The 59,903-nt window shown below is 38.6% G+C and overlaps 1 protein-coding gene and 1 pseudogene across 1 annotated transcript; one reads left to right on the forward strand and one right to left on the reverse strand.

The window, feature by feature from the left end:
• The first annotated feature begins 5,913 nt into the window (after window positions 1-5,913).
• LOC140856068 (pathogenesis-related thaumatin-like protein 3.5) lies at window positions 5,914-8,282 on the forward strand. The gene is made up of 3 exons (XM_073253243.1): window positions 5,914-6,028; window positions 7,027-7,322; window positions 7,757-8,282. Exons 1-3 carry the CDS (start codon window positions 5,959-5,961, stop codon window positions 8,174-8,176), a joined length of 786 nt encoding a protein of 261 aa, XP_073109344.1. The 5' UTR covers window positions 5,914-5,958; the 3' UTR covers window positions 8,177-8,282.
• Window positions 8,283-37,343: 29,061 nt separating this feature from the next.
• On the reverse strand, window positions 37,344-55,915 carry LOC140856220 (ABSCISIC ACID-INSENSITIVE 5-like protein 1; annotated as a pseudogene).
• Window positions 55,916-59,903: the final 3,988 nt, after the last annotated feature.

Raw genomic sequence — 59,903 nt, forward strand, 5'->3', positions numbered from 1 at the left:
TGGTGCTCCTATAATATAAGAATACTGCTGTCTCGAGGATCGGGATGTCGCGGATCATAAGTCATAATATGCTAATAAATCTAAAATAATGATATTATCACAAGTGTATTAAAAAATAAAAAATATAATAGTCATTTATGAGAAATATATTTTAAACACAATATTGTCACACAATACAACTTAAACACACAATTCAGTTCATCTCTGAATATTAAACACGTATATTTAAATACAATCTCATAGAAATACATAAAACAATGATGAAAATACATCTTCAGAGCCTTTAATTTCTTTCACTGTTTGAAGTTGAAGTGTGTTGAAGTATCCTAGAACAATGGCGGTGGTCATGACCCTGTTCCTTACAAATGCCACAGTAGTTCTTACTTCTTATTTACCTATCATCCATCTTATTTCGTAGTCTTGTTGACTTTGGTCCACCTTTCTGCTTGAATCTCAAACAATGATGATCAGAAATATATTTGAACATACGTGTATGCATCCAATAATCTTCATGTGGTAATGGATTAAAGTCGTCACTCCAAGCATTCATATATGCTGTAATTGTATATGCATCATTCACAAATGAACATGAATATTTGTACATGCTCCACTTTCCACAAGAATATTTTTTTTTAGCTAAAGTAACAGTATGGAAATTTTCTCCACCTCATAATCCTGCGCTTGCTCTCCTCGTAAGCACTTCATATATGCTTCTTTGAAGGTTGAATGCTGTTACTCGGTGCTGGTTAGCTTTAACTTGATCTTCAGCAATCTTAATTGCAATATGAGTAAAAAGATTATTTGGATTCTCCTCGTATTAAAGTATTTTACAAGATGATAAAATATCATTTGAACACAAGCTGTAATTGACACATTTCTAGCTCCTCGCAAAACACTGTTAAAAACCTCCGACAAATTTGTAGTTAAGATACTATAGCGTAGGCTATCATCATGTGCCAACGTCCACTTCTCCTTTTCTAACTCAGACAACCAGCTCCAAGCCTCTTCATTCACTGTTCTAATTTTACCCATGATAAAGTTGAACTTGCGAACTTGATGAGTACTTCCTGCATGCCATACTGCTCTTTTCAACTGCATATTTTTAAAATGAGTATTGAAATTACTGCAGATATATCTTAAGCAGTATCAGTGATAAGTATATGGTGGACTCCATCCAATAGACTCATCTGCGATGACATTTAATATACCTGGATGCCTGTCAGAAATTAAGCATATTCCATTTCTATCTTTGACGATATGTGTTCTGAGCTGGAAAAGAAACCAACTCCTACTTGCAGTCGTCTCCTCATCCACAATTGTATATGCTAATGCAGTCTTCATCTCCGCTTTCATCTAACTCAAAGCCTAGATTATCAAAATTTATTCCACCGACTACCCAGTCATCATTTCCTATATGAGTGTCGTCTCCCGCACTTACCACTACTTCTAGCAAAGGAGAAGTCACCATAGCAGAAGACACAGGAGAAGTCACCATAGGACTTTGAATAATTGGACAACTAGGACCGGCAGTAGTAGAATATTGTTCTGCAAATATGGCATCAATACTATCGATTTGCACCATAGGAGTTACGAAAGGTGAGGAAGGCCCAACAATATTGTCCGCTTGAGTTAAAAGCCGACTATAGTATCCAAAGCTCGGTACATCTTCCTTTTCAATATATAATTCTAAAAATCAACATTCTGAATATTTCAAAGAAAATGTCAGTATTTTTTCGACATCTTCATCATCATCAATTAGAAGTAAGATATACTTTCTCTGCATTAACTGTCCCGACAGATTAGGAGATTTTTATTTCAATTTTATTTCATATTTTTTTTTGTCTACAGAAATACTGCTGTATAAATAGTTCAATAATTCTTGATGTGATAATGATGAAGATACTCTAATCATCCGATTTGCAGGATGACTGTACTGCACATCAGTTTTGTCATTCTGTATCATGCCATCATAATACAATAGTACACGAACTCGAGTACTGGCCATTTTCTCAGAGAATCTATGATAAAATCAAAATTAAAAAATTTAGTATTACTAATTATTTTATCATTTCAAAAGATTTACATGATAAATACATCATATCATCAACAAATAGGTACAGATAGATCCTATCCCATTCAGGAATTACATTAATTCTATAGATTAATTACATGAATCAAACGATACGCAATAAAGATCGAAAGAAATTGTGGCAGTATTTTTTCTTAGTTCTTTTCATATGACCGAAAATGTGTGAGGAGAATTAAAAGAAAATACTGTCCGAAATTTTTCTCAAACCCTCTGCATATCGTTCGAATAATGTAATTACCTATAGAATTAAATACAATTCTCAAATTATCCAAACTGGATAATTAATTGACCAATGTATATATTTTACGGTATCCATACAAAAATATATAATCAAATATATATTTTATATGGATATCGTAGAATATCCTATATTGATCAACTGACAGGTCTACGTTTTAATGAAATACAATATATTTTAAAATTTTTAAATTAGGATCGAATCGAATTTTAAAACAAATTCGAATCTAATGAGATAAAAATAAAAAATAAAAATAATAAGATAAAAATAAAAAATAAAAAGATCGAAATAGAATGACGCCGCAGGGCCGCACGGGCCCGCTGTTGGGGGGCCGCAACGGGGCCGCCGTCGGGGGCCCGACGCGAGGCCCGCCCCGGGGGGCTGTTGCGGGGCTACCATCGAGGCCCGCCGCCGGGGCGCCGCTGCCGGGGCAGTCGTCGGGGGCCCGCCGCTGGGGGCCGCCGTAGGGCTGCCGTCGGGGCCCGCCGCCGTGGAGCCGCCGTCGAGGCCGCCGCTGGGGAGGGGCCGTCGCGGGTGGGGATGGGGCGGGGCGGCCGGCCAAGGGAAGGGAAGGGGCGGGCAGCCAGCCAAGGGAAGGGGAGGGGCGGGGTGAGGCGGCCGCCGTCGGCCCACCGACGGACCAACAAAATGGGGGGGCACGTGGGACCGCCGTCGGCCGGCTATCGCCGACGGGCCAAGGAAAAAGAGGGAGAGAGAGAGAGAGGAAGAGGGAAGGAAGAGGGAGAGAGAGAGAGGAAGAGGAAAGAGAGAGGGCGGCCGGCCAAGGGAAAGGGAGGGGCGGGGTGGCTGCCGCCGGCCCACCGACGGACCAACCACATGGGGGGCACATGGGACCATCGTCGGTCGGCTGTTGCCGGCGGGCCAAAGAAAAAAAGGGAGAGAGAGGAAGAGGGAAGGAAGAGGGAGAGAGAGAGAGAAAGAGGAAAGAGATAGGGTGGCCAGCCAAGGGAAGGGGATGGGCGGGGCAGCCGCCGTCGGCCCACCGGCGGACCAACCACATGGGGGGTGCGCGGGCCCACCACCGGCCGTCTGTCGTCAGTGGGCTAAGGAAAAAGAGGGAGAGAGAAAGGAAGAGGGAGAGAAGAGGGAGAGAGAGAGGAAGAGAAAAGAGAGAAGAGGGAGCTCACCGTCGCTGGGAGCTCGCCGCCGTGCCGTCGGAGAGAAAAAGGAAGACGCGGAGAAGAGGGAGACGCTGGAGAAGAGGGAGAAGAGGGAGGGTTTTTTTTTTGGGGGGGGTCTTAAGCTACAAAAACACCAAAAATAATGACATTTTTAAAAATACCATTCCTTTTGACATTTTTATTTCAATTTTTTATTTTTTTCCCTTTTTTTATTATATTTTTAATTTTTTTTAATTTTTTAGTTAATTTATGTGATTTTTTAATAAAAAAATTAATTTAAAATGGGGATAGTAATTTGAAATGATAATTTTTATTTGAATTAAAGTTAATTTTTTTTTAAAAAAATTATAATTATAATTTTTATTTTTTTCCATTTTTTCCCTTTTATTCACTTTTTTATGGTATTTTTTATTTTTCTTAATTTTCTTTGGAATTCAAATTAAATTTTTTATAATTTAAAATTTTAATTTTAATTTTCTCCCATTTTTATCCTTTTTGGCATTTTTTTAGGTATTTTTTTCTTTGTTTGGAATATTTTTAAAAAATTAAATTTAAATTAATTTAGTAATTTAAATTGATGTGTTTTATTTGAATTAAAATTAAAATTTTTATTTTTTTAAATTAAAATTTTTTATTTTTATTTTTTTCTCATTTTTTTTTATGGTATTTTTTTAATTTTTTAAGATTTTTTGGATATTTTTTTTAAAAAATTAATTTTAAATATGGAAAATAATTTGAAATGATGTTTTTATTTGAATTAAAATTAATTTTTTTAATTTAAAATTATAATTTTTATAATTTTTATTTTTTTTCATTTTTTTCTTCTTTTATGGTATTTTTTTTTAAAAAATTAATTTGGAAAGGGGATTGTAATTTGAAATGATGATTTTTATTTGAATTAAAATTTTTATTTTTTTTAAATTTAAAATTATAATTTTTATTTTTTTTCAATTTTTTAATGATATTTTTATTTTTTTATACTAATTTTTTTTAGATATTTGTTAAAAAGATAATTTGAAATGGTGATTTTTATTTGAATCAAAATTATAATTTTTATTTTTTTTAAAACTTAAAATTATAATTTTTTTTTGTGAAATTAATAATTGAACTCGCCTTTTAAAATGGCGTTTTTCATAATGCCATTTCAAATGGCATTTTTGAAAGCGCCATTTCAAATGACGTTTTTAAAAATCTCATTTTAAATGACGTGAAATGGTATTTTTAAAAATACCATTTTAAATGACGTTTTAAAAAACGTCATTTGAAATGATGATTTTAGTTTTTTTTTTTGTCGTCCATGTGGAAAATGGTGATGATGTGGCCATAATAAAATACCATTCAAAATATTATTTTATATGGTTTGCATCATTTTGGTAAATCAGTTAAAATTTAAATTATTTTTATAAATAATTTTTTTAAATTATTTAGATAAAGTACTCTGAAGTACTTTATGCATTGTAGGCGGTGCGCAAGCTGCACCACTCGTGATGATTGGCTCACGTGCTGGGCTGGATGCAGTGTGAAAATTTTTTTTTTTTTTTTTTGTCGATGTCATGCCGGAGCCAATCATCACGGACAGTGTACGCAGAGCTGCTCTACCTGCTGTGCACAAAGTATTTCCCTTTAAATAAATCCAGCTTGAAGCCCAGCTATAAAATATTGTTTACGCCGGAGGCGCGGACTATGATTATCTCTAGCATGGAGTGGCCAGGTGGATTTGGGTTGCTGGGTACCTAGGAGACCTAAGAGAGGACAGACATGGTTTGGCCTAGGTTAGAATTGAGGGAAGACGAGGATGTGAGTTCTCAAGCCATCTTCCACGAGGAAGTCCTCAAGGATAGGTTTAGACTCCTAATCCACTCCATTTTCTTTTTCCAAAAATAGCTGAAAAATGACTATACAAATTCGGAAAAACAGAAAGGAGTGAGAATGAGAGTTGAGGAGAGGAAGACCGGGAAAATATATGCTTCAAGCATGTTAGATGATTTTAAATTTTCAAACAATTTTTAGAATTTTCAATTTTATTTTTTTATATTTTAGTTGGAAAAGTTCAATTATTCTTCAACCAAGGTGACTAATCTAGCTCAGCTGTCTCCCCAGGGACAACATAATAAGTTAGTTCAGCATTCCAAGTGCTATCATGAAGAATGAGAACTGAAACCTTATGCTTGTGACTCAGGACAGACATGTCCATTGTTTCCCGTCTCCTCCTATTCAAAGCGGTGTCATCCACCCAAATGAGACAAAGAACCAATAGCTGAAGTGCCAAGGTCCTCACTGTTGAACTCAACAAACTTATAAATCAGCCTGGTCCCTTTAATTCTACCTACCATGGACCAAACGTGCCTGCAAAGATTTCTGATCCCAAAAAACGCTTGAATTGTAGTGCAAGAATGATAAAAAGTAACTATCAAACTGCAACAAGCACAGGATATAGACAAAGATATAAATCCTACACATTCGTGCAGTTTCCTCATGCCTCAAACCCAATGGAGCAGCTCATTTTGAAGCTCTCGACCTCTGTCCTCTTTCCCTTGATATGGCAGTTCATCTTGTTTGGTAATATAATGGTTCTCTTTTACTTTGCCTCATGTTCTTCTAATTATTTATTAGTTATAATGAAATATTACAGGCAGTTCTTTTGGCAGCTGGTGCATGACCTAATTCCTTTTGTATTTTTTGCAATAACTTTAGACCCTCTTGTACTGTTTTAATACACATTATGATGATATAGTTTGTGATGTAAATCAAAAAAGGGACTTGAAAGGAAGAACAGAAGCGCCTCTAACCACCAAATTGACAATGGGCTCGAAGAAAATTATTCTACATGGGTTCATCTCATGCTCACTGTATCACAAATTCCTCCAACAGGCCACGCGTTTAATGAATCCAGATTTAATTACAGAGCACCTCAGTGAGATTAAACACATGACCAACTCAATGCGTCGTGCTAGTCACTCTTGACAAACCAGCTGGTATCTGGCAACTAATATTTGATGAGTTCAAGCTATCATCTGACTAAACGCAAATGAACTTAGTGGGGTCATCTCTGGTTGGAAGGAAATGCCTTTGGTTCTCTTTTGATAAAAAAGAGGACAAAAAAAACAAAATTAAAAGGATAAAAAAGAAAAATGATGTGATTGAGATTTAACAATATATTTTGTTAATATGATCCCCCATATTCTGTGCACACCAACCTACACGCTTATATCCACGCGCATGTGTTCAAGTAGAAAATCTCACTTCTTGCACCAATCTCCAGTTGGTATCTTTCAGTTAAAACTGATCACCTTTAAGCATGAATCGTAGTAATATCTTCCCACTGATTTATCCACCATGATAAAACATTCACAGGTACTTACCCTCTCATATACTACTAGATGCATAAATCAATGATATGAAGAAGGCCAATGTGAAAGCAGATTAATCAATGGGAATAAAAACCTTTAATTTTGATGAATTCAACATTGGCTGGTCAGTTCTTGCTTCTCATGGCAGTTAGATTTAGAGCTCATTCATTGTTATTTAAAACTTATATCATTTTTTTTTTTTTTCAGGTAGCCTTGTGAATGGGCAGCTGGTGACATTCCACATCACGAATAAGTGCCCCTTCCCAATATGGCCAGCAGCTGCCCCTAATGCCGGCCATCCTGTGATCGGTGATGGTGGCTTCTTCCTCCCACCTGGACAAACCAAGCGAGTCCATGCCCCACCCACATGGAATGGGCGCTTTTGGGCCAGAACCGATTGCAACTTCAACTCCACCTCTAAACCTCTTTGCCAAACTGGCGACTGCGATAGCCTTCTCTCATGCAATGGATCTATAGGCATGCCTCCTGCCACTCTTGTTGAGGTAGTGTTCTTTTTTTTCCTTAGACTCTAACTCTTTTCCTTGTTATATCCGTTCTACATCTCTGAAAAGCCTCGTTTCGTTGATTGTCAGATGCTAACAATACCATAATATTATGATTTGGAAATAAATGTATAACAAAAGCAACTCTTTTGGAATCCAAAAAAACAATCTCTCATTATCAGAAATATTCATGTCAAAATATGTATTCATGCATTGTACACTAGGAATATGGACTGCTGTCAAAATAAACTTACTGTTGATTAATACTTTTACAATATGTAGAATATCAAAATTTTATTGAGAAGAGAATGCATCTGACTATGCCCTACTGATAGGTGTGATCATACCAGCACTAGCACACCTGATCCTATCAGGACTATGCCCTTTTAAGAACATAGATGCTACTTACCTACTGGTGCACTGGGCTTGCGCAGGTTGCATTGCAGGAAGATAAAAGCAAACCTAGCTTCTATGATGTTAGTGTGGTTGATGGGTACAATCTACCCATTTCTGTCTCAACCATGCCAGCTGATCGAAAGTGTTGGATTGGTGGGTGCACAAAGAGCATCAACAGCGTATGCCCACCAGAACTCCAGGTTTTAGATCAAAGTGGAGGTGTTATCGCATGCAAGAGTGCATGTCTGGCATTCGATTTGGATGTGTTCTGCTGTAGAAATTCCTATGGGAAGCCTCAGAAATGCAAGGCCAGCATGTACTCTAAGATGTTCAAGGATGCATGCCCTTCCTATTTCAGCTATGCTTATGATAGTCCACCTCCACTTGTGAATTGCTACTCCAAAGATTATGTAATCACATTCTGCCCCTCCAAATGGAGCACTCACCTATCTATGTAATTGAAAATTATACTATTGGGACAGTATACATTGTTAAGTTACTTTTGTAAGGATAAAAGAAATTATATGAAAAATGCTTCTTTATAACTTACAAAATGGAGAGCTCTAGTAAACTTAAGACTGCATTTTAACCCATGTAGCTACTGGCTTTAACAAAAACCACTGTGACATTCCTCCTCTTCCTTTCAAGAAATTAATCAAAAGGAGAAATGCTACATTTACACATGCAAGGAAATAAACATCAATATGCTTTGTGTCAAACAATATTGCATGAACCTTGTATGCCAGAAGCGAGATACAGCACCATATTTTCATGAAAAAAGAATTGGCTCAGGTTGCTTGATTGTTGACAATACTAACACTGCATCTCATATACACTTGCATGCATATGTACACACATGAATATACAAATTGGACATAGAGGCACGCATATACATGTATACACATGCAGCTATGCACATAAAAGTGTGCTCGCAAGAATCAATGTATCTCTAGAAATATTTTAGTAAATGGGCACACGCCCAATGACTGGACAAAAGAGTAGCATATAATTTAATGCATGGAGAAATTTTGTTAGCTTGATTTTGAGCCAAGTCCAAAATATTTATGCAGCATAGTTGTATGCTTCTTTTAAATCCTACTTTTCTTTTTGTGGTTTTTTTTCTAATTCTTCAACCAAATCTATCAAAATATTATTCAGAAAGCCAATTAACTATTATAAATTTTGATTTATAAAAAGGCATTGTCATTTAATTTTCCTCATTAAGTAACTCAACGCAAAATTTTGTCTTTCAAGGCCACATATAATGGGTTACTTTAAGTGAGGCCAAGGCCAGCCAAACCTATGCTGTGACTTCAGAACCTGCAATATCTCGAGATGTGGTTTAGATAATTTAATAGATAGTCTTCTAATTTGCTAGATATGCTTAGCTAGATATTGTGTTGCTTAGAAGTTCAAGAAATCTTCAAGACTCCTATCAGAGCAAATCTTGGTCACACAATCATTGCAACCCCTTCTAACAAATTGAGAAAAAAATATCACTATTTAAGAGGGGGTGCCTTGGTACGGAAAAATCTCAAGAATATCTCCCATATATATACTTTCAATCAGTTGGTCCTCCTCATCTTTTTCTTTTCCCTCTCTCTCTCTCTCCTTGATCCTTTGCTCTTTATTTGAGAAGCTTGGAGTATAAAAAAGATCGCTAGAGACAACAATACTGCCACTCGACTTCTTATTCAAACCAAGTGATGAGGATCTTCTCATCTCCTACCTTAAGAACAAAATACTCCAATGACTACTTCCCTACGACATTATCATGAAGGCCGATATCTATAGGAATCACCCAAAGGACTTGCTTGTAACTATCTTTTGCTTCTCCATTGTCTCTTTCGTTGTTGTATTCTATCAAGACTATCTTGATTTAGGATTTCTAATGGGGTTTTCATGGGTTGTTTTGGTGCTATATAGCATGGCAAATAAGGATTATGGATGGTTTCTTCTTCAGTTCTACTACTTAAAGCACTCAAGTGCGATGCTTAGCAGACAACTCAACATGCAGGCCTAAGATGATAAAGGGATACTAATGGTGTCAAGATGGTATTGGATTAGAATATTGGATTAGAATATTGGATTAGAATATTGATAAAGGGATAATAGATCAAATTTAATTAAGTAATTGATCAAAAATCGAGTCAAATATTGATTAGAATTAGATCAATTAAGTTTTAGATCATATAATTATTGTTGATCAAATTGATTAAATCCCATATGTAGAATCGATTAACCTAATGACCTAAATTGGCTCGATGGCTTGAGCCTGATTCACTTGAGCTAACCTATTTGGATCAATTAATTTATTGGTATCTAAGATAAATAATTAAGAGATGGTTATTTAATTAATTTTATTCACTGATCTGATCAATTTATTGATGTCTAAGAAAAGCAACAAGGGGATCTCCATCGATCTCTACTTATCTGATCAATTTGGAAGATTGAGTCTTAAAAAAAATTGCTTGGCAGTTTGGTTTAGCCCATGCCAATTAGATCAGTTATATGATGACTGATTAGATAAGATCTAAACCTTAAACCTCCTCATAAATATTAAATTTAGAGATCTTCCACCGTTGTAGATGTGCGGGCATGCTATTGGTGTTGATTATTCTCGGTTGGTCATAGTGGTTCAGTTTTATCGTAAACACACAACCACACTATTAGCAAAGAGTTGCTCCAGGGCAAGGATGGGGTTAGCCCCAATATCTGTCAGGTGAGGGACTCAATGACGGCTTTGCACCTGCTTACGAACTGTGGGTCGAGCTTAACTAAGGAGTGTGGTTAATATTTGTCAAATTAGCCCATATAACTTAGAGATCAAGTAGCTGCAATATGCTTAGAGAAGCATCTGGATAAGGAGTTGTCCATGCATCAGTGTGCATGTTACAAATATCTGTCAGGTGAGGTGCATAGCATCAATGGAACCACAACACCCACTAGAGACTCAGTTGTTGTATTAGGATTTTTACTTGCCACCCAGAGAGTGTTGGGATCCAAAAAAATAGTGAGAGTTTTGTTTGCTTCTTAAAGTATTTAGGGCAAATATAAAATTTAAATTATAAAAATTAAACTTGAATCTCTACTCTCACAGTTAAACCATATCGGCTTCAAACTCTCTAACCTGTATCTTTAAATCCAATCGTTTGATTGAAACTAAGTTTAAAGACTGGCTAAGAAACCTTAAGATTATCTTGATTTTTGAAAAATTAAGATATATACTTGACTAGGACCCTCCAATGTTACCAAACCATCCTAGCGCTGAGCAGAGAATAGCATTTGATAAATGGATGGATGAAGATAGTTGGGTTAAGTGCTATGTACTGGCTTCCATGTCAAATGAATTGCAAAGCCAGCATGAGCATATGCCCACTGCCAGAGCCATGATCACTCACCTACAAGAGTAGTATGGTGATCAGAGCTGAACTGCGTACTTCGAAGTATCCAAGAGACTCTTCAACATGAAGATGTGCAAAGGGCAGTCGGTTCATGAGCACTGTATGATAGTAATCAAGGATCTTGAGGAACTTGAGAAGCTCGAGCTTAATATGCAAAGGAAATTACAAGTGGATTCGATCCTCCAATCCCTTATGAGTTCATATAGTCAATTTATTATAAATTTTTATATGAACAAATTGGATTGCACTATATCCAAATGGGTCAATATGTTGGTCATTGCTGAGGGAACCTTGAAAAGTTCAAGGAGTATTGTTCTTGCTATAGAGGGATCTTCTTCATCAAAAAAAAAAATCTGATTGGAAGAAGAAGAATAAACCCGTGAAGAAGCAGAAGAAAGATAATAAGCCAAAGAAGAACGTTCTAAAGAAGGCTGCAGTGAAAGAAAAATATTTTTGCTATGATGCTAATTGCCATTGGAGAAGGAACTGTCCACTCTAGTTGGAGAGCTTGAAGATCAAGAAAGGCGACACACCTTTGGAAGGTATGTCAAATATGCTCGTAATTGAATCTAATCTAATGATTTTTTTCTACTTCTAGTTGGATATTAGACTCTAATTTTAGTGCTCATATATGTACTTTAATACAGAATCTAATAGAAAGTAGAAGGTTGAAGAAAGATGGTATGATCCTTCGAATTGGTAATGGAGTAAAAGTTATTGCAAAAATCATTGGTACTTATCTTCTTTGATTATCGTTAGAATTTAGATTAGATTTAAAAAACTATTATTTTGTATCTGTAGCTAGTCGAAATTTAATTTTCACATCTGTGTTAGCACAAGATGGTTTTGATTTTAATTTCAATAAAAATTTTTATTTCATTTATTTACAAAATAAATTAGTTACACATGGTCTTTTGATTGACAGTCTTTATCATTTGCATGTTGATACGAATGTGAATATAAATGAGCATGTAGTGAGTACCATAGGTCAAAAGAGATCCAGAAATAAAATTAACCAAAAGTACTTGTGGCATCAAAGATTAGGCCGTATTAGAGAGAACAGGATAAACAAACTGAAAAAGGATGGGATCGTTGACTTTTTTAGTTCTAAGTCATACCCAGCTTATGAATCTTGTCTTTGAGAAAAAATGGTTAACTTATCCTTTGTAGGATATAGAGAAAAGACTACTGAGCTACTTGTCCTAGTACACACTGATGTGTGTGGGCCATTTGATATATAAGCCAGAGATGGTTATAACTACTTCATCACCTTTACTGATGATCTATCACAGTACGGATATGTATTTATGGTAAGACATAAATCTAAAGCCTTTGAAAAGTTTAAAGATGTTAAAAATGAAGTAGAAAAATAAACAGATAAATTTATTAAGATTCTTTGATCTGATAGAGGAGGTGAATACTTTAGTCAAAAATTTTTGAGATATCTTAAGGACAATGGCATAGTTCTGAATGGACTCCTTCAGAAATATCTCAGCTCAACGGGATATCTGAAAAGAGGAATAGGACCCTATTAGATATGATCAGGTCTATGATGAGCTTCACTGATTTATCCTTATATCTTTGGAGACATGCCTTATTAACTATAATAAATTTATTAAACAAGGTTCCATCAAAATTCATTCCTACCACACCATATGAGATATAGCATGGTAAGAAGTCGAGTATAGGTTATCTAAAGACTTGGGGATGTCCAGTCTATGTCAGAAAATAGATGGCTGATAAATTAGAGAATAGATCTGTTAGAGCTCATTTTATAGGATATCCAAAAAAATTATTGGATACTACTTTTATCTTCCACAAGATCATAATGTGATTGTGAATCATCATGCTAAATTTTTAGAAAATCGATTTATCGAGAAAGAAAGTAGTGGGAGGTTAATTGAACTTGAGCAGAAGGTCTCTGAAGAGCAATGAGCTATAGATCCTCAAGAACCCATTATTCATGAGCCAGTAGTTGATATTCTTCCACCACCTTATAGATTTAGTTGAAAGATACATGCCAAATTTCTAAAAAATCAGTTTATCGAGAAAGAAGGCAGTGGGAGGTTAACTGAACTTGAGCAGAAGGTCTCTGAAGAGCAATGAGCTATAGATCCTCAAGAATTCGTTATTCATGAGCCAGTAGTTGATATTCTTCCACCACCTTATAGATCTAGTAGAGTCTCCCATCCTCTTAAAAGATACATGGATATGATTACAGAGGAAGTAGAGAAAATGTTCCTTATGAGAGGTAAGAGTCATAGAGATGATCCTAATACCTTTGATAAGACAATGTCTGACATCGATTTTAAGAAATAGTAGATGCAATGAAGTCAGAAATTGACTCAATGCACTCGAACCAAGTATGGACCTTAGCGGATCCACCTGAAGGTATAGTACCCATTGCGTGTAAATAGATCTACAAAAGAAAAATAGATGTCGATGGTGTTGGTGCAAAAATCTGCTTGCGCCGGAGAAGCTGGAGTCGGGAAAGCCGCGGTCACCGTCGGGACCTGCAAAGGAAGTCTAAACCGGAGATGGGGTTGCTCCGGCAAGACCCTCCGACGCTCAAGTCAGTTCTCTGCCTCAACAAGAATGGAGTGCTCGAACGGAGAATTTAGCAGAGTTTTGAGATAAGAAATGAGCTTATAGAATAACGTATTTGGGTCCTCCTTTTTATAGGCGGAGGAGGTAATGTGTTGATGGCGACGTTTGTAACCGCCTTGCAGTGGGCTGCCCAGGGGTTAGGCAGAATATGCGGCGAAGAGTAGTGGAGTGGACTCGTGGCCCTTGCTGGAACGTGCCACGTGGAACCTGCCGCGGGTAATGAGGCGGCGTTTGCTGTCGCATTTTGCCAGCGGATGGGCGAATCATGCGATATCCATCGCAGGAGGTGGAGCAGGATTGGGGCCGTTTGTCGTGGCCTGTCAGGCAGTAATGGAGCCGCGCAGGGTCTGCCGCAGTGAGTGGAGCAGAATTATGGCCGTTGATACAGCCTGCCAGAGGATAATGGGGTCGCGTAGGGTCTGCCGCAATGAGTGGAGCAGAATCATGGCCGTGGATACAGCCTGTCAGAGAATAATGGGGCTGCGTAGGATATGCCGCGGTGAGTGGAGCAGAATCATAGCCGTGGATACAGCCTGTCAGAGAATAATGGGGCTGCGTAGGATCTGCCGCGGTGAGTGGGGCAGAATCATGATTGTGGATACAGCCTGTCGGAGAATAATGGAGCTGCGCGGAACCCACCGCAGGAGGTGTAGCAGGATCGTGATTGTGGCCTGGGAGTGCTGATCCGATGGCTGAAGTTCGGCAGTGGCCGGAGTCTGGTCCCCGTAGGGGTCCGGGCAGAGTCCCCTGTAACCAAGATCAGGTGCAAGACCCGGCCCCCGTAGGAGTTCGGACAAGGCTTACCGACAGCTGAGGTTAAGGATGGAGCCCGGCTCCCAGGGGAGTCCGGGCGGAGTCTTCCTGCTGTTGGCGTTGTCGGCGAAGTCCGGCTCCCGTAGGAGTCCGGACAGTGCTTACCAGCGGTTGAAGTTGAGGACGGAGCCCGGCTCCCGTAGGAGTCCGGGCGGAGGCTGCTCACTGTTGAAGTCGTCGGCTGAGTCCGGCTCCCGTAGGAGTCCGGATGAAGTCTGTCCTCATCTGTTGGAGTCGAGGACGAAGCCCGGCTCCCGTAGGAGTCCGGGCGGAGTCTTCCTACAATCAAGGTTAAAGGTGAAGTCCGGCTCCCGTAGGAGTCCGGACAGTGCTTACCAGTGGTTGAAGTTGAGGACGGAGCCCGGCTCCCGTAGGAGTCCGGGCGGAGGCTGCTCACTGTTGAAGTCGTCGGCTGAGTCTGGCTCCCGTAGGAGTCCGGATGAAGTCTGTCCTCATCTGTTGGAGTCGAGGACGAAGCCCGGCTCTCGTAGGAGTCCGGGCGAAGTCTTCCTGCAATCAAGGTTAAAGGTGAAGTCCGGCTCCCGTAGGAGTCCGGACAGTGCTTACCAGTGGTTGAAGTTGAGGATGGAGCCCGGCTCCCGTAGGAGTCCGGGCAGAGTCTTCCTGCTATTGGCGTTGTCGGCGGAGTCCGGCTCCCGTAGGAGTCCGGACGGGGGTCGCTTGCAGCTGTCGGAGTCGAGGACGAAGCCCGGCTCCCGTAGGAGTCCGGGCGGAGTCTGCTGTGGTCGATTCTGGTGAGGACTTCGGCTGCGGGTATTTTTATATCCAACACCAGTCCCCCTACTTTCGAGTTTGAATTTCAAGCGAAGGAAGTACAGAGAGAGAGATGGGCACAGCCGAAGCCGTCCCCTCGAATCTTGCGCACCGCCGCCTCCAGATATTTTGGCATTCAATGTGTGCACGCCAGAGCCCATTTTTTTGGTGAAGGTGACTTGAAGAGCCTTTTCGGAACCCCCGTCGGAGTGCGATCCCAAGCGTCGCGCCATGGGAATTTGCGAACGGTCAACCCTTGATAGCGATGAGGGGGACATGCGGGACACGCGGCACGCACCAGTCGGCCCAGGAGCACCCGCCGCCATAACTGCGCCAGGATTCGTCGGCTATTTAAATCCCCTACTCTTCCTTTCGTGGTTTCATCTTGTAGATAGGACCTTTCTTTTGCCTGAGAGCTTAGCCACCCAGCCATTTTCTCAGTACTGGTCCTTGGCCTATTCAGTCCCCCAACTCTTCTCCGAGGGTTTCCACGCCGTGCCCTCCATCCCGGAGGTCATTCTCGAGGGGACGTTTAGGGCTTGGAGGAAGGAGAGGAGGAGAATGGCGGCCGGTGAGAATCTCTGTCGTTTTAAAAAGGACTCAAGGAAGAATTCCTTCAACAGCAGGGGTTTAATAATGGGGGCAGCCGGTGAAGTTATTCTGCCCGAGAATTTCAGAGCAGCAAGGCGGGGTGATACCGGTCAAGAGAGCAGAGCTGCCGTCATAAGCTGTGGCGAGATCCTTGATGCCGTCGGGGCCGAGGGACCAGAGGCGGTCGGCGTCGATGGTGGGGCAGTAGAATTTGTTGCGGGGACGGTGGAAGTAGCGCATGCCGACCTTGCCGGAGCATTTTGGGTGGCGGCTGTCGTGGAGCATTCGGAGATGGAGTGTATCTCCGGCATCATCGTTGCCTCCAAGGTGACTCCGGTTCTTCTTGAAACAGGTCTTCGTCACTGCCATCGTTGTCCTTACCGCCTCCGGGGATCTATCCCCCCCTTTTCCCCCTAGGGTCGGGATTTCGGAGATGGAGCGGAGCGAGGTGGGGCGAGAGCTGATAGGTCCGTTACACGCACTGGAGAACGCGGCTGAGAAGGACAGAGACGGGAAGAGGAGTTTGCAGCTCGGAGCGGCCTTCGGTATACCCCTTCCAAGCCTTGCTCGCGAGGCTTACGATGATGTATGTCTTTTTCATGACCCACCGGGCCTTGTAACGTACATCTTGTTAAATGAAAAGAAGACTTGGTTACCTTGTCTGCCTCTTGCATTGAATAGTTATCTGTCGAACTTCTTCATTTTCCTTTCCTCTTTCTTCCTTCTTTTCTTCTTTTCTTTTTCACGTCGTCCCATCGGTAACCTCGTAGGGTTGTTATTTGCCGAGCTCCTTTTTGACTTTTGCGCTGTTCGAAGATACCCAGTTGTCATTCCGTTAATGGCTGTAGGTTCGCTCAGGGCCATTCGGGCCCGGGGTCCCTCCTGGGGCTTGAATTCAGGGATCCGAGCTTCCGTTGCCCTCGTGCGCTGTTTGCCTTCCAATCATCGCTGTTGCAATCCATTGCCTTCCTTTTTGCTTGGATTTTTTCCTCCGCTGAAGTCGAGACTAAGTTCGGCTCCCGTGGGAGCCCGAATGGAGAATCCCTCTTGAAGTTGGAGTTGTGGGCGAAGCCCGGCTCCCGTAGGAGTCCGGACGGAGTCTTCCTGTACTCAAAGTCATAGGCAAAGTCTGGCTCCCGTAGGAGTCCGGACAAGGCTTATCGGCAGTTGCTGTTGTCAGCGGAGCCCGGCTCCCGTAGGAGTCCGGGTGAAGTTTTCCTGGGCGTCGTGGACGGAACCCAGCTCCCGTAGGAGTCCGGGTAAAGTTTTTTTTTTTTTTTTTTTTGCATCGTGGACGGAACCCGGCTCCCGTAGGAGTCCGGGCGAAGTCTTCCTTGCAGGCGGAACCCGGCTCCCGTAGGAGTCCGGGTGAAGTCTTCCTTGCGGGTGAAACCCGGCTCCCGTAGGAGGCCGGGTGAAGTCTTCCTTGCGGGCGGAACCCGGCTCCCGTAGGAGTCCGGGTGAAGTCTTCCCTGTAGGCAGAACCTGGCTCCCGTAGGAGTCCGGGTGAAGTCTTCCTTGCGGGCGGACCCCGGCTCCCGTAGGAGTCCGGGTGAAGTCTTCCTTGTAGGCGGAACCCGGCTCCCGTAGGAGGCCGGGTGAAGTCTTCCTTGCGGGCGGAACCCGGCTCCTGTAGGAGGCCGGGTGAAGTCTTCCTTGCGGGCGGAACCCGGCTCCCGTAGGAGTCCTGTTGCTCCTAGATTGATTTTGATGATTACAAAGCAGATTGAAGGGATACAAATAATTTTAAAATGAAAAAGTCCTTATGCTCTTCAAGGGCAAAATCATAATTTCACTAAAATCCTGATTTGATAGTACCATTTGGTAGAACAAATGATTTGAAATCTATTGATGAAAATTTCATTGTGTTTGGACTTATATTTTTGAAGTTATGAAGGTTTGAAGTGCATGAGTCGACTCATGAGTCAACTCATGGCACTGTGAGCTGATTGGCACGCAAAATTTCTCCTTGGCATGCTAGTTTTCTGGCTTGGCACGACCTGTGAGTCGACTCATGAGTCGACCCACAAGGTATGAGTCGACTCATGAGTCGACCCCTGCTAATTTGAGCCAAGAATTTCCAAAAACGTATTCTCTGGTTTTTGCAACAGAGGTCGACTCATGAGTCGACCCCTAAAGCATGAGTCGACTCATGAGTCGACCCCTGCGACTGGAATTGTCAGCAACGGCTATTTTTTTGCCCGTTTTAATTGCCATTTATGCTTCCTAAAAATCCTCTAACGGCTCTTTATCTACCTAGATTATTTTCTCTTGCTTCTAATGCTACAAAATGCTTAAAATAGTGAAAGAAATTGCAGATTAAATAGCGGATCAAACGTGAAATCAAAAGAGAGAAGAATAGAAGAAAGGATCCGAAATTTGCAAGAAAAAGCCTGAGATCAACGAAAAATCCAAAGAGAAAAAGAGAGAGGATCCACAATATACCAGAGAGATTGTGAAAGAGAAAAGCAAGATCTTTCAAGGAGAGAATTCTTCACGCCTATTGTTTCAACCTTGATCTAGAGATTGTTCAAAGCTTTCAAGAGATCTTCAATCAACAATCAACCTCTTCTCAAGCATTCAAGCGTTCATCCACTTTGAGAAAATCTGAAAAAGGGGTTCTTCATTTGAGTAAAGCTTTTATTGTTATATTTGCTCATTTAAGAAGCTGTTATTGTATTAATCTGTGCTCTAAATTTTCTAACTCTTTGTGAGTTTTTGTTCTTATTTTTGGAGGATTTCCAAAACAAGGAAAGGTTGATCCGAACCTGAAATCGGAGTGTTTTGGGTTTACTTGTACCCGGGAAACAAGTGAACTAGCTTGGGATAGCTAGTGTCGGAGTTTCCGACGTCTTGTATTCTAGCTTGGGATAGCTAGTGTCGGAGTTTCCGACGTTTTGTATTCGGGTTGAATACAAAGGATAGTGGATTAAAATTCTCAAGTGGGATCTTGGGGAGTGGATGTAGGTGCAAGGTTAGCACCGAACCACTATAAATCCTTGTGTTTGTGGTGTGCTTTATCGCTTTATCTTATTTCTTTATTATATCCTTGCAATACTGCTTTAGTTAATTAATATTGATTTAAAGCCATTGTTTTGTTCTTCATAAGTTATCTGTTGGGATTAAAATTTTTAGAAACCTAATTCACCCCCCCCTCTTGGGTTGCATAGCTGGGCAACAAGTGGTATCAGAGCCGGTGCTCTAGCCCTTCTTTGATCTAACAATCAAAGAGCCAAAGATCTATGGCAACCCATGTTGGAACTTCTCTAGCCGAGGGGCAATCAACAAACCGACCTCCACTTTTCAATGGGTCTAATTACACCTATTGAAAAGCTCGGATGAAGATTTTCATACAAGCACTCGACTATGATATGTGGAGTATCATAGTGAATGGTCCTCACACACCCACCAAGATTATAGATGGTGAGGAGTCAACCAAACCCGAGAAAGAATGGGATGAGGTTGACAAGAAATTGGCACAATTAAATGCCAAAGCCATGAATGTTCTTTATTGTGCACTAGATGCTAGTGAATTTAATCGCATTTCTACCTGTGCATCTGCTAAAGAAATATGGAATAGGTTAGAAGTCACCCATGAGGGAACAAATCAAGTAAAAGAGTCTAAAATAAACATGCTTATACATAAATATGAATTGTTCAAAATAGAGCATGATGAGTCCATAACTGCTATGTTTACTCGTTTTACTGATATAATCAATGGTTTAAAGAGTCTTGGCAAATCTTATACTAACAGTGAACTTGTAAGGAAGATTCTCAGGTCACTGCCAAGAACTTGGGAAGCCAAGGTGACTGCCATCCAAGAAGCAAAGGACTTGAACACTCTACCTCTAGAAGAGCTTCTTGGATCCTTGATGACTCATGAACTTAGCATGATGCAACATCAAGAGGATGAAGTCAAAAAGAAAAGAACCATTGCCCTCAAATCCACAACTTCACCTGATTATGAAACGGATGACTCTGAAGATGAAGATCAGGATGAGGAAATGGCTCTCATCACCCGGAAATTTAAGAAGTTTCTAAGAAAAAGGAAACAGGGGATGAGAAAAAAATTCACAAAAGGGGATCAAAGCAAAGAAAAGGAGAAAGATCAAACCCCTATATGCTACGAATGCAAGAAGCCAGGATATTTCAGATCCGAATGTCCACAATTGAAGAAAGGTCCAAAGAAGTTCAAAAAGAAAGCTATGATGGCAACCTGGAGTGCGAGTAATGACTCAAGCTCCGACGAGGAAACCTCAACAGAACAAGCCAATCTGTGCCTAATGGCACATGAAAATGAGGTAACTTCTGAATCCACTAGTGAATTTACTTTGAAGAATTGCATGAAGCATTCTATGATTCAATTGATGAATTAAAGAAACTAGGGAAGAAAAGCAAAGAGCTGAAATTGGAAAATCAGTCCTTAGTGAAACAAGCTGAAAATCTTTCAATTGAAAAATTCACCTTGATTCAAGAAAATCAAAACTTAAAGGATGAAATGAACAAGCTGAAATCTATAGTAGATAAGTTCACCTTAAGTTCAAACAAGCTAAATATGATCCTTGATAATCAGAAAGCTATATATGATAAGGCTGGACTTGGTTATAAACCCCTAAAGAAACAAAAATTTCTGAAGGATATTTATGCAAATTATTCAAGCAAAAAGTCTACAAATATTACTTGTTTTAAATGTGGAAGAATAGGACATAAATCATACACATGTCTTATTAACAAATATGCAAACACAAAGAAAATATGGGTTCCAAAAGGAACCATTCTGACTAACCTGAAAGGACCCAAGAAAGCTTGGGTACCTAAGACAGAAACTTGATCTGTGCTTGCAGGTGTGTCTAGCATCCCAAGAAGGAAACAGGAAATGGTATCTTGATAGCGGATGCTCGAGACACATGACTGGTGATGAATCACAATTCATCACGCTTGATGCTAAGGATGGAGGGATGGTCACCTTTGGAGATAATGGCAAAGGAAAGATCATCGGGATAGGTAACATTGGTATCACTCCCTCCAAATACATTGAGAATATTTTACTAGTTAAAGGTTTAAAGCATAACTTACTTAGCATTAGTCAATTCTGTGATAAAGGGTATAAAGTAAATTTTGTATCATCTGTTTGCATTGTGACAAGTCCTATTAACGATGGCATTAAATTTATAGGACATAGGCATGGCAATGTTTATATGGTAGACTTGAATGATTTAACTAAATTAGACATGCAATGCCTAGTTTCCTTAAGTGCTAAAATAAATGAGACTAGTTGGCTGTGGCATCGTAGACTTGCACATATTAGCATGCATTCTCTTTCAAAATTAATTAAAAAGGATTTAGTTCTCGATTTGCCAAAACTAAATTTTGAAAAGGATAGAATTTGTGATGCATGCCAATTAGGCAAACAAACTAGAGTTTCATTTAAATCCAAAAGCACTATTTCAACTTCTAGACCTTTAGAGCTCTTACATATGGATTTATTTGGACCAACTAGAACCACTAGTCTAGGAGGAAAATGATATGGATTTGTAATAATTGATGATTACTCTCGTTTTACTTGGGTTTTCTTTTTAGCTCACAAAAATGAAACTTTTCAAATTTTCACTAAATTTCATCGAAAAGTCACTAATAAAAAAGGATTTTCAATTCAAAATATTAGAAGTGATCATAGAACAGAATTTGAAAATCATGACTTTGAAAATTTTTATGAAGAAAATGGAATTGGCCATAACTTCTCTGCTCCTAGGACACCTCAACAAAATAGGGTAGTTGAAAGGAAAAATAGAACTTTAGAAGAAATGGCCCGTACCATGCTTTGTGAAAGCAACCTTCCAAAATATTTTTGGACGGAAGCTATTAACACAGCATGTTACATTTTAAATCGTGCTTTAATTAGACAATTTTTAAAGAAAACCCCCTATGAACTTTGGAAAGGAAGAAAACCAAATATAGCATATTTTCATGTTTTTGGTTGCTGATGTTTTGTATTAAATAATGGCAAAGAAAAACTTGGTAAATTTGATGCAAAATCAGATGAAGCAATCCTTCTAGGTTACTCCTCCACTAGCAAAGTATTTAGAGTGTTCAACAAAAGAACTTTAGTAGTTGAGGAGTCCATACATGTTGTCTTTGATGAATCTAACGATCTTCCTTCAAGGAAGAATGAGGGTATTGATGATACAGATCCACTAATAGAAGGTATGAAGGAGATCACTCTGAAAGACTCAGCAACTCCAGAAGACAAGGATCAAGAAGTCAAACAAAATGAGAAAGGTAAAGGAACACAAGAACAACCTCAAGGTACAAATGACCTACCCAAGGAATGGAGGTATGTTCACAACCACCCTAAGGAGTTAATTATTGGTGATCCTATGCATGGGGTAAAAACCCGTTCTTCACTTAGAGATGTACTTAATCATTGTGCGTTTGTATCTCAACTTGAACCTAAAACTTTTGAAGAGGCTGAAAATGATCATAACTGGATTAATGCTATGCAAGAGGAACTTAATCAATTTGAAAGAAATAATGTTTGGACCTTAGTAACAAAACCTAAAGATTATTCAATAATTGGCACAAAATGGGTCTTTAGAAACAAATTAGATGAGCATGGAAATATAATTAGAAATAAAGCAAGACTGGTTGCTAAGGGATATAATCAAGAAGAAGGAATTGATTTTGATGAAACCTTTGCACCTGTTGCTAGATTAGAAGCCATTAGACTTCTACTTGCTTATGCTTGCTTTATGAAATTCAAACTATTTCAAATGGATGTTAAAAGTGCATTTTTAAATGGATATATTTCTGAAGAAGTAAATGTAGAACAACCCCCTGGATTTAAAGATCATGCTTTTCCCAATCATGTCTTTAGATTAAATAAAGCTTTATATGGTCTAAAACAAGCACCTAGAGCATGGTATGAAAGGCTAAGCAAATTTCTACTAGATAATGGTTTCTCAAGAGGCAATGTGGATACAACTCTATTTATTAAAAGAAACCAAAATGATATGCTAATTATACAAATTTATGTTGATGACATAATTTTTGGGTCTACTAATGAATCCCTTTGTCAAGACTTTGCTAAGCTTATGCAGGGAGAGTTCGAGATGAGCATGATGGGAGAACTCACCTTCTTCCTCGGACTCCAAATCAAACAATCAAAAGAGGGAATCTCCATCACCCAAAGCAAGTACACCAAGGAACTACTCAAAAGATTTGGAATGGAGAACTGCAAACCAATTGGCACACCAATGAGTCCCTCATGTAAGCTTGACAAGGATGATGAAGGTAAAAGCGTAGACTTAAAATACTACAGAGGTATAATTGGCTCATTATTGTATTTAACTGCAAGTAGGCCTGATATCATGTTTAGTGTTTGCTTATGTGCAAGATATCAATCTAATCCTAAGGAATCTCATTTGAATGCTGTTAAAAAAATCCTTAGATACTTAAATGGTACACAAACTATAGGGTTATGGTACTCTAAGGACTCACAAATTAATTTGTTAGGATATTCAGATGCTGATTTTGCTGGATGTAAATTAGATAGAAAAAGCACAAGTGGAACTTGCCAATTTTTTGGAGTAAATCTAATCTCATGGTTTAGCAAGAAATAAAATTCGGTGGCACTGTCTACGGCTGAGGCCGAATACATTGCAGCCGGAAGTTGTTGTGCTCAAATCTTGTGGATTAAGCAACAACTCGAAGATTTTGGAATCAAACTTAATGAAACACCAATAAAATATGATAATACTAGTGCCATAAATCTATCTAAAAATCCAATTCAACACTCAAGATCTAAACATATTGAAATAAGACATCATTTCATAAGAGAACATGTTCACAACAAAAATATAATTCTTGAATATGTTAGCACTGAAAATCAATTAGCCGATATCTTTACAAAGGCCCTTAGTGAGGATAGATTCTGTGAAATTAGGAGAAATCTAGGAGTTCTAGATCCATTTGTCTGAAATTTATCAATTTCCAAAGAATAGATGTCAAAAACTCTTAGAGCTCAATTTTCAACATCTATTCTGGTCCCAAAAGCTCAGATTTATCACTCAAAAAAACTTATCTTTGAGCAAAATTCCTACTCCCAAAATTTCGAATTTTTCTGGAATTTATCTGCATTTTTCTTGAATTTCTGAACTTCATGAGTCGACCCCCATGAGTCGACTCAATGGCAAACTTGTAAATCCCACCAACTTCCATCGGGTTCATTGTTCTTAAACGAAAAACCCTGTTCGTGAGACGACTCATCTTCCCATCATCTTTCTTCCGAAAGCCGTCCTCTCCAACTCTTCTTGCTCCAAATCCAAGGATCAATTCTGAGGCAATTCTCCCTCCTCCTCTCCACCAAAAATCCCCTCCTTGAAAAGGATTTTTCTGTGCTTTCTCGCAGTGATTGGCGCGGGTGGAACGTGCCCTAGAACTTTACCGTTCATTCAAAATTCACTTCTTTTCTCCACCAAAATTCTTCTTTACTCTTTTGTGATCCCTCCTCCACTGAATTCAAGTCTTCTTGTCTATTTTTTTTTAGGATATGGCTCCAAAGATGAAACTTCCCCAAAGAAGGAAATCAATCCGAGAGCCTGAGAAAATTGTCCGAAAGAAAAGGCATGCTCAGTCTTTCAGTGTTCCCGATCCAGTTACTGTACCTGCTCAAGGTCCCTCTCAATCCTCCAGAAGCCCCAGTGTAAATCCTCTTTCCGATAGAAAAGTAGAAACCGGGAAAAATATTGATTTTCGGTTCTTTGAGAAAGAAGGCTTTACTTTTGCAAGTAAAATCAAAAATCAAGGTTGGGAACTTTACTGCTCCCTTAAGGAAGTCACCTATGTTGATCTAGTCAGAGAGTTCTACCAGAACCTAAATTATGGAAATGGGTCAGTGACTTCAACTGTAAAGGGAATTGACATATGCTTGGATTCTAGGATATTGGGAGAAATACTTCAGTTGCCTAGTGAAGGATACTCATATATGGAACTCCCAATTAAAGAAGAGGGGATCAGAATTATCTTAGGAGAAGCTTTTTCAGGAAGTTAAAACAGATTGGAAGCAAAGCTACTGTCCATTGAGATGAGGGTCCTGCATCAGATTGTGACAAAACTATTCTTTCCTAGGAGTGGTAGACATGACTTACTATCTGGCAGAGATATATGTGTCATGTTTCATATCATCACTCAGACCCCCCTAAACCTCCCAGCACTTATGATAGAGGCCATGAGAGAAACTTTGAACAGATCCAAGGCACACTTGCCTTATGGTATGGCCCTTACTAGAGTTTTTAGGAGGTTTGGAGTTAGCCTTGAGGGGGAGACACCTACCAAGCTCTCACATGTGGACACTTTCAACCAACACAGCCTGCACCGAATGGGAATTACAAAGACTGATGGTGGTTGGATCAAAGGATCTGAGGAGAGAGTTGAGGATAGAACTGAAGAGAGAGATGAAGTCAGAACTGAAGGCAGAATAGAAGATGAAGGTCCATCTTCTCCTATACATGATTTCAGGGCAGCATCATCAGATACACAGTTCATTCCTGATATAGAGGCTGGCCCTTCTGAGTTTACTAGGATGCCCACACCAGTGTATCAGCCAGAGAGCAGAGCACCTCATTCAGAGTTCAGACTGGCTGATGATCAGATCGAGCATATTTCACAGCGTGTGGCTTCTTTGCTGTCTAGCCAGTGGAGTAATACTTCTTTTTCACCTGGAACTACCTCTTCTGATCAGACCATTACTCCCCACATCTCCACTGTATTTCAGATGATTTCAGATCAGTCCGTCAGGATACAGCAGCTTGAGGACACAGTCTGGAGACTTACTGGCAGAGTTCTTGACTTGCAGGGGCAAGTCCTTGCATTGGCCCATCCCCAGCCACAGGAGTCTACCATCGAGGTCACAGACCTCACTGCAGAGGCTGGCAGGCTAAGAGGAGCACTAGAAGGTGGATATGAATTACTGAGGAAAGAGATCCGTGGATCGAGTGAGCATGCTACCACCCAGTTCACTGCTCTACTTCAATCTGTTTCCAGAGCACTGAACGTACTTGATTCTATTAGACTCACCCTTTCTGTTCAGTCCCTAGCATCTCAGCGTTCTCAGCCACCCAGTTCATCTCGTTCTCCTGCTCGTGCCAGCACCTCCACTCGTGGCAGAGGCAGACGGGGTAGAGGACGCACTTCTGATCTATCATCTCCTCACCCTATATCTGATGACTCCGATCATTGACTTATCTAGGTCCTAGGTGTTAGTATCTTGTTCTAGGATCTATACCGTGGGGCCATGTATTGACATTTAGCAGGTTGAATTTTATGTATTGAAACAATTATGATATTAATGGAATCATCTTTTACCTATATTTCTACCTCTTTGTAATGATCATATTTTGGTTATATATTTTTTCTTGTTGAAATATTGTATTCTCCTTGTTGTTGTTTGCTGTTGATAATTGCTATATTAAGGGGGAGCAAACATCTGTGAAAAACTCTAAAGAAGAAGAAATTAAAGAATATTTCAGAAAAAGGAAAGAAAGAGTTAACTATGTTTGATGATGTCAAAAAGGGGGAGAAATTAAACAAAAATAAAAATTAAAATTAGACAAAAAGCAAAATCCTAAATTATAAGAAAAAGGGGGAGAAATTAAACAAAAACAAAGATTGAAGAAATTAAAACAAATATTGAAGAAATTAAAACCAATATTGGAGAAATTAAAAAAAAAAAAAAAAAAACAAGGATTGAAAGATTAAACAAAACTTTGAAAAATTTTGGTATCAAAATTTTGTATCAAACAGAACTTAAACAAAAAAAAAAAGTCATCCATCAAAAGCAAAATCATGAGTATAATGCAAATAAGTTTTTTTTTATGCTCTGATATATTTCAAAATTCAAACTTGCTTTTGAAATTTTACTCACCTTGATACATCTTAAGAAATTTGTTTTACTCTGTTACATCCTAAAATTTCTTGCTCTGATACATGATACAATTTAATCCGATACAGTGTGAAGGTTTCTCTGATAAATTTGATCTGATACAGTGAGAAAGTTTCTCTGATATATTATAACATTTGCTCTGATACAGTGTGAAATTTTTTCTGACATTTGCTCTAATACAGTGTGAAATTTTCTCTAATATATTATAAAATTTTCTTGCTCCGATACGTTGTAAAATCTTTTCTAATATTATTGTAAAAATTATTTTTCTTGCTCTGATACATTGTAAAATTTATTTCTCTTCTCTTGCTCTGATATATCTTGAACTCAAAATGATCTAATACTCTTTTCAAATCTTTAAGAAAATGGACAAACTATTTTTGCATTTATATTACATGCCAAAAGAATCATACTCTTTTCAAGCATATACACTTATAATGGATTCTTTTAAAATTAATGTATTAACATAAATATTTTTATTCAAATATTTTGTCATCATCAAAAAGGGGGAGATTGTTGCTCCTAGATTGATTTTGATGATTACAAAGCAGATTGAAGGGATACAAATAATTTTAAAATGAAAAAATCCTTATGCTCTTCAAGGGCAAAATCATAATTTTATTAAAATCTTGATTTGATAGTACCATTTGGTAGAACAAATGATTTGAAATCTATTGGTGAAAATTTCATTGTGTTTGGATTTATATTTTTGAAGTTATGAAGGTTTGAAGTGCATGAGTCGACTCATGAGTCAACTCATGGCACTGTGAGCTGATTGGCACGCAAAATTTCTCCTTGGCACGCTAGTTTTCTGGCTTGGCACGACCTGTGAGTCGACTCATGAGTCGACCCACAAGGCATGAGTCGACTCATGAGTCGACCCCTGCTAATTTGAGCCAAGAATTTCCAGAAACGTATTCTCTGGTTTTTGCAACAGAGGTCGACTCATGAGTCGACCCCTGAAGCATGAGTCGACTCATGAGTCGACCCCTGCGACGGGAATTGTCAGCAACGGCTATTTTTTTGCCCGTTTTAATTGCCATTTATGCTTCCTAAAAATCCTTTAACGGCTCTTTATCTACCTAGATTGTTTTCTCTTGCTTCTAATACTACAAAATGCTTAAAATGGTGAAAGAAATTGCAGATTAAATAGCGGATCAAACGTGAAATCAAAAGAGAGAAGAATAGAAGAAAGGATCCGAAATTTGCAAGAAAAAGCCTGAGATCAACGAAAAATCCAAAGAGAAAAAGAGAGAGGATCCACAATATACCAGAGAGATTGTGAAAGAGAAAAGCAAGATCTTTCAAGGAGAGAATTCTTCACGCCTATTGTTTCAACCTTGATCTAGAGATTGTTCAAAGCTTTCAAGAGATCTTCAATCAACAATCAACCTCTTCTCAAGCATTCAAGCGTTCATCCACTTTGAGAAAATCTGAAAAAGGGGTTCTTCATTTGAGTAAAACTTTTATTGTTATATTTGCTCATTTAAGGAGCTGTTATTGTATTAATCTGTGCTCTAAATTTTCTAACTCTTTGTGAGTTTTTGTTCTTATTTTTGGAGGATTTCCAAAACAAGGAAAGGTTGATCCGAACCTGAAATCGGAGTGTTTTGGGTTTACTTGTACCCGAGAAACAAGTGAACTAGCTTGGGATAGCTAGTGTCGGAGTTTCCGACGTCTTGTATTCTAGCTTGGGATAGCTAGTGTCGGAGTTTCCGACGTTTTGTATTCGGGTTGAATACAAAGGATAGTGGATTAAAATTCTCAAGTGAGATCTTGGGGAGTGGATGTAGGTGCAAGGTTAGCACCGAACCACTATAAATCTTTGTGTTTGTGGTGTGCTTTATCGCTTTATCTTATTTCTTTATTATATCCTTGCAATACTGCTTTAGTTAATTAATATTGATTTAAAGCCATTGTTTTGTTCTTCATAAGTTATCTGTTGGGATTAAAATTTTTAGAAACCCAATTCACCCCCCCCTCTTGGGTTGCATAGCTGGGCAACAAGTCCGGGTGAAGTCTTCCTTGTAGGCGAAACCCGGCTCCCGTAGGAGTCCGGGTGAAGTCTTCCTTGCGGGCGGAACCCGGCTCCCGTAGGAGTCCGGATGAAGTCTTCCTTGTAGGCGGAACCCAGCTCCCGTAGGAGTCCGGGTGAAGTCTTCCTTGCGGACGGAACCCGGCTCCCGTAGAAGTTTGGGTGAAGTCTTCCTTGTAGGCGGAATCCGGCTCCCGTAGGAGTCCGGGTGAAGTCTTCCTTGCGGGCGGAACCCGGCTCCCGTAGGAGTCCGGGTGAAGTCTTCCTTGCGGGTGGAACCCGGCTCCCGTAGGAGTCCGGGTGAAGTCTTCCTTGTAGGCGGAACCCGGCTCCCGTAGGAGTCCGGGTGAAGTCTTCCTTGCGGGCGGAACCCGGCTCCCGTAGGAGTCCGGGTGAAGTCTTCCTTGTAGGCAGAACTCGGCTCCCGTAGGAGTCCGGGTGAAGTCTTCCTTGCGGGCGGAACCCGGCTCCCGTAGGAGGCCGGGTGAAGTCTTCCTTACGGGCGGAACCCAGCTCTCGTAGGAGTCCGGGTGAAGTCTTCCTTGTAGGCGGAACCTGGCTCCCGTAGGAGTCCGGGTGAAGTCTTCCTTGCGGGCGGAACCCGGCTCCCGTAGGAGTCCGGGTGAAGTCTTCCTTGTAGGCGGAACCCGGCTCCCATAGGAGTCCTGGTGAAGTCTTCCTTGCGGGCGGAACCCGGCTCCCGTAGGAGTCCGGGTGAAGTCTTCCTTGTAGGCAGAACCCGGCTCCCGTAGGAGTCCGGGTGAAGTCTTCCTTGCGGGCGGAACCCGGCTCCCGTAGGAGTCCGGGTGAAGTCTTCCTTGGCATCGTGGATGGAACCCGGCCCCCGTAGGAGTCCGAGCCTTCCATTTTGCTCGAGCCGGTGTGAGGTTCTCCTCTCATTACCAGCCAGGCTCGTGGGGGCGCATTAGGGCGCTGTAAGGCCTCTCCCCCCATCCAGTCTAAAAGAACCGGACCTTCGACTTTGCTCAAGTTAGGGCGAGGTTCTCCTCCTGTCCCTAACAGGGCTGTGGGGGCACATTAGGGCGTTGTAAGGCCTCTTTCCCCATCCGGTCTAAAAGAACCGGGCCTTCGACTTTGCTCAAGTTAGGGCGAGGTTCTCCTCCTGTCCTTCACAGGGCTGTGGGGGCACATTAGGGCGTTGTAAGGCCTCTCCCCCCATCCGGTCTAAAAGAACCGGGCCTTCGACTTTGCTCAAGTTAGGGCGAGGTTCTCCTCCTGTCCCTAACAGGGCTGTGGGGGCACATTAGGGCGTTGTAAGGCCTCTCCCCCCATCCGGTCTAAAAGAACCCGGCCTTCGACTTTGCTCAAGTCAGGACGAGGTTCTCCTCCTGTTCCTGACATGGCTTGGTTTTTTGGAGGGGTCATATCCGGTTGTAACAAATCCACGCCAGGTGGGAAGAGCAAGTTAAGTAGAAAAAAAATTAGGTTCGAGGCGAAATCGTAAGCGATGCAGTTACAGGTTTTTCGAGCTCCATGGTCGCGGGTGGCCCGCTCTTCCTTGAGGCCCTCTGGTGATGGAGTCGATGGTCCTGATGGGAGGCCGGTCCCCGGGTTGCTCCTCCCTCCTCAGCGGTTCAGGCTGTGGAAGGGCTCTTGGCCGGTCTCCTCTACCCTCAGGCCTGCGACGGATGAATCTGTCGAGTCGACCTCGCCAAATAAGCTCCTCGATCTCGTCCTGGAGCTGGATGCATTCCTCTGTGTCATGGCCGTGGTCGCGGTGGTAGAGGCAGAACTTGTTGGGGTTGCGCTTCCCGGGGTGTGTGCGCATCCTCTCCGGCCTAGGGAGCTGTTCCCTAACCTCCATCAGTACCTGGGCCTTTGAGGCGTTGAGAGGGGCGTAGTTGCGGAATCTCCCTGGTGGGGAACCCCACCGAACTCCGCATTCCGGGCTTCTCCGCCTGCGTGCCCGGGGTGGAGTATGGGCGCGCTTATGTCCAGGAGGGGATCGAGAACGCGGCCGGGCTTCCTGAGGCCCTTTCTCAACTGCGGGCTTACTCGAATCTCCCGCTTGCCGCTCCTTTGCTGTTTCTTCGTCCTTCATTTTGAAGGCTTCTTCCGCTCGGGCGTATCCCTCAGCCCGAGCCAGCAAATCTGCGAAATCCCTGGGGTACTTCTTCTCCAGGGAGAACAAAAGATCATTCTTCTGAAGGCCGCCCTTCAGGGCGGCCATGGCAACTGATTGGTCCAAGTTCCAGACCTCCAACGTCGCGATGTTGAAGCGGTTGATGTAGGCCCGTATGGACTCCCCTTCCCTCTGCTTGATGTTGATGAGGGACTCCGAACCCTTCCGGGGGCGCCGGCTGCTGACAAAATGGGCCACAAATTGGTGGCTCATTTGATCGAAGGAAAAGATGGTACCCGACTTCAAAGCCGAGTACCAGTTCCTCGCTGCTCCCTTCAAAGTAGATGGGAAAGCCCGGCACAAGATGACGTCAGGAGCACCGTGGAGCAGCATCATCGTCCGGAAGGCCTCCAGATGGTCAACCGGGTCCGACGTTCCGTCGTAGCTTTCGAACTAGGGAAGCTTGAAGTTCGGCAGGATCGGTTCCTGCATTATCATTTGGGAGAAGGGAGGGTCAGTGTAAATATCCTCACCATAAGCGGGGGGCGCGTGGCGGAGTTCTTCAATCCGTCGGTTCATCTCCTGGAGTCTCCGGTCCAGAAAATCCTCTCGACTTCGAGTCTCGAGAGTCCTCTGGCAGAGCAGGGGCAGGGATCTTCCAGGGGTGGAGTCGTGGTCCGATTGAGGGCTCTCTACCCTCGGATTTGTCTTTCCGGGTAGGACGGGGCGGCTGGCCCAGGTGGCCCGCCCCGCCGTCGGGTTCTGGCATTCCGAAGATGCCTTTTCTGGATGCGCCGATGCCTGCGGTTGCTGCTGCTGCATTGCTTGCACAGCTTCGACGAGGCCTCTGACCTGCTGTGCCAGCAAGTCAAATTGCTCCGTGCCGACCGCCACCGTCGGAGGGGGAGGAGGCTGAGAAACTGGAGGGGAGGTCGGAGCTTGGGATCTGGCCGTGGAGGCCGTGGACCATCGAGTGGATGCCTTGCGCGGAGGCATCGAGCGTCGATCTCGTGGGGGAAGATTAGGAGCGGGTGACGGAGAGACGGTCGGAGGTGGCTCCGTTGAACACTCCTTTAAGAACAAGGGTGTTGCGAAGACACAACCCCTTCCTCTAGCGCCAATCCTGTTGGTGCAAAAATCTGCTTGCGCCGGAGAAGCTGGAGTCGGGGAAGCTGCGGTCGCCACCGGGACCTGCAAAGGAAGTCTAAACCAGAGGTGGGGTTGCTCCGGCAAGACCCTCCGACGCTCAAGTCAGTTCTCTGCCTCAACAAGAATGGAGTGCTCGAACGGAGAATTTAGCAAAGTTTTGAGATAAGAAATGAGCTTATAGAATAACGTATCTGGGTCCTCCTTTTTATAGGCGGAGGAGGTAATGTGTTGATGGCGACGCTTATAACCGCCTCGCAGTGGGCTGCCCAGGGGTCAGGCGGAATATGCGGCGAAGAGTAGTGGAGTGGACTCGTGGCCCTTGCTGGAACGTGCCACGTGGAACCTGTCGCGGGTAATGAGGTGGCGTTTGCTGTCGCATTTTGCCAGCGGATGGACGAATCGTGCGATATCCTTCACAGGTGGAGCAGGATTGGGGCCGTTTGTCGTGGCCTGTCAGGCAGTAATGGAGCCGCGCGGGGTCTGCCGCAGTGAGTGGAGAAGAATTATGGCCGTTGATACAGCCTGCCAGAGGATAATGGGGTCGCGTAGGGTCTGCCGCAATGAGTGGAGCAGAATCATGGCCGTGGATACAGCCTGTCAGAGAATAATAGGGCTGCGTAGGATCTGCCGCGGTGAGTGGAGCAGAATCATGGCCGTGGATACAGCCTGTCAGAGAATAATGGGGCTGCGTAGGATCTACCGCGGTGAGTGGGGCAGAATCATGGCCGTGGATACAGCCTGTCGGAGAATAATGGAGCTGCGCGGAACCCGCCGCAGGAGGTGTAGCGGGATCGTGATTGTGGCCTGGGAGTGCTGATCCGATGGCTGAAGTTCGGCAGCGGCCGGAGTCTGGTCCCCGTAGGGGTCCGGGCAGAGTCCCCTGTAACCAAGATCAGGTGCAAGGCCCGGCCCCCGTAGGAGTTCGGACAAGGCTTACCGACAGCTGAGGTTGAGGATGGAGCCCGGCTCCCAGGGGAGTCCGGGCGGAGTCTTCCTGCTGTTGGCGTTGTCGGCGAAGTCCGGCTCCCGTAGGAGTCCGGACAGTGCTTACCAGCGGTTGAAGTTGAGGACGGAGCCTGGCTCCCGTAGGAGTCCGGGCGGAGGCTGCTCACTGTTGAAGTCATCAGCTGAGTCCGGCTCCCGTAGGAGTCCGGATGAAGTCTGTCCTCATCTGTTGGAGTCGAGGACGAAGCCCGGCTCCCGTAGGAGTCCGGGCGGAGTCTTCCTGCAATCAAGGTTAAAGGTGAAGTCCGGCTCCCATAGGAGTCCGGACAGTGCTTACCAGCGGTTGAAGTTGAGGACAGAGCCCGGCTCCCGTAGGAGTCCGGGCGGAGGCTACTCACTGTTGAAGTCATCGGCTGAGTCCGGCTCCCGTAGGAGTCCGGATGAAGTCTGTCCTCATCTGTTGGAGTCGAGGATGAAGCCCGGCTCCCGTAGGAGTCCGAGCGAAGTCTTCTTGCAATCAAGGTTAAAGGTGAAGTCCGGCTCCCGTAGGAGTCCGGACAGTGCTTACCAGTGGTTGAAGTTGAGGACGGAGCCCGGCTCCCGTAGGAGTCCGGGCAGAGTCTTCCTGCTATTGGCGTTGTCGGTGGAGTCTGGCTCCCGTAGGAGTCCGGACGGGGGCCACTTGCAGCTGTCGGAGTCGAGGACGAAACCCGGCTCCCGTAGGAGTCCGGGCGGAGTCTGCTGTGGTCGATTCTGGTGAGGACTTCGGCTGTGGGTATTTTTATACCCAACAGATGGTAAAATAGAGACCTATAAAGCTAGGCTCGTGGCAAAATGTTATAGTCAGCATGATGGTATTGACTATCAGAAAATCTTCTCACCCATAGCCATACTGAAATTCATTCATACTTTGCTTGTTGTTGCAGCTTATTATGATTATGAAATCTGATAGATGGATGTAAAAACTGTCTTTCTGAATGGATATCTTGAGGAAGATATCTATATGGAGTAGCATTTGGATTTCACATCTGGTAATGGTGATCAACGAGTCTGTAAGCTATAAAGGTCTATATACGAATTAAAGCAAGCTTCTTGAAGTTGGAATCTTCATTTCGATGATGCAATCAAATCGTTTGATTTCATCAAAAATGAAGAGAAATCCTGTGTATACAAAAGGATCAGTGGGAGCACAATAATATTTTTTGTATTATACATGGATGATATTCTCCTCATTAGGAATGATATTTTTATGCTGATCTTAGTCAAAAGATGGTTGTCTAAGTAATTCTCTATGAAAGACGTAAGGGAAGCATCCTATATTTTTGAAATAAAGATCTATAGAGATAGATCTAAAAGGATGCTAGGCCTATCACAAAAATTATACACTGTACATAGAGAAAGTACTGAAGAAGTTCAGCATAAAAAACTCTAAAAGAAGATTTTTACCTCTTAGACATGGTATTCATTTTTTCAAGATGATGTGTCCGACCACATCTGAGAAAGTTTAGCACATGAGTAGGATTTCTTATGTCTTGATCATAGGGAGCCTCATGTATGCCATGCTGTGTACTTGACTTAATATTGTCCTTGCTGTGAGTGTCATGAGCAGGTATTAGTCAAATTTAGGCATGGAGCACTGGATAGCTATGAAGAACATCCTTAAGTACTTGCGAAGAACTAAAAATTTATTCTTGATCTTTGGAGGAGGGTCTGAGTTGCGAGTCGAGGGTTACATTGATTCAGACTTTATGTCTGATCCTAATGATAGAAAGTCTATATCAAGATATATGTTTGTATGCAACAGTGATGTAGCCAGCTGGAAGAGTTTCAAGCAATCCATCATAGCAGATTCGACCACAGAAACAAGTATATCGCTGCTTCAGATGTTGCAAAGAAAGACTTCTGATTTAAGAAGTTCGTCACGAAGCTTGGGATAATGACATCAGATGCCATACCACTGTATTGTGACAACAATATATCCATAGCACTTTCTAAGGAGCCGAAGTCTCATCAAAAATCAAAGCACATCGAATGGCAGTTGCATATCATATGCGATTACCTCAAAAAAAAATATATCGAGGTACGAAGAGCAGACTCCGCAAACAACATGGTAGATTCGTTGATAAAATAATTGAGCCAGCCAAAGATGAAAGTCCATCTTGAGAAGATGGGACTTAGATTAGTGGTCAATTGGCTTTAGTCCAAGTAGGAGATTGTTGAATGTATATCCTAGAAGCCAATATGGCTGACATATTATAATAACTCTAGGATATAATTTTATACTTAAAATATTGATTTGATCAATAAAATGATAAATTTTATTTTCATTCAACTATGATGTGTCCTTAAATCGTCCATGAAATTAATAATTTTGATACATATTCTCTAGGTGGTGAGAATTAGAGGTATGTATAATTAATTCCTAAATTACTTTCGATCATAGTATCATCATGAGGACAGTGATCGATTCGGATAGATCGGTGTACAGATCACTTTTTTTGAGATAGATCAGTCTCTAATCTACAGTGTAGATAGTTATTAGAGAATAACTAGTATTGAGAATGATCATACGAGAGATCACTTAGATTTCTACTCAATCGTTAGTGATCGTCTCGATATTGTAGTTGTGTGAATAGTCTTTTGATCTGTGATGGCATGATTTTTCACAGTGTGACTGCTGGAGTTTGACTGATATGCAAATATTATCTCATTGAGTTCTTGTAGTGGATGTTGGCGATAGTTGGTCTACTGTAAGAGTAGGATGCGCATCTAGATGGAATCTATCGACTTTGATAGAAAAGAGTAGTCCTATAAGATTTAAGAGGCTAAGTCTGTAAGTCTGTGGCCACAACAATATGATTGATGAAAAAAAATTTACATGAAGATCATAATTAGACTTGAGCTAATCAAATCTATCATATGACTGATGATGAAGTTTGACGATTTATCCATGACCTGTCATTTAGTCAGAACTCATGATAGAGGGACTGAATCACATGTGAACTATACCTTGAGGTTCTTTTTTGGTTCTGCTAGATTATCACTACATACTGCTATGTGTCATTGATGGATTGTGAGAGCTTACTAGGGTTGTTCAAGATCGACGATCCTTATTGAGTTAGAGTGGAATCATTCCGATCCATTGAAAAAAAATTTAATGATACTATAATAGAGATCACGGTATATCTTATATCTTACTATCAGACAGAATTGAACCTATGAGGTCACACAACAAAAGGATTAGATCTGGATTAAGTAATTGGACTTATGAAATCTCATTTGGGTTTAAAGAAATCCTATTGGGTTCAGGATAATCTTGCTAGCACAAGGTTGAACCTAATTTTTTCTTTACAATTAAATTATTTATGTGATAAGATTAATTTGAGTTAATTATCTGTTACTAATCTAAATAAATTAGATTTATTGGACTCCAATTATTGGGTGCCTAATGTTTTGAATCTAATGCATTAGGTGTTCAAACCCCTAATCAGTTCCTTGATTGAGTTTTCATAGGGCGCCACTTGATTTGATTAAGTTGGGCATGCCCGTTAGGTTGATAGCGCGGAGGGCCAAACTAGGGCATCCCTTAAGCCCTAGTTGGCATGTGAGAGAAAGGGCAAGAGGGTGCCAAGTGGTTCTCCTAGGCATGGTCAAAAATAGAGAGCAACAAGGATTCTTAATGTGAGTAGGACTCACATTAAGGGGCTCCAAGCCTCCAAAAGCCTCCCCATGCTTTCCTCCCTTCTCCCTCTTGGTTTCAATGCCCAAGCATTGTTTGGCATCCACCATCTTCATGCCCAAAGGTTGTTTGGGCGGCCATCTCTCTTGCTGATTCTTAAGTTCTTGATTGCTATAAAATCAAGGGAACTAGATCAAAAAAAGAAGAGAAAAAAAAATCAAGGAAAGGATCAAAGAGTTAATCACGATCCAAGCTTCATTCAGATTCGCAGGGTGATCTTTTTTGGAGAAAAAATATCTACATCATAGAGGACTGTTCCAGGTTGATCCTGAGTGAATATCTGTAAAGGTTAGGCACTTACGTGGCTAAGAGAGAACCTACTTTCTTCTAAATCTAGATTCGAAAAAAGAAATAGTAAAATAGATATGTGATTCGATCACATATTTAATTTCAGTATAAAATTCAGCATGTATTCAATTTCAGCATATGAAGTAGATCCATGTGTTCTATATTTTATGCATGCATGAACTAAATTAAAAGGTATTTTAATCTTAATTCTGCTTTGTTGTTTAGAAAAAAAAAATTTAGAGCATATATGTATACACCCTACATGAAAATCCAACACCAAGGATGGTCCACTTTGGTGCACATGATATTCCCATGGTTCTTATCCCCCAACCCCGGCCCATGGTTGAACCCTTTCTCTCGACCATCATTTTGAACTCTCAAATTGTTTCCTAGGCTCCACTGTGGAGATAGTATTAAGGGAAAACAAGAATTATGTCCTTCTTTTACTATGCCCGCTTGTATAAGAAATTCTCTGAGGGTGATCTCCTCAAGGGCAGACTGATGAGAGTGGGGGTTGTGATGGGTTTGTTCCCTCTGGATCTTTGCCCATACCTCATCCATGGTCTTCTGACACAAAGTGGTGCTATTGGGAGTGCAGTCTTGGTTATGGAGTAGCGTAGAGATGGATCCAGTGGTAGCAGCAATGGTGGAGGTATTGTCTACATCAGAAGCCTATAGGTTGGCGAGGAAATCATCCATGTTCACGGAGTCCATGGCATCATCAGGCTCAAGGGCGGTGGTCTAGAGCTCATCCAAGGTGCAAGATAAGATGCTAGGCTGTGTCATCGTGGAGAATGCTGTTGGTTCCTCGCTTCATCTTCTCAACTCCTCTCTCTTTGCTCCTTTGGTCTTGTTGTTGCCCAAGGTTTTGGCGCTGAGCTAGTGTATGTCATCCAATGCCTTGATGTTATTGTTGCTAGTCTAAGAGGAGGAGCTGAAAGAATTCTTGAGGCTCCTTTCTTAGAAAAGCTTCCTCCTTTTCCTAGTGGTGGACTTTAGCATTGGTTTTGCTGTAGGATGAGACAAAAGGAGAAGAAGCGGATACTTTGCGCGAACTGGCACTGAAGCGGTGGGAAACGACTGTTTTTGCGAAAGAAAAAGATCAAGGCCACCAGCTGAAAGACTCTTTGTTGGGTTTTGTTGGTTGATGCTCTTGACCAAAAAACAAAAATTTGTTCAAGTTTTTAACTTAAAAGAGATGTCATAAATATGTGAAGATTTCGTAGGATTTACCTTTCCCACCGATTTGTAAAATAGTTGCCATAAGGAGAAATGGATGGAACAGGATGCGATGGTTAAGAAATGACAATAGTTCGGGAAGAGGAAATATAATCCTAAAAGAAGCAAGAACGTTAAGGATCTGTTAGGCTCACAATTGGGATTAAAACTGGAGCAGAATAACGTGGAAATTAGAATAGCCACATTTCTGGTGTGTTTGGTTCATGATGGGAATCAAAACCAGAAACTCAAAAGTTAAATTTTTGGAAATTAATTGAGCAGAAGCATTTTTGGAAAAGCTAATGTTTTTAAATAAACCTGGTGCAATGGAATTCGAATACTGATGGAGAGCCGGGATCGGGTCTTGGGGATCAATTGAGTGAAATTTCTATTTCCCATTGGAATAGGAACAGGACCTTCCTAGCCAAAGGGCTAGAGTAGGAGTTACTCAATCTCATTCCCATTCTGAATTCAACGTCCTCCCATCAAAGAAAGATGTCTTAAAAATATTCATGTGAAAATGTACACAAACCAATAAGAAACTACTAAGACACTAACTTTCATTGGATTCCCATTAGTTCTTCAAATTGGAGGTGGTTTAACAGAACAACAATAAGTTTAATATATAGAAACCTCCCCTTCTTTTTCTGTCACAAAGATAGGGAAGTTTAGATCTGAGGAAAGGCATCCCCAAAGCATCAGCCCATACGAGGTGAGCAAGTTGCTGGGAGAACCATTCAGTTCAGGATGACTGTTGTTGTTCGAAGGAGGCGATGCTTGTTGGCTTTGTTTACCAACTTAATGAGATTTGGAAGGACATTGAAGTGGAGAGTGAGATGAAAAATTGAGGGAGAATATAGATCTAGGGTTCTTTCTCTTTTTTTTTAGTACATAAGACCTCTTATGTGTGAGGCTACCATATCCTACCAAAGTTCATACATCAATACATAAATCACTATGACAATATGAGCCCAACCATATATGAGCCCATACATGAACCCAACATACAACTAAACCAAAACTTACATAATTTAGAAATTAAAAAGAACAAACATTATATTTTAACACTCCCTTTTAATGGTTGTTCTTGAATGCCCATGAGGTCTCTAAAGTAGATAAATTTCTTTTTAGATAATGCTTTGGTAAAAATATCCACCACTTGGTCTTGAGTCCTCACATATTTTACTTCAACTTCTTTTTCTTCTACTTCATCTCTTATGAAATAGTACTTAATTTTGATATGCTTCGTGTGGCTATGATAGATAGGATTCTTGGTCATAAAGATGGTAGACTTGTTGTCACAAAAGTGTAGTGGCTTCTTCTTGCTTCTCACCCACATCTTCTAGTATTCTTCTCAAACAAATTATTTGTTGTGCCACCAAGGTAGTTGAGATATATTCGGCTTTCACAGATAACAATGCCACAATATCTTGCTTCTTAGATGCCCAAGATATGACATCGGATCCAAAAAAAAATATATAGCCCAATGTACTCTTCATATCATCAATACTTCTGGCCCAATCACTATCACAAAATCCAAATAACTGCACATGATTATTTATACTCTTTTCATACATGATGCCATAATCTTTGGTGTTTTTGATATATTTCAAAACTCTTTTTGCCATCCTAAAGTGGACTTTGCTTGGCTTTTACATGAATCTAAAAAGTAAACTTGATGCAAACATTATATCCGGTCTTGTAGTTGTGAGATACAATAAGCTTCCAATAATGCTTCTATATAGTGGTGCATTGACTTCACCACTTTCATCTTCTTTCATAAACTTCTTATTTACCACCAAAAATATTGCCACAACATTGCAATTCTCCATTTTGAACTTCTTGAGAACGCTTTCTACATACTTCTTTTGACAAATAAAAATGCCATCTTCTCTTGGCTTGATTTCAATTCTCAAAAAATAATGGAGCAAACCCATATCATTTATTTCATATCTTCTCATCATATCACTTTTGAAAGCTAAAATTATATTCTTATTGTTATCGGTAATAATCAAATCATCAACATAAAGAGAGACAATGAGAATGTCATTACCTTGCTTCTTCACATAAAGTGTTGGTTCACTTGGACTTCTTTGGAAACCTTTCCTATTAAAGTAGGCATCAATTTGAGAATACCATGCTCGGGGTGCTTGCTTTAACCCATACAATGCTTTCTTCAACTTGTACACTTTGCTTTCTTGACCTTTGATGATGAAACTTTGAGATTGTTCTACATAAATTTCTTCCTCCAATATCCCATTCAAGAATACCAACTTTATATCAAGTTGGTGTAGTTTCCAACTTTTGTGTGCCGCCATAGAAATGAGAGTTCTAATTATGTCATGTCGAGCAATCGGTGCAATAATTTTTTGATAATCATTTATGGGTAGTTGAGAGTATCCTTTTGCTACCAATCTTGCTTTGTATCTTTGAATAGACCTATCTGAATTATGTTTTATCTTGTAGATCCACTTCAAGCCAATAACTTTTTTATCGTTTGATTTCTCTACTGCTCTCAAAATTTGTTCTTCTCAATCACATCAATTTCTTCTTGCATTGCCTTATTCCATACTTCTTCATGTATAGCTTCTTCATAAGTTTTAGGCTCAATCATGCAAAAGTTACAAGTGGCATAAATGTCACTTATGCTTCTTATTCTTGTGGGAGTGGAATTTGGAGATGAGCTTGAGCTTAAAGCTGGTGATAGACTTACATTTAGAGAAGTTTGTGGGGAACTTTCATCCTCATTTTTTATTTTGGGCATCATGAATTTTTTCATCAAGAGTAACAATATTTTTTTCAACTTTCTTATCCTTCCAGTCTCGAGTAGCCTTCTCATTGAAAAGAATATCTCTTTTTATGATTACCTTATTGTGCTTCAAGCTAAAAGGTCTATAGCCTTTTGATTTAGAACTATAGCTAAAAAAAATATATTTTTCACTTACTTCATCAAGTTTGTGTCTTCTTTTCTTTGGAATATGTGCATAGCATATACATCCAAAGACTTTGAAATGCTTCACCGAAGGTTTTCTACCAGATCAAGTTTCAAATGGTGTTTTGTTTTGGAGAGCTTTTGTTGGACATCTATTTATCAAGTACACCGTTGTGTACACTGTTTTCACCCAAAAAAAATTTAAAAAGCCTTTGTCTTTGAGCATAGATCTAGCCATCTCAAAAATAGTACAATTCTTTCTTTCGGCAACTCCATTTTATTCTGGTGTATAGCTAACGGTCAATTATCTTTGCAGACCAACATCTTCACAAAACTTCTCAAATTCATTTGAGTTATATTCACCACCTCTATCACTTCTTAGCACCTTGATGTAGTGCTCACTTTGTCTTTCCATAAGATTTTTAAACTTTTTAAAGATGGTGAATGCCTCGGACTTATTTCATAAAGTACACCCATATCATTCTTGAGTAGTCATCAATGAAGGTAATGAAATAGATGTTACCGGTATGAGAAGGAGTTTTCATAGGTCCACATATGTCGGTATGAACAAGCTCCAATGGTACTTTAGCTCTCCATGCATACTTTTTTGGAAATGCCTCTCGGTGTTGTTTTTCAAGTGCACATCCTTCACAAATTTTTTTCTTATCTTGTATTGCCGGTAGACCATACACCATATTCTTTTGATGTAGACTTCTCAAGCTTTAAAAGTTTAAGTACCCATACCTTTTGTGCCATAGCCATATGACTCATCATTCACCTCCATCTTCCATATAACATTCTTTGCATAGTGCAAAATGAGATGAAAGTTTTATTTTTCTCCATATTGATATTTGCCATAAGTTACTTTTTCTCCCTTTGACATATATTTTGCATCCATTATTTTCAAAGTGCACCATGTCCCATGCTCAATCAATTGTCCAACACTTAGAAGATTTTGTGTCAAGTCCAGAATAAGTAAACATCATGGATGAACTTCTTTCTTTCTTTATGTCAATTTCAATTGTCCCTTTGCCTCTTGCTTGGACTAGTGCACCATTTTCCATCTTAACTTGTGAGATTGAAGAACTATCATGTCAACAAAGATGGACTTGCACCAGTCATGTGATTGCTACATCCACTATCAAGGTATCATACATCATTTCTTTGCTCCTCCGGTTTGACATGCATAGAATGTATTTTGGTCGTTTTCATTTTCTTTGAAAAGTGTGTTTGCTACTTGTTTGGTGCCTACAATCTTTTTGAATATGGCCAAATTTTTGTAATTATAACATTGGGTTTCTCCCTAAACCAACAATTTTTTCAACATGCAAGACCTTTTACATATATTGCACCTAGGTTGAGTGCTCTCATCATTTTGATTTCTTGAAAAAAAATTTTTTTTTCTTCTTCGTCTCATATTTTTTCTCTTCCTCTATTTTGGTTTCCACCTTTAGATGACTCCTTTTAACTTGTACATGATTAACGATTCTCTTTGAGGACTTTTGTCAAACACCTTGAGCTCAGATTGAAAGGCACTTTCTAATATGATTTTTATGCCTAAACAATCTTTGCTCATGAGCTTTAAGAGATCCCATCAACTCATGAATACTTAAAGTAGAAAGATCTTTAGATTATTCAACAATAGTAACTATGGTATCAAACTTTGGAGGCAAACTAGCCAAAATTTTTTCACATATTCTTTGTTCGGTGATGGTTTGACCATAGTTCTTCATTTGATTAACAATCTCCATGATTTTGGAGAAGTAATCCTTCAACTTTTCATTTTTTGCATTCTCAAATTATCTAACTCTCTTCTTAGAATTTGAAGTTTGATAGTTCTCACCTTGGTATTCCCTTGAAATTCCTCTTGTAAGATATCCCATGCCTTTTTGATTTGGTAGCTCTAATGATCCTTGAAAAAATCTTGTCGGACACCACTTGTTGGATGAAGAAGAGGCTTTGGCATCCTTCTTTTTGTGGTCTTCATTTGCTCCCTTTGTTGGTTAGTTGGAGTAGATGGCTCTTCATATCCACTCTCCACCAAATCTCAAATCTCTTGTAAAATAAGAGGATCTTCATCTTGATGCTCCAATAATCATAGTTTTCTCCATCAAAAATAGGAATAGAAGGTTGATTGATGCTCATACACATGTTGCTTGAACTTGTCATGGAGATCTTCTTGAATGGTGCTCTCTTTCCCACTTATTATCTTCGAACTCAAATCTTTTTATCTTCCTTGCTCTGATACCACTTTTACTGGCTTTGTTTACCAAGTTGATGAGATTTGGGAGGAGATTGAAGTGGAGAATGAGATGAAAAATTGGGGGAGAATATAGATCTAGGGTTCTTTCTCTTTTTTCTTTGTGCATAAGACCTCTTATGTGTGAAGCTACCATATCCTACAAAATTCATACATCAATACATAAACTACTATGACAATATGAGTCCAACCATATATGAGCCCATACATGAATCAACATACAACTAAACTAAAATTTACATAATTTAGAAATTAAAAAAAAAAATTATATTTTAACAATGCTCGCATCATAGTGATGGCCTAATTACCTTGGCAATAGATATGATAACAAGCACAATTTGTAACGTTGGAGCTAAGAGTTCCGATATTTCAGGGAGAACCTCTCTATTACTAATATTTACTGTCACTCACTCTTTCTTAAAAAATGAAAAAAAAAAAAAGACATTGGGTGCACTCTTTCTTTGGATTCAGGTTTTTCACCGTTCCTTTCTCCTTTCTCCTTTCTCCTTTCTCCTTTCTTTTTAATAAATATTGGGTTTGGATCAATGAAAAGGGCTATAACAACACATCTTCAATGATCCAATGTTAAGGCGGTAACAACATGTATTCAATGATTTGCAGCAACGAAGAATCTTTTATTATAACACTTAACTCCCATGAATTTATTCCCTTATAAAGATCCTACAAAGTTGTTTTCATTCTACGTCATGTTTTAGAATGCGTGTGTAGCTATGTTGCGTACTCATGATGTGTGTAACTGTGTATTGGAACATGCCTCAAGAAAAAGATCATAGAATGCTGACTGTTATGCCAATTGTCAATTGTACACCAATAACAACTCAAGTTCATATGATAAGAATTATGAGGTTAGGAGGATGCCAATCTGTTTGCTTCGAGTTTACAGTATTGCACATGAAGCAAAATCCAGTGGATGCCAAAATACAATAGCACGTAAGCCTAAAACTGGCTGGTACATAAAAGACAATGTTATAGTAGTAGAACTTGTTTTTTTCGTTCCATCTAGGTACGGCGGAAGTGTGAAAGGTGTAGCAAAATAATTGACATAAACTTGCAAAAAGAACAAGCAAACAAGGATCTTTTACATAGACAACCACTCAGAAAAGTCACCGAAGTGGCATCAGTTTGGGGTAGAGCTCATCATGGGTCAGATTTAAGCATAAAAAACATGAAGGGCTTATTTGGATGTCTGGGTTTAAAATCCATAAGATTCGTGAGTTGGATTGAGACAACGAACTAAATGAAGTTGAGCTAAACCTATTTTTGTAAATTTCCAACAAACCATTAGAATGGGTCGGTCTGAATCTCATAGAGAGAAAAAGAACCTGCTCAAATCTTGTTTTCTCCTGATGATGTTCAGGCCAGCCCACTCCAATAGTTTTTTGGATTTTATAAACATTAGGCTAACCCAATCTGACTTGGTTGTCTAGACTCAACTTATGAATCCCATAGTATTTTGGCCCAAACATCCAAATGAGCCTGAAATACTTGAGTGCTTTACCTAAATAATTTAAAAAAAAAATTATTTACAAAAATAATTTAATTTTTAACTTATTTATCAAAATGATGCAAACCATATAAAACGTCATTTTGAATGACGTTTTATGATGGCCACATCACCACCCTTTCCACAAGGATGACGAAAAAAAAAAAAAAATGTCATTTCAAATGGCATTTTTTAAAACGCCATTTCAAATGTATTTTTTAAAATACCATTTGAAATAGCATTTTCAAAATATCATTTTAAATGGTGAGTTCAATTATTAATTCTCCAAAAAAATAAAATAAAAAAAATAAAAATTATAATTTTAAATTTTAAAAAAATAAAAATTTAATTTTAATTCAAATAAAAATCATCATTTCAAATTAGTATTCCCACTTCAAATTATCTTTTTAAAAAATATCTAAAAAAAATTGATGTAAAAAAATAAAAAATACATAAAAAAATTGAAAAAAATAAAAATTATAATTCTAAATTTTAAGAAAAAAAAGTTTAATTTTAATTCAAATAAAAATCATCACTTCAAATTATAATCCCATTTTCAAATTAATTTTTTTATAAAAATACCATAAAAAAATAGAAAAAATGAGAAAAAATAAAATTATAATTTTGAATTTAAAAAAATAAAAATATAATTTTAATTCAAATAAAAATATCATTTCAAATTATTTTTCCATTTAAAATTAATTTTTTTAAAAAAATATCTCAAAAAATCTTAAAAAATAAAAAAATAAAAATACATAAAAAAAGAAAAAATGAGAAAGAAATGAGAAAAAAATAAAAATTATAATTTTGAATTTAAAAAATAAAATTTAATTTTAATTCAAATAAAAAAATCATTTCAAATTACTTTCCCATTTCAAATTAATTTTTTTAAAAAAATATGTCAAAAAATATATCTTAAAAAATTAGAAAATAAAAAATACCATAAAAAGAAAAAAAATAAAAATTTAATTTTAATTTTTTTTAAAAATAAAATTTTTAATTTTAGTTCAAATAAAAAATATCATTTCAAATTACTTTCCCCATTTCAAATTAATTTTTTTAAAAAATATTCTAAAAAAAAAAAAAATATCTAAAAAAATATCATAAAAATAAAAAAATGGTAAAAATAAAAAAAATTAAATTTAAATTTAAATTATAAAAAAATTAATTTGAATTCAAAAAATAAAAAAAATAAGAAATACAATAAAAAAGTGAAAAAATGGGAAAAAAATAAAAATTAAAATTAAAATTAAAAAAAATAAAAATTTTAACTTTAATTCAAATAAAAAATTTCATTTCAAATTACTATCCCCATTTAAATTATTTTTTTAAAAAAATATCTAAAAAAGAAAAAAATTGATGTAAAAAAATAAAAAAACACCATAAAAAAAGAAAAAAGGGAAAAGAATTGAATTGAAAAAAAATAAAAATTATAATTTTAAATTTAAAAAATAAAAATTTTAATTTTAATTCAAATAAAAATCATCATTTCAAATTACAATCCCTTTTAAAATTAATTTTGTTAAAAAAATATCCCAAAAAATTCTTAAAAAATTAAAAAAATAAAATTAAAATAAAATAAAAATAAAAAAATAAAAATTATAATTTTAAATTTAAAAAAAATAATTTTAATTCAAATAAAATCATCATTTCAAATTACAATCCCCTTTTAAAATTAATTTTTTTAAAAAATATCTCAAAAAAATATATCTTAAATTAAAAAAATAACCACCTATACCTACATCCTATACCGACCCATACCGACCATACGTAGCTGTTCGTGCCGTATCAGATCGAGATGTACCAGTGCGGTCCGATTCATCTCATATATCAAAAAATCGGCTTGAACTTTGATGGTTCCCCACCAACTTGTCTATTTTAGCTTATTTTTAGATATTTTAAAAAATATAATTAAATTATTCGATATATTATTATTATTTATATTATAATTTTTATAACCCTTTTAGCATAACTTTTTCTCTCCTAATATTCTGAGACATATGAGAGTATATGTATCCATATCCACAAAGCATAATATCCGATCACTTAAAATTAAATAATATAAAATAAAATTCATAATTAATAATATAAAATAGAATAAAAATATCAAGTATACAAAAAATAGTACAATAAAAGTTTCAAAAATACTAAGTACAAATCTAAAAAATATAAGTCCCACAAGGACGTCATGGTGCCCGTGGTCGCTGGACCTTCTTAAGAAGGTCCTCAATGGCTACTCCTGCTCCTGCTGTGATGGCTCTCCCCTATATCAGTGGAGATCTGCTGGTCATGCTACTCAGGAATAACTGATGCTGTGGATCATCTACGGACTGAGTGACCCTCTCAACTGGAACACGATGGGCCTGAAAAAAAGTGTCATACTCATATGGCCAACTAGTATCCGGTGATGTCATCTGGAGGATGTAGGAAGAAGAAGGCACTGCCATCTATGGATCAAAAGGCGATGGCATCTGTGCAGCATCTAGTGATGACATCTGCGGAATATGGGTGATGGCATATGTGGAACATATGGTGACGCGTATATCTCATATCTGGCGTATCGACTGCTCCATACCAAGGGCACAGCTATATGGGTTAACATCAATCGCCATCAATATTTTAAAACTTGTCTCTCTATCTCACGCAGTATTCGAATCCGTTCATCCTCATCAGTCGTAGATAAAGCACGACAAGCGTCCAACACAAGACCCGACATAGAATCAGTCTATATAATAAAAATAAAAATCAATATACTGTAAAATATAAAATAAAAATATAACACAAAAAATAAACTAATTTTCATAGTCTTACCAAAAGACGCACAACAGAACTCTCACCCTCGTATCCGAAAACTGCATACCGAGGCTTCCAATGACTCGCACTGTAATGCTAAAAAACCAAGCCATGTAGTCCTCGGTATATGAACGACCTCTCAAAATGGATCACCATGAACAATGTGATCTCGACGTGCATCCCAAATATCGATGTACTCTGCATATCTGATACGCCAGTCAATATGAGCTCTCCCTCGTCGATCAATACGATGAAGTCTCTGGCTGGTATCAAACTGCTCTGGGATGTCCTGAATCTGACCAAACTACCACAGGACACGATCGAAAAGATACCACTCTACCACATCAAAATAAATAAGTGGCACCCTAGCAGTCCATATGTCATGTCCAACTGTACACATCTGCGGCAATATAGCTAATATCTCATTTGTATATGCTCCCATAAAAACTAATAGAGTTAAAATAAAAAAAATTAGTAAGCTAAAATTTTAATAGATTATGAATACTATAAAATGATATTGTAAAAAAATTAAATTTATCCATCTATATGTATCAACTAATATATCCAACTAGCACCTATAAACCCGTGCCACTCTCGTCGATACGTGACAAACGTTGAATGCAACATTCCATCTGTTTCACAATCTACTCATGTTAAATAAATTTTATCAGACTTAAAATAGTAATTTCAAGTAAAAAAAATAATATATTTATATTTATATCTCAATAGTCCATCTAGTTTGAATGGAATATTAGGATCATGCTGCTCTGATGGCATCTCGAGCAACTATCGTCGTAACGGACTAATAGTCGGCATACGCTCCCATACCCAAATTGTAAATTTCAAAAAAATCATACATGATATACCCAATGTGAACTATAATTGAATATTAAAAATAAAAATTTTTAATTACATATCTGTAATAATACAAGATAACCACCAATCTCACTCTGATCAGCATAAGACCCTGACATATAGCTCTGTACAGGCAAACTAGTACTGCACTGCCCAACTAAGTCTACGAGCAAAGACTAAATCTTCTAATAATGGCAAAAACATCAACTTTATCTTATTCAATGAAGTATCGGATAACAGGACACCACCTAACAACAGCAGCACCTGACCCCTAACATACTACTACACCATCTCCTCTGGTGCATCATCCTCAATATGAAAATGTCGATAACGATCATCCAAACACTCAATCCTGAGTAGTGAATGATCGAAAAATTAGACGTCGGGCTTAAACCCTAGCAATCACAAACATAAAGCCTGCCACTCCGGAATGGTAAGCGTGGGATCAACTCTGATAACTGGATCGCCATCAACTGGTAGTCCAGTAAGGATGCTGATATCCTGTAAAGTGATGGTCGCCTCACCAAATAAAGATAAAATATGTGTGTCTCTGGATGCCATCTCTCAAACAACGCAGTAATAAGACCTACGTCCATTTGTATACGACCAATCTGATATACTCCATAGAATCTAAGATATCATAAATAATCCAACACTCTATGTGGGATGTCCTCTGTCCTCTAAAAGTCAGCATCAGATCATCATAGATGAAGGTGTCTGGGCTCCTACAATAAGATATAATAATTAGATAATGTATATGACTTTTCAAAAAAAAAATTAAATAGTAAGAGTAGGATTGGAATGCTTACACCACCATCTAAAATAGTTTGTGATCGATGGTGCTCTTGCAATGTAAGAATACTGCTGTCTCGAGGATCGAGATACCGCAGATCGTAAGTCATAATATGTTAATGAATCTAAAATAATGATATTATCACAAGTGTATTAAAAAATAAAAATATAATAGTCATTTATGAGAAATATATTTTAAACATAATATTATCACACAATATAACTTAAACTCATAATTCAGTTCATCTCTGGATATTAAACATGTATATTTAAATAAATCTCACAGAAATACATAAAATAATGATGAAAATACATCTTCGGAGCCTTTAATTTCTTCCACTGCTTGAAGTTGAAGTGTGTTGAAATATCCTAGGACAGCATGGCAGTCACGATCCTGTTCCTTACAAATGCCACAGTGATTCTTACTTTTATTTGCCTATCATCCATCTCATTTCGTAGTCTTGTTGATTTTGATCCATCTTTCTGCTTGGGTCTCAAACGATGATGATCAGAATATATTTAACATACATGTATGCATCCAATAATCTTCATGTGGTAATGGATTAAAGTCGCTCCTCCAAGTATTCATATATGCTGTAATTGTATATGCATCATTCACAAACCCATTAAAATGTACAGCAATTTCTTGACACACAGTTAAAAGTGTGAACATGGATATTTATACATGCTCCACTTTTCACAAAAATATTTTCTTTCAGCTAAAGTAACAGTATGAGAATTTTCTCCACCTCGTAATCCTGCACTTGCTCTCCTCATAAGCACTTCATATATGCCTCTTTGAAGGTTGAATGCTGTTACTCGGTGCTGATTAGCTTTAACTTGATCTTCAGCAATCTTAATTGCAATATGAGAAGTAAAAAGATTATTTGGATTCTCTTCTACATATCTCAAGGCTTGGGCATGCCTCGTATTAAAATATTTTACAAGATGATAAAATATCATTTGAACACAAGTTGTAATTGGCACATTTCTAGCTCCTCGCAAAATATTGTTAAAAACCTCTGACAAATTTGTAGTTAAGATACCATAGCGTAGGCCATCATCATATGCCAACGTTCACTTCTCCTTTTCTAACTCAGACAACCAGCTCCAAGCCTCTTCATTCACTGTTCTGATCCTACCCATGATAAAATTGAACTTGCAAACTTGATGAGTGCTTCCTGTCTGTCATACTGCTCTTTTCAGCTGCATATTTTTAAAATAAGTGTTGAAATTACTGCAGATATATCTTAAGCAGTATCGATGATAGGTACATGGTGGACTCCATCCAATAGACTCATCTGCGATGGCATTTAATATATCTGGATGTCTGTCAGAAATTAAGGATATTCCATTTCTATCTTTGACGATATGTGTTCTGAATTGGAAAAGAAACCAACTTCAACTTGTAGTCATCTCTTCATCCACAATTGCATATGCTAATGCAGTCTTCATCTCTACTTTCATCTGACTCAAAGCCTAGATTATCAGAATTTATTCCACCGACTATCCAGTCATCATTTCCTATATGAGTGTCGTCTCCCACACTTACCACTACTTCTAGCAAAGGAGAAGTCACCATAGCAGAAGACACAGGAGAAGTCATTTTGAATAATTGGACAACTAGGACCGACAGTAGTAGAATGTTGTTCTGCAAATATGGCCTCAATACTATCGGTTTGCACCATAGGAGTTACGAAAGGTGAGGAAGGCCCAACAATATTGTCCGCTTGAGTTAAAAACAGACTATAGTATCCAAAGCTCGGTACATCTTTCTTTTAATATATAATTCTAAAAATTGATATTTTAAATATTTCAAAGAAAAGGTCAGTATTTTTTCGACATCTTCAACGTCATCAATTAAAAGTAAGATATACTTGCTCTGCATTAACTGTCCCGACAGATTAGGAGATTTCTATTTTAATTTTATTTCATATTTTTCTTTGTCTACAGAATACTGCTGTATAAATGATCCAATAATTCTTGACGTGATAATGATGAAGATACTCTAATCATCCAGTTTGCAGGGTGACTATATTGCACACCAGTTTCATCATTCTGTATCATGCCATCATAATATACTAGTACACGAACTCGAGTAATGGCCATTTTCTCAAAAATCTATGACAAAATCAAAATAAAAAAATTAGTATTATTAATTATTTTATCGTTTCAAAAGATTTACATGATAAATACATCATATCATCAACAAATAGGTATAGATAGATCCTATTCCATTCAAAAATTGCATTAATTCTATAGGTTAATTATATTAATCAAACGATACGCAACAGGGATCGAAAAAAATTTTGACAGTATTTTTTTTAGTTCTCCCCATACGACTGAAAATGTGTGAGGAAAATAAAAAAAAATACTGTCCGAAATTTCTCTCAAATCCTCTGCATATTGTTGAATAATGTAATTACCTATAGAATTAAATGCAATTCCCAAATTATTCAAAGTGGACAATCAATTGACCAATGTATATATTTTATGATATCCGTACAAAAATATATAATCAAATATATATTTTATATGGATATCGTAGAATATCCTACATTGGTCAACTGACAGGTCTACATTTCAAGAAATACAATATATTTAAAAATTAAATTAGAATCGAATCAAATTTAAAACAAATTTGAATCTAATAAAAAAAAAAAATAAAAAATAATAAGATAAAAAATAAAAGATTGAAATAGAAGGACACCGCAGGCCGATGGGCCCACCGTCGGGGGCGTGTCGGGGGTCACAGCGGGCGCCGTCGATGGCCCGATGTGGGGCCCACCGTCGGGGGCCTGTTGCCCAGCTATGCAACCCAAGAGGGGGAGCGGGTGAATTGGGTTTTTAAAAATTTAAAAATTAACTTACAACTATGAGATTATTTAACAATGAGCAGGATAAATGTGGAGAGTGAAATTTATGCAAGGTGTAAAAGTTGGATGGAAGAATGCAAGAAGATAAAAAATTTTAAAGAGAGCAAGTAAGCACAATACAAATAAAAAGATTTATAGTGGTTCGATGTCAACCTTGCACCTACGTCTACTCCCCAAACTCCTACTTGAGAATTCAAATCCACTAAACCGTATTAAACCTGCATACAATGTCGGAACCTCGACTCTAGCTATTCCAAGCTAGAACACTTATTTTTCGAGTATAAGCTAACCCAATACAATCCGATTCAAGTTCAGATCAACTTTTTCATATTTTGGAATCCTTCCAAAATAAAATATCAACTCAAAATAGAGTATAGCAGTTAATCACACAGAAATACAGATGTAGCTCCTTTAATGAGCAAATAAAGCTTTAAATATACTTTACACAATAAGAACGAAGCTCTTCTGATTTTCTCAAGATGGTTGAAGACTTGAATGAGCTCTTGAGGGTTGGTGAACTTGAAATAAAAGCTTCTTGAACTTTTAAGAGGCTCTTGCTTAGGGTTGAAATGAATGCTTGAAGAACTTTTCAAAACCTTGTTGATTCTCTCTTTATGTACTTTTATAACTTCAAATAATAGTGGAGAGTAATCTGAGCTGAAATAGAGCCGTTGGAGCACATTAAATGAGCATTAAATGCAGCCAAAACGAGCTGAAAACTAGCCATTGCAAATTTTTTCGTATAGGGGTCGACTCATAGGGTCGACTCATGCTCATGAGTCGACTTCTGTGGCACAGAACAGAAAATGACTGTTCTGTAATTTTGGCCTACACAGCAGCAGAGGTCGACTCATAGAGTCAACTCATACTCAGGGGTCGACTCATGGGGTCGACTCATAGAGTGTGCCAGCCAAAGAATTCAGCGTGCCGTTCAGCCTCTTTTGCCATGAGTCGACTATAGGGTCGACTCAAATATATAAACATAATTTTTTTCAAAATATATATTCAAAAATATTAAAATTACCTCCAATAGATTACAAATCTTGTGTTCTTGCTCTTGAGGCTTTCGAATCAGAACTTGATAAAATTTTGATTTTGCCTTGAAATATAATAATCTTTTTTCAAGCCAAAATTATTAGTAACCCCCTCAAATGCTTTGTAATCATCAAAATCAATTCAAGGAGCAACAATCTCTCCCTTTTTGATGATGACAAAATACTTGAACAAAAGCATATATAAAGCATTGAACATGAATTTCAAATTTATGAAGATGCATCACTTCAATATCATAGCCAAGTATTTGAACGAAATGTATCATAAGCAGTTTGAAGATCAATTTGAAATTTGCTTATAAGTTCATTTGCTTTGAAAATTAGATAAAAAAGGAGCTGACGATTTTGGTTCTTTGACACATTTCTTAACAATTTTGCTTATTACTAATTTCTTTATTGCTTATTGCTCATTTCTTTATTGCTTATTGCTCAAATTTGATTTTGATTCTCTACTCCCTCTTTTTGACAGCATCAATTAAGATTCTCTATCCTCCTTTTAAGGGATCTTGAAAGGAAAATTTTTTTACTCCTCTTTTTATAGCATCAATTAAGATCTTAAAAATTTTAAGGATAGAGAAAAGAAAAGAAAGATGACAAAAAAGACATATTTTTTTACTCCCCTTTTTGATACCATATTTTACTTCTTAGCCCCTTCTTTGATTGCTTATTTCTCTACTCCCCCTCAACATAGCAAACATAAAGGATATATCAACTTGCTCATCTAGAAGATATTGTAATTCATAGTATTTCTCAGCACTAATATGAGTTATTTTTCATATCTCATAATTAAAACAATTCAATTTGATCACATTCATAGACATTCATTGAAAGTCAAAGCCGGCGCGCGCACACACACACACAATATATATATATATTCAAAAGTCTGAATATAAAAGGTGTCCCAATACACATGAGTCAACTCAAAATACAAAAGTCATGGATAGAAACTATCCAAGAGTTAATTAGCAACAAATACAAGCCCATAAGATAGATCCTAGACATAGGAGACAAACTAATCTAGATCTAATAGATGTCATGGCTAGAGGGATCAGAATCTGAAGAATTAGAGATAGGGTAAGGAGATGTAGGATCAAGTCCATGGCACGACCTCGACCGCGTCTGCCTCGATCACGGGTAGAGTACCAGCACGAGTAGAGGGGTGAGAGGATCTGGAGCCTGAGAAGCTACGAACTGTGCTATAAGAGAAAGTCTGATGTGTCCAAAAGATCCAAGGCTCTCGATACAGACTGCATCAGGGCACTGAACTGAGTAGAAGCATTCTCACTGGAGCCCCTGATCTCTCTCCTCAAGAAGTCAAAACCACTCTCTAAGACTCCTCGAGCTAGCCACCTCTGCAGTTAGGTCTGAGACCTCTGTGATATCCTCATGCGGCTGGAGATGGGCTAAAGCTAATACTTGCCCCTGCAAGTCTAATACTCTGCTTGTCAATCTCAAAATACATCCCTCAAGCTGCTCAATGCATACCGACTAATCAGTAAGCATCTGAAAAATAAAAAAATGTGAGGGATCAGAGTCTGGTCTGAGTCATCTTGGGATGTCGATCTCTGTGCAAAAATTGAGGTGGCAAACTGCTGAGATAGAATGGAGGCTACACGCTGGGACATCATCTCAATCTGATCATCTGCTAGTCTGAACTCTGAAAATGTACCCTACTTTCTGACTGTGGAACTGAAGCATGCCTCCTCACAGACTCTGAAGGACCAGCCTCATGATCAGATATGAACTGAATACTAAGGATGCTCTGTGATTACGAAGAGGTGAAGATGGTCCTCCTATTCTGCTCTATCTCCGCTCTCTCCTAATACCCTTTGTCCAACCGCATCAATCTTAGAGAAACCCATGCGATGCAGTGTGTGGCGGTTGATGGTGTCGGAATGAGATAGTTTAGCAACTGCCTCCCCCTCAAAACTGATTCCGAACCTTCTAAAAACTAAGGTGAGTGCCATACCAAAAGGCAAGTGAGCCTTGGACCTGTTTAGGGTTTCCCTCATGGCCTCAAACATCAATGCTGGAAGGTTCAGGGGGGTTTGGGTGATCACATGGTACATAATGCAAATATCTCTATCAGATAGAAGGTCTGTCTACCACTCCTACGGACAAACAGTTTGGTTACCAAGTGATGTAACAGCCTCATCTCAATAAAAAATTTTGCTTCCAATTTATTTAAATTTCCATATAAGTTCTCCTAAGATAAATTAATTCTTCTTCTTTAATTGGGAGCTCCACCTGACTAGATCGACATAAGTATTTTTCTTTAAAGAGCAGTAAAATTCTCATCTTTGATTCTTAATCTTGGATCCATAGTGAACCCATCTTTTTCAAAAAACTTGAAATCAATATTTTTTTCAGGTTTCACTTTTCGGTTAGAGAGAGGTACCTTGCTTGGGCTGATTGGGGACTGAGTAGAAGCTGAAAGCAGGACCTGGAGCAGGAGGAGCAGGGGCTCGGTTGCTAATCTCTTTCTGCGCACACTGTCTTCCAACCCACGAACAATTTCTTCTTTGGATAGCTTCATTTTGGGAGCCATTAGGTCAAGAGAGACTTGAAAGGAGCTTAGAGACTAAATGTGAGGCAGAGAGGAAAAGATTTTGGAAGGAAAAAGGTAAGGATTTGAGGAGTTAAATCATCAGTTTGGAAAGAGGGGATGATTTAGGCAAGCTCGAACGCTCCAATGAGGAAGGAGAGGAGAGAACTTGGTTCCTAAACGGGCGATTGGAAGAGTGAAAATCGGTGGGAGGAGATATTTGAGAGAAATCTTTGGTTTGAGGAGAAGAGATGGAGAGCTTTCGGTTCGGTGGGAGGAAGAAGATGAAGGGCAGAGTCGGCTCAAAAAAAATTCTCAATAAGAAGAGAGCGCCTGAAGGGTTTTGACAAAATTGCAAGTTTACCCTAGGGTCGACCCTGGGGGTCGACTCATGGCACAGAAAAATTCAAAAGAATGATGGGACAATTTTGAAAAAATTTAAAACTCTGAGAGAAGGATGTTTACCCAAATATTGATCATGTGAATATAGTTTTGAGTTTTTGAGCTCTTAAGAAAAATGAGAATTGAGCTCAATAGATTTGGTTCAATAAATTTTTGGCATTAAAATTTGAATCAGAGAGATACTTAAGCTGATGGATCAAGAATTCCTAGTTCTCTCCTAATTTCAAAAATCTATCTTACTTAAGGCCTTGATAAAGATGTCAGCCAATTATTTTTCAGTACAAATATAATCAAAATTATATCTTTATTTTGGACATGTTCTCTTATGAAATGATGCCTAATTTCAATATATTTTGATTTAGAATGCTGAATTGAATTTTTAGTTAGATTTATAGCACTGGTGTTATCACATCTTATGAAATTTCATTGAGCTTGATACCAAAGTCTTCAAGTTGTTGCTTAATCCATAAGATTTGAGCACAACAACTTCCGACAGCAATGTATTCGGCCTCGACCATAGATAGTGCTACCGAGTTTTACTTTTTGCTAAACCAAGAGATTAAGTTAACTCCAAGAAATTGGCAAGTTCCACTAGTACTTTTTCTATTAATCTACATCCAGCAAAATCAGTATCTGAATATCCTATCAAGTCAATTGATGAGTCCTTAGAATACCATAGTCCTAGAGTTTGTGTACCATTTAAATATCTAAGGATTCTTTTAACTGCATTCAAGTGAGATTCTTTCGAATTTGATTGAAAGTGAGTACAAAGACAAACACTAAACATAATATCTGTCTACTAGTAGTTAAATACAATAGAGAACCAATTACGCCTCTATAAAATTTTAAGTCTATATTTTTACCTCCTTCATCCTTATCAAGCTTACATGATGGGCTCATGGGTGTACCAATTTCTTTGGAGTTCTCCATTCCAAATCTTTTGAGTAGTTCTCTTGTGTACTTGCTTTGGTGATGGAGATTTCTTCCTTTATTTGTTTGATTTGGAGTCTGAGAAAGAATGTAAGTTCTCCCATCATGCTCATCTCGAACTCCCCCTGTATGAGCTTAGCAAAATCTTGACAAAGAGTTTCATTAGTAGACCCAAAAATAATATCATCAATATATATTTGTATAACTAATATATCATTTTGATTTTTTTTAATGAAAAAGATTGTGTCTACATTTCTCTTGAAAAACTATTATTAAGCAAAAATTTGCTTAGCCTTTCATACCAAGCCCTAGGTGCTTGTTTCAAACCATATAATGCTTTGTTTAATTTAAAAATATAATTAGGAAAAGCATGATTTTCAAAATCTGAGGTTGTTCTACATAAACTTCTTCAGCAATATATCCATTTAGAAAAGTACTTTTGACATCCATTTGGAATAACTTAAAATTCATAAAGCAAGCATATGCAAGTAGAAGTCTAATTACTTCTAATCTAGCAACAGGTGCAAAGGTCTCATCAAAATCAATTCCTTCTTCTTGATTATAACCTTTTGCAACTAATCTCCTTTATTTCTTATCACATTTCATGTTCATCCAATTTATTCCTGTATACCCATTTTGTGCCAATTATTGAATAAATTTTAGGTCTTGAAACTAAAGTCCATACATTATTTTTTCAAATTGATTAATTCTTCTTGCATTGCATTTATCCAATTATAATCTTTTTCAGCTTCATCTATGGTTTTAGGTTCAAGATGAGAGATAAAAGCAAAATGATTGAATGCATCTCTAAGTGAAGAGCGAGTTCTTATACCATGTGTAGGATCATCAATGATTAGTTCCTTGGGGTGATTGTGATCATACCTCCATTCTTTGGATAGATCATTTGTACCTAGAGGTTGTTCTTGTTGTTCTTCACCTTCCTCATCCTGTTTGTCTTCATGTTCTTCATCATCTTGAATGGTTGAGTCTTTTAGAGTGATCTCCTTCATCCCTTCTATAAGAGATCTGCATCATCAATACCTTCATTCTTCTTTGAAGGAAGATCGTTAGTTTCATCAAAAACAACATGTATTGACTCCTCTACTATTAAAGTTCTTTTGTTGAAAACTCTAAAAGCTTTGCTAGAAGAGGAGTAACTAAGAAAAATCGCTTCATCAGATTTAGCATCAAATTTTCTAGTCTTTCTTTACCATTGTTTAAAATAAAATATCGACAACCAAAATATGAAAATATGCAATGTTTGTTTTCTTTCTTTCCAAAGCTCATAAGGGTTTTCTTTAAAATTGGTCTAATTAAAGCACGGTTTAATATGTAACATGCCGTGTTAATTACTTTCGCCTAAAAATATCTTGGAAGGTTGCTTTCACATAGCATGGTACGGGCTATTTCTTCAAGAGTTCTATTTTTTCTTTCTACTACTCTATTTTATTGGGTGTCCTAGTGCTGAAAAGTTATGGTCAATACCTTTTTCATCAAAAAACTTTTCAAAATCTTGATTTTCAAATTCGGTTCCATGATCACTTCGAATATTTTGAATTGAAAATCTTTTTCATTTGTGAATTTTCGATAAAATTTTGAGAAAACATGAAAAGTTTCATCCTATATCCTAAGAAGAAGACTCATGTAAAATGAGAGAAATCATCAATAATCACAAAATCATATCGTTTTTCACCTAAACTAGTAGTTCTAGTGGATCCAAATAAATCCATGTGCAATAGTTCTAATGGCCTAGAAGTTGAAATAATATTTTTAGATTTGAATGAGACTCGTGTTTGTTTACCCATTTAGCATGCATCACAAATTCTATCCTTTTCAAAATTCAATTTGGGTAAGCCGATAATCAATTCCTTTTTAATAAATTTTGAGAGTGAATGCATGCTAATATGTGCAAGCCTACGATGCCAAAGCCAATTAGTCTCATTAATCTTCCTATTCAAGGCTACTAGACATTGCATGTTTATTTTGAAAAGATCATTCAAATCTACCATATAAACATTACCATGTCTATGCCCAACAAATTTAATGCCTTCATTAATAGGACTAGTTACTATGCAAACTGAAGATTCAAAAATGACTTTTGTATCCTTTATCACAAAATTGACTGATGCTTAATAAATTATATTTTAAACATCTACTAATAAAATATTTTTAATATACTTGGAGGGAGTGATACCAATGTTACCTATACCGATGATCTTTTCTTTGCATTGTCTCCAAAGGTGACCATCCTCTATTTTTAGCATCAAGTGTAATGAATTGGGATTCATCACCAGTCATATATCTTGAGTACCTGCTATCAAGATACCATCTCCGGTTTGCTCCTTGGGATGCAAGACACACCTATACACAAGAATCAAGTTTTGACTTTAGGTACCCAAGTTTTCTTGGATCTTTTTAGGTTAGTCATAATGGTTCCTTTTGGAACCCATATTTTCTTTACATTGAAATTTTTAGATTTATTGGAAAAATATGAATAGGATTTGTGTCCTACTTTACCATATTTAAAGCAAGTTATATTTTGAAAACTTGTTATATGATGAGTTTACAAAGATATTTTTCAAAAATTTTTATTTCTTTAAAGGGATATATCCAAGATCGACTTTATCATAAATGGCCTTTTGATTGTCAAGTATCATGT

The sequence above is a fragment of the Elaeis guineensis genome, chromosome 3, assembly GCF_000442705.2.
Source record: "Elaeis guineensis isolate ETL-2024a chromosome 3, EG11, whole genome shotgun sequence".
In the NCBI taxonomy this organism is placed as follows: Eukaryota; Viridiplantae; Streptophyta; class Magnoliopsida; order Arecales; family Arecaceae; genus Elaeis; species Elaeis guineensis.

What these genes read in the sequence shown, in the direction of transcription:
- LOC140856068 (XM_073253243.1), top strand. Translation starts at nt 5,959, where the DNA reads ATGGAGCAGCTCATTTTGAAGCTCTCGACCTCTGTCCTCTTTCCCTTG. An exon ending in ATGGCAGTTCATCTTGTTTG is followed by an intron (nt 6,029 to 7,026) that starts GTAATATAATGG and finishes TTTTTTTTTCAG; the next exon opens with GTAGCCTTGTGAATGGGCAG. An exon ending in CTCCTGCCACTCTTGTTGAG is followed by an intron (nt 7,323 to 7,756) that starts GTAGTGTTCTTT and finishes GGGCTTGCGCAG; the next exon opens with GTTGCATTGCAGGAAGATAA.